At 37.4% G+C, this 72,089-nt stretch overlaps 2 protein-coding genes, 1 long non-coding RNA gene and 1 other non-coding gene across 7 annotated transcripts; 1 reads left to right on the top strand and 3 right to left on the bottom strand.

Moving 5' to 3' along the window:
- Window positions 1–29,253: 29,253 nt before the first annotated feature.
- On the bottom strand, window positions 29,254–29,832 carry LOC140839137 (uncharacterized). The gene has a single exon (XM_073205772.1). It carries the CDS (start codon window positions 29,830–29,832, stop codon window positions 29,254–29,256), a length of 579 nt encoding a protein of 192 aa, XP_073061873.1.
- Window positions 29,833–33,312: 3,480 nt separating this feature from the next.
- Window positions 33,313–37,075, top strand: LOC140839366 (transcription factor Pur-alpha 1). Of its 3 annotated transcripts, none has more exons than XM_073206020.1 (5): window positions 33,313–33,886; window positions 33,959–34,006; window positions 36,094–36,234; window positions 36,340–36,576; window positions 36,668–37,075. In XM_073206020.1, exons 1-5 carry the CDS (start codon window positions 33,614–33,616, stop codon window positions 36,707–36,709), a joined length of 741 nt encoding a protein of 246 aa, XP_073062121.1. In that variant the 5' UTR covers window positions 33,313–33,613; the 3' UTR covers window positions 36,710–37,075. The 3 variants fall into 3 exon arrangements, with proteins under 3 accessions (XP_073062121.1, XP_073062119.1, XP_073062118.1); XM_073206017.1 differs by having other exon boundaries at window positions 33,315–33,886; window positions 36,661–37,075; XM_073206018.1 differs by lacking the exon at window positions 33,959–34,006 and having other exon boundaries at window positions 33,314–33,886; window positions 36,661–37,075.
- A 3,203-nt stretch (window positions 37,076–40,278) lies between these two features.
- Window positions 40,279–51,177, bottom strand: LOC140837865 (uncharacterized). 2 transcript variants are annotated; one of them, XR_012119491.1, is made up of 3 exons: window positions 51,005–51,177; window positions 40,442–40,618; window positions 40,279–40,370 (listed from the first exon to the last, which is right to left on the bottom strand). It is a non-coding gene; the product is annotated as an uncharacterized lncRNA (long non-coding RNA). The 2 variants fall into 2 exon arrangements; XR_012119490.1 differs by lacking the exon at window positions 51,005–51,177 and adding an exon at window positions 41,071–41,328.
- Window positions 51,178–66,082: 14,905 nt separating this feature from the next.
- On the bottom strand, window positions 66,083–66,188 carry LOC140840303 (small nucleolar RNA R71). Its single transcript, XR_012119889.1, has one exon. It is a non-coding gene; the product is annotated as a small nucleolar RNA R71 (small nucleolar RNA).
- Window positions 66,189–72,089: the final 5,901 nt, after the last annotated feature.

Genomic DNA, 72,089 nt, shown 5'->3' with positions numbered 1-72,089 from the left:
GCCTGATCAGACAAACCACATTACTGGGCTGACAGGGACGTATCCACTGCCACATACATGAGATCCCCGTTCATGATTTAACGAGCTGGTTGGTCCCCGTTCATAATTTAACGCTTTCCAACCACGATCTAACCCGTTCATAATTTAACGGGGTGGAGAGGTCCTCGGCCACGTTCACCGACTTCCGAACCCATTCATAATTTGGTCACAAGAAATTTAGCATACCTCAAAACTTAAAATATTTTCTTTTGCACGTCAACATACTTACTTGGCGTTGAGGGATTTGTTGGATCTCGTTCGGGGCCGCTGCTGCACATACTAACATAATTACCTGCACTTACATTTCATAGCTTAGACGTAGGTACTCGTGCTCACAACCGAAGTAATTAAATATCTTATGACATTCTAGATCTCTCGCGACTTTACCTCATTAAATCATCATACTAACCCATGACATCGAACCCCGAAAAATCTCTAAAATGATGTGTGCACATTTCTCAACAATAAGAGACATACAAGTGCTATTAAATCTTGAAAAGAAGCTGGAGCAAAATATTTGGACAGAAGGGGTGGCGCTCGGGGGGTGAAACATTACCGCTCGGGCGCTAGAGTCCGCGCTCGAGCGGTAACAAACTTCCGCTCGAGCGCCAAGGTCATGGGGAAAAACACTCGGACAAAAATAATGGCGCTCCAGGCGGAAAAACGTTACCTCTAGGGCGCCCAACAAACTGGACTCCGCGACTTAAAACTTATACTCTCCAATTTCTATCACCCATGTCGTGATCGACGCCTCGAAACTCATCCCAAACGTCAACGCACTCCCAACGAGCAACAAATTCATAAACTTAAATTTTTTGACATCAAAATACTTCCTACGGCTTCTAATGAATTAAAGAGACTAAAGACATGAAACGAAACCTTAAAATACTCCAAACATCATTAACAATGCACCTATATGCAGCAACGATCACCCGTCGATCTCCAACGTATCCTGCAACAAATAACTTCAAGAACACAATCTACGTAAAAGTCGCAGTTTGAGCAGTCCCACGAAAAACGCCATAACTCACTCAATGTTTTGTCCAAAAACTTCGAATTTTATATCAAATAGAGGCATCGAAAATTTCTACGTTTTTCTTGTTGAAAGTTTTCTCAAAATCTCGACCAAAAATTCACAGTTTTAACAAGAACACTAAAAACGTGGTTTAGATCTAAAAATTTTCCTTCAAAATCGATCCAAACAATTAACCGCTCAAACTATGAACATCATACATGAATTTTACGCATAAAATAACGCAATGCATAATATGATTATATCGACGCAGCAAAAGAGAGATTATACGTGCCTTTTGATGATAAACTTTACCGAAACGGCGATACCGATGCGGGAACGGAGCGAGCCTTGATCCGAGACGAACGTGGAACTAAAATCCTCAAAGAAAACACACGAAAAGTTGCTGGAAATCGAAGAGGGAAGGGGGCGGCTGCTCTAGCTTGAGGAACCCTAGGTTTTATCTCTCAAAAATAATAAAAATCTGAATGTGAAGTGAGTGTGTGTGTTTAGTCGTGTACATGTGTGTGTAAAAGTGTGTGTGTGCATGTGTTTTAGTAATTAGGGAGTAAATTATGCTTAATTAAATAATTAGCAACTAATTTAAAATACTAACTCTTCCTTAACTAATAAAATCTCTAAAATTTTAAAATAACTTACACAAGTAAAAATCATTAGAAGATTTAAACTCATAATCCACTAACAAATAAGTTAGGCTTTAAAATACTAACAACTAAATAAATCATTTAAAACGCCACATCCTCAACTTAAAAGAAAATACCGCCTTCTTAAATTGCCAACACCGTCGCCGGGTCCTTTCTCAATCCCGCCTCGAATGATCGCCTGAAACATGAAACTTGAAAAAGAAAAAAATTTAACGTGCATCACAATTAACATGAATGATTTAAAATAATACATTTAAATAAATCGGGTAAGGCTAAGACTCATGCTAAATTTAAATAAGAAATTTAACAATTAAATAAATGCATGAGTTATATGTGTACTGAATTTGGGCACTACAGTTGCCTCCCCCACTAAAAAAAAATTTTGTCCTCGAAATTAAGTCTTACCAAACAACTCCGGGTAGCGAAGTCTCATATCTGCCTCTGACTCTCAAGTGGCTTATTCCACTGCTTGGTTTAGCCACTGGACCTTGACCAACTTGGTCACTTTGTTCCGAAGTCTCCGCTCTTGTCTGTCTAGGATTTGGATGGGTCTCTCCTCATATGACAGGTCTGGAGCAAGCTGCAACGGCTCGTAACTCAGAATATACGAAGGATTGGCTAGGTACTTCCTCAGCATTGAAACGTGGAACACGTTGTGTACCCCGGCCAGATTCGGCGGAAGGGCTACACGGTAAGCTAATGTCCCAACTCTGTCCAAAACCTCGGACTGAGCTTGCCTCTCTTCCCAAATCTCGTTACACCCTTCATAGGTGATATCTTGACGACTACGTGATCACCAACGGCAAACTTGAGATCCCTCCTTCTCTTATCAGCATAACTCTTTTGGCGACTCTGGGCGGTCTTCATTCTGTCTCGAATCTTGACCACCACATCTGCAGTCTGCTGAACTATCTCTGGGCCAATTTCTGCTCTCTCACCAACCCCATCCTAATGAACTGGTGATATGCACTTCCGTCCGTATAACGCCTCGTAGGGGGCCATACCTATAGATGCTTGGAAACTGTTGTTATAGGTAAACTCCACTAGACGTAAATTTGATTCCCAAGTTCCCTGGAAATCGATCATACAGGCTCTCAGCAAATCCTCTAAAATCTGAATCACTCGCTCAGACTGGCCATCTGTCTGCGGGTGAAAAATCTGTACTGAACAACAACTTTTTCCCCATGCTGCATGTAAGCTCTTCCAGAAGGACAACGTAAACCTCGGGTCCCTGTCGGACATAATCGAAACTAGGAACCCATGTAAATGGACTACCTCCCTGATATAAAGCTCCTGCGTACTGCGTCATGGAGAAAGTCGTCTTCACTGGCAAAAAGTGCACTAACTTCGTGAGTCGATCCACAATAACCCAAATGGCATTAAAGCATCTGGCTGATCTAGGAAATCCAACGACGAAGTTCATCGTGATTTTCTCCCATTTCCACTCTGGGATGGGGAGTGGCTTAACCAATCTTGCTGGCCTCTGATGCTCTGCCTTCACCTGATGACAAGTGAGGCATTCGGACACAAACCTGCGGATGTCTCTCTTCATCCCTGGCCACCAATACAGAATCTGTAGGTCCTTATACATCTTGGTACCTCCTGGTTGAATAGAATACAGAGATGTGTGTGCCTCTGCGAGAGTATCCTCTCTGATCGAATCAACACTAGGCACCCACATTCTACCTCTGTATCTCACAATACCATCTGACACTGTGTAGAGTACGCTGCCTTTAGCTTCATCCTTCAGCCTCCATTTCTGTAACTGTTCATCTGAAGGCTGACTTGTTCGGATACGGTCTAGAATAGAAAACTGGACTGTCAGATTAGACAGCCTTGGTGCTCTGCCCTTATGCTAAACTTCCAAACCAAACCTCTGAATCTCAGACTGAAGAGGTCTCTGCATTGATAACTGAGCTACGACTGCAACCTTTCTGCTCAAGGCATCTGCCACAACATTAGCTTTTCCCGGATGGTAGCTAATCTCGCAATCATAGTCTTTCACCAGTTCCAACCACCGTCTCTGCCTCATGTTCAGCTCCTTCTGTGTGAAGAAATATTTCAGACTTTTGTGGTCACTGAAAATCTGACACTTCTTGCCATACAAGTAGTGTCTTCAAATCTTCAACGCAAAGATGACTGCGGCTAATTCAAGATCATGCGTCGGATAGTTCTTCTCATGCACTTTCAACTGCCTGGAAGCATAAGCTATCACCCGACCCTGCTGCATCAAGACTGCTCCTAAACCGAGTTTAGATGCATCGGTGTATAACACAAAATTCCCTTGCCCTAATGGCATGGCTAACACTGGCGCTGAAATAAGAGCTTGCTTCAAAGTGTCGAAGCTCTTCTGGCATTCTTCACTCCACACGAATTTAGCATTTTTCTTGGTCAGTGAAGTGAGTGGCACTGCTATGGATGAAAATCCCTGAATGAACTTACGGTAGTAACCGGCTAGACCCAGAAAACTGCGGATCTCCGATGTATTCTTTGGCTCAACCCATTCCTTAACGGCTGCTACCTTTGCTGGATCCACTTCAAAACCACTGCTAGACACTATATAACCCAAAAACGCTACTTTCTGCAACCAAAACTCACACTTACTGAACTTCGCAAATAACTTGCGACTCTGCAAAACCTGCAAAGCTGTCCTCATATGCTGGCTATGCTCCTCATGGCTCTTCGAGTATATGAGAATATCGTCAATTAAAACTATGACGAATTGGTCTAAGTAAGGATGGAATACTCGGTTCATGAGGTCCATGAAAATAGCTAGGGCGTTCGTCAATCCGAAGGGCATTACTAAGAACTCGTAATGCCCATATCTGGTCCTGAAGGGTATTTTGTGAACATCTGCATCCTTAACGTTCAGCTGGTGATACCCTGATGGAAGATCTATCTTAGAGAACACTGTAGCTCCCTGCAACTGATAAAACAATTCTTCAATCCTAGGAAGTGGGTACTTGTTCTTTATTGTTACCTTGTTCAGCTCTCGGTAATCGATGCACAAACTCATACTCCCATCTTTCTTCTTTACAAAGAGCACGAGTGCGCCCCATGGTGAGAAACTAGGGCGGATAAATTCCTTGTCGAGAAGCTCCTGAATCTGCTGCTTGAGTTCTAACATTTCAGCTGGAGCTAATCGATACAGTGCCTTAGAGATTGGCACCGTGCCTGGCATAAGATCGATTGCAAACTCCACATCTCTCTCTGGTGGAAGGCCTGTGACGTCATCAGGAAAGACGTCTGGAATTCTCTGACTACTGACACCTCTGATAAAGACGAAGTGGGTATGTCAGGTGCAGAAATAATGATGGCCCAGAGTGTAATGACCCGAATATTTGTTTTGAATGAAGTATTAAATAATACATAATTAATGAGTTGTTGATTAAGTATTATTAAGGAATTGATAATTCGGGATTAAGCTGTTGGTATCCACCGAATTTTAAATGGATAACCCGACCTACTTCGGATTACATTATCTCGAGAAATCCAACTAGACCAACGAGATTCTGACACGTGGCAGATAAGATTGGTTCGGATTTTCTGAAATAGTCCGGTTGTAGCCTATAAATTGAAGCCGATTATTTTGTTTCCTTCATCGCATTCTTCAGAGAGTGTTCTAGTTATACCATAGTTTCTAGTCAGTTTCTAGAGCACTTTGGTGTCGGGAAGTTTCGGAGCTAGTGTCGACTCGAGGAGGGGTCGGTGAACTGAGATCGAGACATCATCAGCGGGCTGACGACGGACGCAGGTATGATCCTAAATCCTTAGATAGTGATTTAAGGATCATTAGGGAGATCTCTGTAGCATGTTTGATCTGGTTTGTTAGTGATTTCATTATATTGGTATTGTCTAGATTCAGAGCTTTCTATCAGATTGTTTTAGTGAGATACGTGATGTACTGACTGAGATATCCAAGCGTAGTATACACACTTATATGCTGCATATTTATCTGTTGCATGATACATGTTTTACTGCTTTGGCATATGATGCATGACATATCATGTTGAGCCTGATATCTTTTGAGATATACCTCATTTGTTGGGGCCGTTCAGCCCTATTCTGTATTGTGGACGATGGGGCATCGAGAGCTACAGTGTCGACAGGACCCACGGGCCCTGATGACCTGGACATTGCAGGTCCACGTCTTGATGATGAGTGTGGGAGCCAAAACATGCCTAAGGCAGATCAGAGACTACACACTCAGGCGCCTCTAGACTGAGCATTCTTGACTTGATCCTTGATATCCGAGCATATTGCATTTTGCATGCATCATATTAGTTTGTATACTCGTACATTCTCGTATTGGGCAATTATCGCTCACGTCCTTATTTTCATCTTGGGCACCCTATTCCACGGGGCATGTCCTAGGTTGGACGGTCGACGACCAGGGTAGTGGCTAGAGCAGTTGGGTTTTCAGTAGTGATCCAGTGGAGGTTTTCTGCGGTTTATCGTTTTCTCGTTCAGAATCATGTTTTCGTTATGGTTGTATCAATGTTTAAGACTGCTGTTATTGTTTTGTTTTTGTTTGGGTTGTAAGATGATTAAGTATTTGATTTCTGCTGTTTAATTGTTGGTATTAAGTTTAATGTTGCATGTTTATTAGTCTGTTTAGTAGTGGCTCGGGTAAGGGCGCTACAAAGAGGACCTGACACCCCTTCGAAATCAGTCTCCTAGCCTACATGCAAGAGATCATGTGAGGGAAACTTCTCCATCTGGCTGGTTCAAAAAGAAATTGCTCCATGTCCGGCGGTCTAACCAATACCGATCCTCTTCTGCAAATCAATCAAAACTATGTTCTTCGTCAGCCAGTCCATTCCTAAAATTATGTCGAACTCTGGCATCGGCAAGTAGAATAAAATCTGCATATACTAGATGGCCCTGCAATTCCAGATCGATATCTCTGATCACGCTAGTTGCTAAAAGCTCTTCTCCGGATGGGACTGTCACTTAAATATTTATGTCTAGGCCAATGGACTTGATTCCCAGATGATTAGCAAAAGTCTCCGAGATAAAGGAGTGAGTGGCTCTTGAATCTATCAGTGTCGTCGTGGTTAATTTCTTTATGAAAATATTCCCTGAGATGCGTTAGCACAACAAACTAACTTATATCCCAAAAATTCTACCATAAACCTCATGCAACAAAAGACACTCACGATCCCAACTAAAACACTAGTATTCCAATTAAAATTAAACATGCAAGACAAAGAAATCAATACTGTACGGAATTAAATAAATTACCAGTCAAATGGGTAGTGTCTGGATTTGCCTCTTGGGCATGCATGACGAATACTCTCCCTTGGGTTGGTTGCTTCCAGTGTGGGCACTCTTTCAACATGTGGTCCGTAGCTCCACATTTAAAACATTTCCCGGATCCCCATAAGCACTGACCGGGATGCTAGCGATTGTATTTCTGACACTACTGGGAAATTACCGGGCCTCTGAAGCGCCCCCTGCTGCTAGGATAGGACCCTTGCCTTTTGGCGGTCCCTGATAGGGTTTCTTTCCCGGTTGCCCCTGGTAAGGTTTCTTGAAGTGAGGCCTCTGATGATGTTGTTGTTGCGGTGGAGCCTGATAGGGCCTCTTGCCCTGCCTGTCTGCCTCAATGTCCCGCTGGTCTTGTTCTGCCGCCAAAGCCCTAGATACGACGACTGCATATGTAATGCCTTAGATTATAAATTGAACAATGAGATTATGAAGTGTGGCATGAGACAAGGACCACACCCGCGCTTAGAAAGGGAGTGCACCCGCGGTTACATAATTCAGAATTTTGAATGAAAGGCCGAAGCAAGACCGCACCCGCGGTGTTAGAAGGACCGCACCCGCGATCGTTGAATTTTGAAAAATGAATGGATTGCCGAAGCAAGACTGCACCCGCGGTGCGAACATGACCGCACCCGCGGTCGTCAAATTGTGAAAAATGAAAGGCATGCCGAAGCTTGAGCGCACCCCGTGCTAATGAAGCTACCGCACCCGCAGTCATGCATGTTCATTGAAAAATAAGACATGTGGCCTTGCCATGCATATATGTTATAGGTGTCTTCATTTCATCCATTTCAGCAGATGAGAATCGAGAGGAAAAGGAATCAAGGGAAAGGAAAGCTCTTTCACTTTTGAAGCTAGACTGTGCAAGATTTATCCATCCAAATTTAAATTCGATTGCGGTTTTGAGCTCCTCTCCTCAAGAGCTTCAAAATGATGTAAGTTTCTTTACATTTCAGCATGAGTTGGAGATTAGATATTGGAGAAATTCTGATATAATTATGAATATGTGTTCTTATGATTATTGTGAACGTATATTCGCTACCGGATTGAAGAAGGGATAAGATATGCGATTGTTATGAAATTTCAGATTATGTGGTTATGAGATTATGCAGATTTCAGAGTTGATAAGGGGTTATGATATTGATTATGAGTTGTAGATATTAATTGATGGTTGTTTGAGTACCGGTATCGAGAAATTACGCCGATATGCCGTCGAATGTTATTCAGAGTGAATATCGAATTCTATATGCATTGAATTGATTGAGAGATTGATAGAATGTGTATCAACATTGCCATTTCAGATTGATATTAACGATTTTGATATCGAGACTTCGACTACGACAGATTACGACAAGAAAGGTATAATTCATGTGATTGTGGGGAAGATACGACTCGAATCAGATTTGATTGGAGTTTCCCAACAAAATCACATACTAGATTTATTGTTTATGTCTTTGATATGATTTGGATATTTTTATAGATTTATACTCAAATCTCTTGATATGATCATGCTTTGTTTATAGAATTATATTCAAGCATTGAGATAGGAGAGTCATTGACAGATTTGTCAAAAACTAGACGTTCGGTGTATCGACGCATAGGAGCAGACTTCCTCCGATTGTAGACATTCGATACAGACACGACCGAAGTCTAGGAGTAAGACGTACAGTTACCCCGATTGGGAGGGTAGGTAACAGACAGTGAGGTCTTATTCACCCCGGGATCCCTAGAGTAGAGTCGAGTTGAGTCAAGACATTATTTGATTTGCATTGCATGTTTTTATAGATTGGTTTCATAGACTATGGGACCTATGATTTATGTTACATGCATGATATTGTGTTTTATTATTTTATTATGCATATGCATGTATACATGTTTTATACTGGGATTTGTTCTCACCGGAGTTTCCGGCTGTTGTTATGTCTATATGTGTGCATAACAACAGGTGGGCAGGATCTGGGTCACGACAGAGATGAGTTCGAGGATAGCGTGGTGACTACGGGCGCAGAAGATGACTAGTGGCTGTATTTAGACTTGGACTACTTGTATTTTGGTATTGTGTATTAAACACTAGTTTAGAGTGATGTGTTAGAACAAGACTCGTTTATTATGTTTGTACATTATGTATGATGTAAATTAATAAAGAAAGATTATGCTTAGTAATAACATTTGATTTAATGTTAAAAAGCGAAAATTTGACCCACATTTTCTCACAGATCCATTTAATCCCAGACAGAATTGAGTTAGAGCCTGGGTCCCCACAACAGGTGGTATCAGAGCAGTAGGTTCTGTAGTACTGAGATAGAATAGAATGAGCGGGGTAGATCGAGTCATCTTCCTTGCTTTTGATGTGCTAGCATGATTTATTGCTTTCCTTATTGTATGTTGTATTGTATCTGAATTGATTTACAGCATATAATTGTCAAGACTGAATCAGAACCGATTCTGGATCAGAGGTATATGATCAGAGGAGGGCTGAGACAGCTTGTATAGACTGTGTACTAACCTGTTTGATAACCAGATATGCCGCCTAGAAGGATACCGCAACCAGCTGCAGGACAAGTGCCAGAACAGGGGAGTACGTCCTGTACTCAGATGGACGTAACCGCTACCCCGATGGAGACTCTGTTAAAGCGGTTTCAGTCGTTCCGACCCCGACTTTGAAAGGCACTGAAAATGCAGCGGATTGCGAAAGTTGGCTGGATGATATAGAAATGTTATTTGAATCACTTGCCTATTCAGATGAACGCCGAGTAAAGCTGATTGGACATCAATTGCAAGAAGTGGCCAAGAGTTGGTGGCTAATGGCGAAACGAGCCCTAGAACATCGAGGTATTGATATTACTTGGAAAGTCTTTAAAGATGAATTTTACCAACGTTTCTTTCCAGTATCATACCGAAAAGACAAAGGGGCAGAGTTCGCCAACTTGAGACAGGGCCAGTGGAATATAGAGGAATATGTTGCCAAATTCTCGTCCTTGCTTCGATTTGCACCACATGTAGCAGGGAATGATGAGGCAGTTGCCGATCAGTTCATAAACGGTTTGAATCTGGATATCTTCACCTTGGTGAACACGGGGCGACCCAACACTTTTTCTGAGGCGCTGAATCGAGCGAAGGGAGCAGAGGCTGGCTTGATTAGGCAGTGAGGAGCTTCCTATAGTGTTCAGGGTCAGAGACCGACGCCACCTCCCGCCGTACAGTTTCCACTACCTCCTCCTCGATATGATAGTGGAAGCAGTAGTGGCAAGAAAGAGTTTTTGAAGGCTAAGGGGAAGCAGTTCAAGAGAGCAGGGAGCAGTTCGTCGAGCTCCAGTGGATCCCGACAGAGAGGTCAGAGTCAGAGCTCAGATTACAGTGGTGTCTATTGTAGTTCTTGTGGTGGTAGGCATGCCACTGAGCAGTGTCAGGGAGTGATGGGCAGATGTAACTATTGCAGACAGCCGGAACACTTCGCCAGAGTTTGTCCCCAAAAAGGTGCCCAGAGATTTTCAGAGTGCAGGGTCATCAGCTTCACTAGCTCAGCCCGAGAGGCAAGCTTCGTCTGTTCATTCCTTCCAGCCCACGCCTACACCGTCCGAGCCTAGAGCCAGAGATGGCCAGACAGTGAGCCAACCTCCCAGACAACAGGCTCAGGTGTTTGCATTGACAGAGGAAGCAGGCACAGGATGCGCCAGATGTACGTGATTGCAGGTAACTGTTCTCTTTGCGGTTATCCTGCATATGTATTGATAGATACAGGTGCATCACATACATTTATATCAGAACGTTTTGCATTGTTGCATTCCTTGCCTGTCGAGTCAATGTCTACTGTAGTATCTATTTCTTCTCCGTTGGGGAGTGGTCTTATATCTGTGACTTCAGTACATTGCATACTACAGTTTGAGGGGCATGAGATCGATTTAGACTGTGTTGTACTTGGTCTATCTGATTTTGATTGCATTGTCGGGATTGACATGTTGACTAAGTACAGAGCTACCGTAGATTGTTTCCACAAGATTGTCAGATTCAGACCTGAGATGACAGAGGAGTGGAAATTCTATGGTAAGGGATCCAGATCTCGGATTCCCTTGGTATCTGCTTTGACTATGAGTAGATTGTTACAGAAAGGAGCATAGGGGTTCCTTATTTATTCTGTAGATCTACAGAAATCGAGCCCGGCATTGGCAGATTTGCCAGTAGTACGGGAGTTTGCAGATGTATTTCCTGACGAAATTCCAGGGTTACCTCCAGCCCGAGAGGTAGATTTTAGCATTGATCTGATTTCAGGTACCGTGCCTATTTCGAGAGCTCCATATAGGATGGCACTGATAGAACTGAAAGAATTGAAAGCACAACTAGAAGATCTTCTAGCCAAGGGATATATCAGACCTAGTGTATCTCCTTGGGGCGCACCAGTGCTATTTGTGCGAAAGAAAGACGGTTCTATGAGATTGTGTATAGATTACAGGCAACTGAACAAGGCAACGATAAAGAACAAATATCCTTTGCCTAGAATCGACGACTTATTTGATCAGTTGCAGGGATCTTCTATCTATTCCAACATTGATTTGCGATCGGGATATCATCAATTCAGAGTTCGAAATGTTGATATACCGAAGACAGCATTCCGGACCAGGTATGGACACTACGAGTTTGTTGTCATGCCTTTTGGTTTAACGAATGCTCCAGCGGTGTTTATGAGTTTGATGAACCGCATTTTTCAGAGGTACTTGGATGAATTTGTGATTATTTTTATTGATGATATTTTGGTATATTCAAAAAATTTGAATGAGCATGACAATCACTTGAGAATTGTGTTGCAAACACTGAGAAATGAAAGATTATATGCTAAGCTGTCAAAATGTGAGTTTTGGCTGAGACATGTTGTCTTCTTGGGTCATATTATATCTGGAGATGGTATTTCTGTTGATCCGAGTAAAGTTGAGGCTGTGATCAGTTTGCCTAGACCGACTTCTGTGCCAGAGATACGCAGTTTCATGGGTCTAGCAGGGTACTATAGAAGATTCATCAAAGATTTCTCAAGCATTGCGAAGCCTATTACACAGTTGACACAGAAGAATACGCCATTTGTGTGGTCTGAATATTGTGAGTCTAGCTTCTTAGAATTGAAGAAGAGGCTGACCAGTGCACCTGTCTTGATGATTTCTTCAGGTACTGGTGATTTCGTTGTATATTGTGATGCATCTCACAGAGGGTTGGGGTGTGTTCTTATGCAGCGAGGTCATGTGATTGCTTACGCCTCGAGACAGCTGAAGACTCACGAGACTCGATACCCCATTCATTGATCTTGACTTGGCGGCTATCGTATTTGCATTAAAGATTTGGCGTCATTATCTGTATGGCGAGAAATTTGAGATCTACTCCGATCACAAGAGCCTGAAATACATGTTCTCTCAATCTGAGTTGAACATGAGACAGCGTAGATGGCTCGATTTGTTGAAAGACTTTGATTGTGAAATCAAATACTATCCAGGGAAGTCCAATGCAGCAGCAGACGCCTTGAGTCGAAAGGTTTGTGCTTTATCCTTGTCGACGATAGGGGTTTCGAATTTAGTTGAAGATTGCTGTTTGTCTGGATTGATATTTGATACAGGTAGTAGACCACTACGACTTGCTTCGATTCAAATTGAGCCAGACTTTATCAGGAGGATCAAAGAAGCACAAAAAAGTTATCCGAATGTTCAGAAATCGATTGATATGGTCAGATCAGGGCATATATCCGAATATCAGGTACATTATTATGTTCTGTATGTGAATAACCGTCTTGTAGTGCCAGATGTTTCGGAATTGAAACAACAGATTATGTCAGAAGCGCACTATAGTCGGTTTAGCATTCATCCTGGAGGCCGTAAGATGTACAACGATTTGAATACACAATTCTGGTGGAAACAGATGAAGACAGATATTGCAGAATTTGTGTCTAAGTGCTTAAACTGCCAACAGGTGAAGGCTGAGAGAAAGAAGCTCGGAGGTTTACTTCAGAGTTTGTCTATTCCAGAATGGAAATGAGACCACATTTCCATGGACTTCGTGACGAAATTACCTCGATCATCTCGGGGCTGTGATGAGATTTGGGTCATCATTGATCGACTGACCAAATCAGCATGTTTTATTCCATACAGAATGACCTACCGACACGATCAGATGACAGATTTGTATGTCAGAGAGGTTGTCCGATTGCATGGTGTGCCGAAGTCTATCGTATCAGATCGTGATCCACGATTCACTTCGCACTTTTGGCACAGTTTGCTGCAGGCTCTAGGTACGACTTTACACTTGAGTACTGCTTATCATCCTCAGACAGACGGACAGTCAGAGCGGACTATCCAGACATTAGAGGATATGTTGAGAGCTGTAGTACTAGATTTTGGTACTAGTTGACAAGATTCACTGCCATTATGTGAGTTCTCGTACAACAACAGCTATCAGACGAGTATCGAGATGGCACCAGTTTGAAGCTTTGTGGCAAGAAGTGCATATCTCCGTTGTACTGCGATGATGTATCTGAGGTACCAGAACTTGGGTCTGATATGATACGTGAGACTGATTGAGAAGGTAAAAAATCATTCAGAAAAGAACTGAAGACGGCACATGATAGACAAGCCAAATACGCCAATGTCAGACGTAGACCGTTAGGTATTTGAGCAAGGAGACAGAGTGTTTCTAAAGATTTCTCCTTTCAGAGGCGTGGTCAGATTTGGCAAACGCGGGAAACTGTCTCCTAGATACATCGCTCCTTACGAGATTCTTGAAAAGATTGGCGATCGAGCATATCGACTTGCTCTTCCTCCCTCTTTATCTAGGATACATGACGTCTTTCATGTATCGATGTTGCGTAGATATATGCCGGATATTTCCCATGTCATTCACCCTGACGAAGCCGAGCTTGATAAGATTTTGAGTTATGTCGAGCAACCGATACAGATTCTTGATCGGAAGGAGAAACAACTCAGAACGAAGACTATTCCGCTAGTAAAAGTCCAGTGGAGTCGACATGGCATCGAAGAAGCAACTTGGGAGACAGAATCAGAGATTAGACAGAGATATCCCGAGTTATTCCAATGATGTAAGTATTTGTTCTCTTTTGATTACATTGCCTCCTTTATGTATCTTGAATAATTGCTCGTGAGTTCGAGGACGAACTTATGTCTAAGAGGGGGAGAAATGTAATGCCCTAGATTATAAATTGAACAATGAGATTATGAAGTGTGGCATGAGACAAGGACCGCACCCGCGCTTAGAAAGGGAGTGCACCCGCGGTTACATAATTCAGAATTTTGAATGAAAGGCCGAAGCAAGACCGCACCCGCGGTGTTAGAAGGACCGCACCCGCGGTCGTTGAATTTTGAAAAATGAATGGATTGCCGAAGCAAGACTGCACCCGCGGTGCGAACATGACCGCACCCGCGGTCGTCAAATTGTGAAAAATGAAAGGCATGCCGAAGCTTGAGCGCACCCGCGCTAATGAAGCTACCGCACCCGCGGTCATGCGTGTTCATTGAAAAATAAGACATGTGGCCTTGCCATGCATATATGTTATAGGTGTCTTCATTTCATCCATTTCAGCAGCTGAGAATCGAGAGGAAAAGGAATCAAGGGAAAGGAAAGCTCTTTTCACTTTTGAAGCTAGATTGTGCAAGATTTAGCCATCCAAATTTAAATTCGATTGCGGTTTTGAGCTCCTCTCCTCAAGAGCTTCAAAAGGATGTAAGTTCTTTACATTTCAGCATGAGTTGGAGATTAGATATTGGAGAAATTCTGATATAATTATGAATATGTGTTCTTATGATTATTGTGAACGTATATTCGCTACCGGATTGAAGAAGGGATAAGATATGCGATTGTTATGAAATTTCAGATTATGTGGTTATGAGATTATGCAGATTTCAGAGTTGATAAGGGGTTATGATATTGATTATGAGTTGTAGATATTAATTTATGGTTGTTTGAGTACCGGTATCGAGAAATTACGCCGATATGCCGTCGAATGTTATTCAGATTGAATATCGAATTCTATATTCATTGAATTGATTGAGAGATTGATAGAATGTGTATCAACATTGCCATTTCAGATTGATATTGACGATTTTGATATCGAGACTTCGACTACGACAGATTACGACAAGAAAGGTATAATTCATGTGATTGTGGGGAAGATACGACTCGAATCAGATTTGATTGGAGTTTCCCAACAAAATCACATACTAGATTTATTGTTTATGTCTTTGATATGATTTGGAATTGTTTATAGATTTATACTCAAATCTCTTGATATGATCATGCTTTGTTTATAGAATTATATTCAAGCATTGAGATAGGAGAGTCATTGAAAGATTTGTCAAAAACTAGACGTTCGGTGTATCGACGCATAGGAGCAGACTTCCTCCGATTGTAGACATTCGATACAGACACGACCGAAGTCTAGGAGTAAGACGTACAGTTAACCCGATTGGGAGGGTAGGTAACAGACAGTGACGTCTTATTCAACCCGAGATCCCTAGAGTAGAGTCGAGTTGAGTCAAGACATGATTTGATTTGCATTGCATGTTTTTATAGATTTGTTTCATAGAATATGTGACCTATGATTTATGTTACATGCATGATATTGTGTTTTATGATTTTATTATGCATATGCATGTATACATGTTTTATACTGGGATTTGTTCTCACCGGAGTTTCCGGCTGTTGTTATGTCTGTATGTGTGCATAACAACAGGTAGGGCAGGATCTGGGTCACGACAGAGATGAGTTCGAGATAGCGTGGTGACTACGGGCGCAGAAGATGACTAGTGGCTATATTTAGACTTGGACTACTTGTATTTTGGTATTGTGTATTAAACACTAGTTTAGAGTGATGTGTTAGAACAAGACTCATTTATTATGTTTGTACATTATGTATGATGTAAATTAATAAAGAAAGATTATGCTTAGTAATAACATTTGATTTAATGTTAAAAAGCGAAATTTGACCCACATTTACTCACAGATCCATTTAATCCCAGACAGAATTGAGTTAGAGCCTGGGTCCCCACAGCATAAGAAGTGGGGCTAGCTACCCTCACATCACGGTGCAAGATTGGCTGCAATCCATCCATGAAATGTCTTAGCTTTGCCTGGACATCATTCGAAATGAGGGGTACGAAGTAACACCCCCTCCCTCAAACTTTCTGACAAAGTCTGCCACGCTGCTGTCCCCCTGCCTCAGTGTCATAAATTCCCTGGTCAAGCGGGAGAGTACTTCCTCAGTGAAGTACTTGGCGAAGAACACTTCATTGAATCCAGTCCAGGACAAATTCTGAAAGTTCACTACCACTGATGCGCTTTCCCACCATAGTCTAGCGTCCCCAGTCAACAAGAATGTGGCACATCTAACCCTATCTGCATCAGTCAGTTCCATAAAGTCGAATATTACCTCAATGGATTTGATCCATCCTTCAGCTATCATCGGGTCAGTGGTACCCGAGAACTCCTTTGGACTCATCCTCCTAAACCTCTCATACACTGCTTTCGGTTGGGGCCTCGCCCCTACACCCGCTGCTGTAGCCTGGTTCCTCGCAAATTGCGCGAAGAAATGCGTCATACCTGCAAGCATCTGTGCTTGAATGTCTGGAGGTGGGGGTGGAGGATTGGCCCTCACCTCATTATGGGCCTCTCCGTCCTCTTCCCTTGTTTCACGGTCAACCACACGTCTAGGAGGCATTTTGTTCCAACAATTTACCCAACACGTAAACCCGATATGCATGAACATGATATAAATGTCATAAGATGCACGTACTACAACTTGAAAATATGCACATGCTGAAATCAGAACTTAATGCTTACTACATAACATAAATTTGAAACTTTAAAACTTACAGACTTGAGGTGTGACTTCGTGAGCTTCTTGCGACTGGCAGTCGGCATAAGCCTTTACAAGAACACGGCTCTGATACCAACTGTAACGTACCGTATTTTTTACTACTTAAAATTTGTGGAAAAATTAAAAATTTTCTTAAATATAAACATCCATACGGTCTTCAACTCGGCGTTCATAAAAACAAAATCTTTAAAATCATCTATCACAAATAAAATTTTTGCCAAATGAAAAGCTTGCTCAAAACATCTCGCATCAAAACATAAAATCAGAGTATTTTAAACTTGCATAAAAATATTAAAATAACGTGGGCGGTCCTCGGGCCTAGCCTCCCGCTCAGTCCAAGCCTGCTCCTTGGTCCCCACCTCCTGTCTCCTCATAGACATCCTCACCTACATCGATCAAGTCTAGTGAGTCTAAAGACTCAACATGTATAAACTGGAAGTAACAAGTACTACATAATGAAACCACATGCAACTTTAAAATAGATAATACATACTTGAAGCTTGGCTTTGAAATGAACTTGAACTTGCATACATACATAGAATTCTTGATCATACTTAAACATACACGACTTCATTTTACGTAGAGGCATGTTTCAAAGCAAGTGGCCCATACATAATAAACGTTCGATCAGACAAACCACAGTACTAGGCTGACAGGGACGTATCCACTGCCACATACATGAGATCCCCGTTCATGATTTAACGGGCTGGTTGGTCACCGTTCATAATTTAACGCTTTCCAACCACGATCTAACCCGTTCATAATTTAACGGGGTGGAGAGGTCCTCGGCCACGTTCACCGACTTCCGAACCCATTCATAATTTGGTCACAAGAAATTTAGCATACCTCGAAACTTAAAATATTTTCTTTTGCACGTCAACATACTTACTTGGCGTTGAGGGATTCGTTGGATCTCGTTTGGGGCCGCTGATGCACATACTAACGTAATTACCTGCACTTACATTTCATAGCTTAGACGTAGGTACTCGTGCTCACAACCGAAGTAATTAAATATCTTATGACATTCTAGATCGCTCGCGACTTAACCTCATTAAATCATCGTACTAACCCATGACATCGAACCCCGAACAATCTCTAAAATGATGTGTGCACATTTCTCAACAATAAGAGACATACACTTACTATTAAATCTTGAAAAGAAGCTAGAGCAAAATATTTGGACAAAAGGGGTGGCGCTCGGGCGGTGAAACATTACCGCTCGAGCGCGAGAGTCCGCGCTCGAGCGGTAACAAACTTCCGCTCGAGCGCCAAGGTCACGGGGAAAAACATGATAGCATACTTGATCTTACTTAAACATACACGACTTCATTTTGAATAGAGGCATGTTTCAAAGCAAGTGGCCCATACATAATAAACTCCTGATCAGACAAACCACAGTACTGGGCTGACAGGGACGTATCCACTGCCACATACATGAGATCCCTGTTCATGATTTAATGGGTTGGTTGGTCCTCGTTCATAATTTAATGCTTTCCAACCACGATCTAACCCGTTCATAATTTAACGGGGTGGAGAGGTCCTCGGCCACGTTCACCGACTTCCGAACCCATTCATAATTTGGTCACAAGAAATTTAGCATACCTCAAAACTTAAAATATTTTCTTTTGCACGTCAACATACTTACTTGGCGTTGAGGGATTCGTTGGATCTCGTTTCGCTGATGCACATACTAACGTAATTACCTGCACTTACATTTCATAGCTTAGATGTAGGTACTCGTGCTCACCACCGAAGTAATTAAATATCTTATGACATTCTAGATCTCTCGCGACTTGACCTCATTAAATCATCGTACTAACCCATGACATCGAACCCCGAAAAGTCCCTAAAATGATGTGTGCACATTTCTCAACAATAAGAGACATACACTTGCTATTAAATCTTGAAAAGAAGCTGGAGCAAAATATTTGGACAGAAGGGGTGGCGCTCGGGCGGTGAAACATTACCGCTCGGGCGCCAGAGTCCGCGCTCGAGCGGTAACAAACTTCCGCTCGAGCGCCAAGGTCACGGGGAAAAACAATCGGACAGAAAGAATGGCGCTCGGGCGGAAAAACGTTACCGCTAGGGCGCCCAACGAACTGGACTCCGCGACTTAAAACTTATACTCTCCAATTTCTATCACCCATACATTGATCGACGCCTCGAAACTCATCCTAGGACGCTATGCTCCATACTCGACACCATAAAATTGTCCCAAACGTCAACGCACTCCCAACGAGCAACAAATTCATAAACTTAAATTTTTTGACATCAAAATACTTCCTATGGCTTCAAATGAATTAAAGAGCCTAAAGACATGAAATGAAACCTCAAAATACTCCAAACATCATTAACAATGCACCTATATGCAGCAACGATCACCCGTCGATCTCCAACATATCCTGCAACAAATAATTCAAGAACATAATCTACGTAAAAGTCAGTTTGAGCAGTCCCACGAAAAACGCCATAACTCACTCAATGTTTGTCCAGCAAAAGAGAGATTATACGTGCCTTTTGATGATAAACTTTACCGAAACGGCGATACCGATGCGGGAACGGAGCGAGGCTTGATCCGGGACGAACGTGGCACTAAAATCCTCAAAGAAAACACACGAAAAGTTGCTGGAAATCGAAGAGGGAAGGGGGCGGCTGCTCTAGCTTGAGGAACCCTAGGTTTTCTCTCTCAAAAATAATAAAAATCTGAATGTGAAGTGAGTGTGTGTGTTTAGTCGTGTACATGTGTGTGTAAAAGTGTGTGTGTACGTGTGTTTTAGTAATTAGGGAGTAAATTATGCTTAATTAAATAATTAGCAAATAATTTAAAATACTAACTATCCCTTAACTAATAAAATCTCTAAAGTTTTAAAATAACTTACACAAGTAAAAATCCTTAGAAGATTTAAACTCATAATCCACTAACAAATAAGTTAGGCTTTAAAATACTAACAACTAAATAAATCATTTAAAACGCCCTATCCTCAACTTAAAATAAAATACCGCATTCTTAAATTGCCAACACCGTCGCCGGGTCCTTTCCTCAATCCCGTCTCGAATGATCGCCTGAAACATGAAACTTGAAAAAAAAAATTAACGTGCATCACAATAAACATGAATGATTTAAAATAATACATTTAAATAAATCGGGTAAGGCTAAGACTCATGTTAAATTTAAATAAAAATTTAACAATTAAATAAATGCATGAGTTATACGTGTACTGAATTTGGGCACTACATTTTTTGATGCCTTGAATAGAGCAAAGAGAGCCGAGGCAAGTTTGATTCGACAACAAGAAAGGCTGTATGTGATCCAGTCTCAGAAACAGCAACAATATCCCGTCCAATTCCTGCAATCCCCTTTGAAATTGGAGGTTGGTAGTAGTAGTATTGGGAAGAAAGAACAGTTGAAAGTTCGAAAGAAGCAGTTCAAAAGTTAGGGAGCGGTTCATCTAGTTCCAGTAGTTCTAGCCCGAGTTATACCGGGGTCTATTGTAGAACCTGTGGAGGAAGACATCTCACAGAGCAATGCCAAGGAGTGTATGGTAGTTGCAACATTTGCAAACAGCAAGGACACTTTGCTAGAGTTTGTCCGCAGAGAGGTTCCCGAAGATTCCAGGGAGCAGAGTCATCTGGATCAGTGACTCAGATCGATAGATCATCTTCTGTTGTTCGTTCTTTCCAACCACCCTCTACTCAGTCCCAACCAGGGTCAGCAGGAAGCCAGAGTGGTTATAGTAACCGAGGAGCAGACCCAGGATGCACTTGATGATATAGTGGCAGGTAATTGATCTTTTATGATTATTCTGCGTATACATACATACATATATATATATATATATATATATATATATATATATATATATATAATGAATTGCATTGATATATGCTTTATCTGTTGAGTCCGTATCTGCTGTAGTATTTGTCTCATTACCTTTTGGGGAGAGTTTTGACATCAGAGAATTCTGTGAAACATTGGATACTACAATAGGATAAGAATGAGATTGGGCTAACTTGTGTTGTACTGGTGTTATCTGATTCTGACCGCATTATTGATATTGATGTGTTGGACAAGTACAGAGCTATCGCAGATTATTTCCAGGAAATGGTAAGATTCGGACCTGAAATGGCCGAAGAATGAACATGGTACGGTAAGGATTCTGGATTTAGAATACCTTTGATATATGTGATGTTCATGACTCGATGATTATCGAAAGAAACAGAGTGATTCCTTATGTATTTAGTTGATTTACTGAGATGAAGCGTATCATTGACTAATTTTCCAGTGACAGGAGCGTTGCTAAAGTTGTCCTAGATGAGCTTCCGGGTTTGTCTCTAATCAGGAAGATTGATTTCAGCCTTGACTCGATATCAGGTATTTTTATTATTTTAGAACTTCGTGCCGAATGATACTAATTGAATTGAAAGAATTGAAAGATCGGTTAAAAGATTTACAACCTGAGAGTTACATCTGATTGAGTGTTTCTCGTTAGGGATGTATCAGCTATATTTGTAAGTTGATAAACTCTGTGTTCAGAATATTTTGATGATTCTGTGATTTTTTGATCTATGATATTCTGGTATATACGAAGAATATGACTGATTCTGTTAAATATCTGAGTACTGTATTGAATATTCTGAGAACTGGAAAGTGGTACACAGAAACTGTTGAATTGTGAATCTTGACTGAGATATATAGTATTCAGGGTAGTTGATATTCGAAGATAGTATACCGATTGATTCTAGCACAGTTGAGATCACGATCAATTGGTCGAGATCGACATCAGTGTCAGAGATTTACAGTCCTATGAGTTTAGCAGGCTATTATCGATGACCGATATTTTGAATTTGATTTGAAATTTTTGTTTTCTGAATTCATACTTGATACAGATTTTATACTGTTGAGACTCTATACAGTGCGAGTTGAACCAGAACTGATTTCGAGAATTAATGCAGTTCATAAATTTGATCAGAATGTTCAGAACTTGATTTCGATGATTAGAGCAGAGTATCAATCAGATATCATGTATGTGATATTGTACTGTATATGAATAACTGAATTGTTGGGCCAGATTTTTCGGATGTGGAACGACAAGTATTATAAAAAATGCACAATTTTTTATTCAACATTTATTCTGATGATAGAAAAATGTATGATGATTTGAAAAGATATATTTTAGGGAAACAGATGAAACCAGTTGTGGCAGAATTTGTATTGAAATGTCTAAATTGCCGACATATGAAGACTGAAAGAATGAAACCAGGAGATTGGTTATATAGCTTATCGATTCTTGAATGGAAATGGATCACATTTCCAGGGATATCGTGATGAAGCTACAACATTCCTCTCGGAATTGAGCTTTGATTGAGTTAGGAGTGACAAACTGACCCAGTCTGCGAGTGCTAGCTCGTATATGAAGACGTACAGATATGACTAGATTACTGAGATTTCGACCAAAGAAGTGATCAGATTGCATGAAGTGCCGAAGGTGATTATTTTAGAACGTGATTTTCGGTTATTTTGCACTTTTGACAGAGTTTACAACAAACTTTAGATACTAGATTATATCTGAATACTGCATATCATTCACTGACTGACGGACAGTCAGAGTGGGTTATCCGGATTTCGGAAAATATGCTTAGAGTTGTAGTGCTTGATTTTAGCACTAGTTGGCAGGATTTATGACATGTCGTGAGTTTTCGTACAACAACAGCTATCATACGAGTATTGAGATGGCACCATTTGAAACCTTGTACAGTAAGAAGTTCAGATTCTTTCTTTATCGAGATGATATATCTGAGGTTCCTGAGATTGGACCTGATATGATTAGAGATGTGACTGAAAAGTGAAGCTGATTTTGAAGAATGACGACAAATATGAATAGACAGACTAAATATGCCAACGTCAGACTACGACCGATGATATTTAATATAGGAGATTGAATATTGAATTGATTTAGCCTAAACAGATTTGATGGCAGATGATGATATTGATTTGATATGGGATATTGATTGATTTATACAGATATTGTATAGCCAATATTCTGAGATTGCTTTTAATAAAGTTACTTCGAGTGGTACTATGATATTATACTTCATAAATGATTATTAAAAATTGGAATCAGAATCAGTAAAAGAAAGATAATTCAGAATGAAGAATATTTTGTTGTTGAAAGTTCAATGAAGTTGTTAGAATATCAAAGAAGCTACCTGAGAGACAGAATTTGATATAAGACAACGAATTCCAGAATTTTTTCGTTGACGTGATTTTTCTGTTAGCTTTTGTATATCTCCTTCTTGTATCTGATTTGGTATCTGATATGAATACCTGTGATATACGAGTTGATTGCTTGTGATTTCGGGGACGAAATCATATCTTAGGGGGGAGAAATGTAAGGCCCGAGAATTTGATTATCGTAATCCGAAATGATTTGGTGCTAATTGATGTGATTATAGGCAGAATGGATCGGACCAGAAAAAGACAGGAAAGACGTACGAAAACAAGAATTATGTGCGAGGACAAAATACCTCGCGCATATGCGCGACAAGGAGCTGCGCATATGCGCGAAGGTGGCAGAAGACCTAGCGAGCAGTATGCGCGCATGTGCGCGCATGTGCACGAGGGTACCCGAGAGTTATGAAGAAATCCCCGCGCATATGCGCGGAAGATGTGCGCGGATATGCGCGAGCTGCTGTGTTGCTACGCGCCGAGACTTTGTGTCTCGCGCATATGCGCCGATGGTAGTCGCGCATATGCGCGAGACGTGCAGCATGAATATCGAGCCACGTTTTCTTGTAATCCATTGGGATATATATATATATATATATATATATATATATATATATATATATATATATATATATATATATATATATATTGTATTACTCAGCTTCGTTCCTGAGAAAAAGAATCGAGAAATCCCTCAAAACTTCACTGTGGTTTCAATTTATGATTTTGTGGAATCCGTCCGTCCGAATTTGAATCTGAGTACAGTACTGAGTTCCTAGCGACGAGAGCTTCAACTGGACGTAAGTTTCTTACGTTTTTGATATGATTTGAAATTATGATACTGCCAGAATCAGATACGATTGATATATGTTGTTCTTACGATATCAGACATCGTATAATCGAAACCGAATTGAAGAATAGATACCGTATGAAATTATTATGAATTTTCAGAATTGATTTGATTGAGATTATATCATGATATCGTTGACATTGATCAGATTATATCTTGATTTTCGTATTGATCAGAACAAGTCTTGAATTGAGTTGTACATTGACACGGTCTATTCGATATTGTCATTTCAGATTTGATATGGACAAATTTGACTTCAAGACTTCGACTTCGTCAGATCGAGAAGACAAAGGTATAAGTCAATGTGGTACCGGGAGATCGACTCAAGTATGATATACTTGAGTTTCCCTAAATCACATACTTATTGTTATTATGTGTATTGATTTGAATTGATATGCTTGTTCTATTGATTTATAGGAAGCAGGTATTAGACGAGTATTAGACGAGTGATCTTGTGACATAAGTGACGATAGTGATGGAATCATCACTCGAACATTGCACATTGTCACAAGATAGTGAATTGGCGATAGTGCCAAAGTCTGTGACGGATAGGTCAAGACCCGGATGTTTGGTTATATCGATTGAATAGAATTGGAGTTTTTTCTATTACTGAATTCGATATAGGAATGCCAACGTCTGGAAACCGGGATCCCTAGACTAGGATTGAGTCTAGTCTGAACCGTGGAGTCACGAGTCTGATTGACAGTCTTATATTGATTGTGTTTTCAGATTTTGATATGTATTCATGATATCTGTTTATGTTTTTATACTGATTATATGATTGCATGTTTCGTTGATTTATACTGGGATGTATATCTCACCGGAGTTATCCGGCAGTTGTCGTGTTTGTATGTGTGCATGACAACAGGTGGGACAGGATCTGGGTCAAGGAGATGAAGAGAGAGACCGTGATTAGAGTGGAGACTACGGACTTGATTAGAGATAGGGTTTGGACACTTGATAATTAGTTGTTGAACCTTAGTTTGAATGATTATATATAGTACAAGACTTGTACTTTAATACTGACATGTATATTAGAATGTATTCCATTACGTTCCGCATTTAATACTGTATTTAAAAAAAAATTAGACCTTATTTATCATAATTGATTAAATTGTCCCAATGATGATTAAGAACATGATTAGCGTCCGGGTCCCCACAACTTCACTGTTCATCGACCACGAGTGCGCTAACCTTTGGACCACGGGTGCGCTATGTTAGACATATAAATCATGTTTTAATCTTAATAACATGAATCTGAATGCGGAATAATAAACTAAATGTTACCTCCAGCCATTGATTATGAAGAACACCTTGAATACTTGAAGAACGCCTTGAATACTCCTTGAGAATTCCTCAGGTTGCTTGAGAGTCTTCTAAGTACTCCAAACCTTACTATGAATGGTGTTGTGATTTTCGGTGTGTGTACTCAGGGACCCCAAGCGTCACTATTTATAGATCTCTCTAACCATCATCGAGAACGTTTGAATTGATTTGTGACTTATCTTGATGACATCAAATCCATGATATGATAAATTAAATCTTTTATCATCATCTTAATACAGATAATATTCTTGATTTACTTATTGATAAATATGAGACGTCTCTCGTATTTATCACGATGAGATATGATGACCACAAATTAGATTATTTCAAATAACTTAATTAAAATAACCTAACATTCTCCCACTTGGTCTTCATATTTCAAATAACATAATAATCAAGAAATTAGTCATCATCCAAAGTTTAAGAAACAAATACATGAATCATAGCGATTAGTCCTCTTATACTGAGTATTATCTTCCATGTATCACATATATCATATTCCTTAATATAACTTAATGAATAAAACCCAATGTTTTATTCTAGGTCCAACTTTAGTGATATTTCTCAAATCAATGAATGCGTATACCAAAAAAAATATGAGAAAAATATCAGAGTTTCATTAATAACTGAATTTGTTCTTATAACAAAAATTACATGGAGGAACCAAGTCCCATACTCTCTACATGATCCTTAAATTTATGTGGTGGCATGCCCTTAGTCAAAGGATCAGCAATCATCAATTCAGTGCTAATGTGTTCGATAATCACTGTCTTATCTTTAACACGTTCTCTTATGGCTAAATATTTAATGTCGATGTGCTTGCTTCAACTTCCACTTTTATTATTCTTAGCCATAAAAACAGCAGCTGAATTGTCGCAGAATAACATCAATGGCCCAGAAATGGAAACCACGATTCTAAGCCCTGAAATGAAACTCTTCATCCAAACACCATGTGAGGTGGCCTCAAAACAGGATACGAACTCAGCCTCCATAGTGGAAGTAGCAGTCAAAGTCTACTTTGCGCTTCTCCAAGATACAGCTCCACCAGCTAGCAAGAAAATATATCCAGAAGTGGATTTTCTTGAATCAATGCAGCCAGCGTAGTCTGAATCAGAGTAGCCAAAAACTTCCAAATTCTGAGTCCGTCTGAATGTAAGCATGTAGTCTTTGGTCCCTTGAAGGTACCTCATCACTTTCTTTGCAGCTTTCCAGTGATCCATACCTGGATTACTCTGATATCTCCCTAACATTCCAACTATGTATGATATGTCAGGTCTAGTACAAACTTGAGCATACATCAAGCTTCCAACAGCAGAAGCATAAGGTATGTTCTTCATTTGTTCCTTTTCAAAGTCATTTTTCGGGCATTGGTCCAAGCTGAACTTGTCGCCCTTCACAACAGGGGCTATACTCGGTGAACAATCTTTCATTCGAAATCTATCTAAAACTTTGTTGATGTAGGTTTCTTGAGATAATCCTAAGATCCCTCGAGATCTATCTCTATGTACCTTGATGCCAATGACATAAGATGCATCACCCATATCCTTCATATCAAAGTTTTTAGATAGAAATTGTTTCACCTCATATAGTAATCCCTTATTATTGGTTGCAAGTAATATATCATCCACATATAGGATAAGGAAACAAATCTTACTCCCACTGACCTTCTGGTATATACATTGATCCATGATGTTCTCGACAAAACCAAATGAAGAGATGACATCATGAAATTTTATATACCATTGACGGGAGGCTTGCTTCAATCCATATATGGATTTCTTAAGCTTGCACACCAATTGCTCACCATCACTAGAGGAAAATCCTTCTGGTTGTTTCATATAAACCTCTTCCTCTAGATCACCATTGAGAAAAGCCGTTTTCACATCCATTTGTTGCAACTCGAGGTCAAAATGTGCAACTAATGACATAATTATACGAAGAGAATCCTTTTTAGAGATAGGAGAAAAAGTCTCATTATAGTCGATTCCTTCCCTTTGAGTGAATCCCTTAGCAACGAGTCTTGCTTTATATCTTTCAATGTTGCCCAATGAGTCTTTCTTTGTTTTGAAGACCCATCTACATCCAATGGTCCTTGCACCATCAGGCAACTTAACAAGATCCCAGACTCGATTTGATGCCATTGAATTCATTTCTTCCTTCATGGCATCATACCATAATTTTGATTCACTACAGCTTATGGCTTGTGAAAACGTTTCAGGATCATTTTCGGCTCCTACGTTAAAGTCCGATTCTTGCAAATACACAATATAGTCACTAGGTATTGCTGATTTTCTTGTTCTAGTTGATCTTCTTAAGTTATCATATTGAGGAACTTCTTGATTAATTGTTTCTTGTTCCTCATTGACAGTTTGATCGACTAGATTTTCATCAGCATTTTGTGGATCTTCAACAATTGGTTGTCCATCACCCGTTGGTTCTTGAGGGGTGCGAAGGGCATCCAATTGATTAATTGAATAAGAAGGTTGAACATTAATGTGATCATTTTCAAGAATTATATCTTGCATATGATCACTCCCACTAATCAAGTCATTCTCAAGAAATTTCGCATTTCTTGACTCCACAATTCTAGTGCTATGAGATGGACAATAGAATCTGTATCCCTTGGATTTTTCGGCATACCCAATGAAATATCCACTTATGGTTCTTGGATCCAGTTTCTTTTCTTGTGGGTTGTATATTCTCACTTCAGACGGGCATCCCCAAATGCGTATATGTTGTAAACTCGGTTTCCAACCTTTCCATAATTCAAATGGCGTCTTTGGGACAGCCTTGGTTGGAACTCGGTTTAATATATACACTGCCGTTTTAAGAGCTTCAATCCACAAAGTCTTGGGAAGTTTTGAGTTACTCCTCATACTTCTGACCATATCTATCAATGTTCGGTTTCTTCTTTCAGCCACACCATTTTGGTCCGGAGTACCAGGCATGGTATATTGGGCAACAATCCCATTTTCTTGAAGAAACTTCGCAAATGGCCCAAGAGCTTGTCCATTTTCAGTGTATCTACCATAATATTCACCACCTCTATCAGACCTCACGATCTTAATTTGTTTATCACATTGTTTTCCTACTTCAGCCTTAAAAACTTTAAAGGCATCCAATGCTTCGTGCTTATTATGAAGCAAGTAGATATACATGTATCGTGAATAATCATCAATGAAGGTGATGAAATATTTCGGATCATGCATGTCCATTTCTGGACAACATATATCTGTATGTATGATCTCTAATAATTTGGTACTCCTCTTGGCACCCCTTTTGGATTTGTTGGTCTGCTTACCCTTAATGCAGTCCACACAAGTCTTAAAATTAGTAAAGTCTAAAGTACTCAGTACTCCATCATTTACTAATATTTTAATCCTCTCTATGGAGATATGTCCCAATCTCCGGTGCCACAATATAGATGAATCCTCATTTATAACACATCTTTTAATACCTGCTTGAACATGCATAGTGGTTTTGATATCATTTTGCAAAGAAATTGAAAAAAGACCATCATTCATTGTACCATTCCCAACGATATTCGATTTATAAATAAATTCATAGATTTATCTAAAAAACTAAATGAGTATCCAAACGGTACAAGGCTTGAAATGGAAATTAAATTTCTAGAAAAACTTGGAACATAAAATGTTTTCTCCAAAATTAAATTAAAACCACTGTTCAATACTAAATTGCAAGTTCCTATAGCCTCCACATGTGAATGCATCTTGTTTCCAGAATAGATGCTCCGCTCACTTCCCACTGGCTTCCTTAGGCTTTGCATACCCTGCAAGGTATTTGTGACATGGATTGTAGAACCAGAGTCAATCCACCATGTGTTATAAATCGTATCAACCATATTAGATTCATAACAAACAAATGAAGTATTAATACCTTTCTTATCAAGCCAATCCTTGAATTTGGTGCAATCCTTCTTCATGTGTCCCTTCTTTTTACAGAAGAAACACTTGGATTCTTTCTTGATGTCAGGTTGAGGTGGAATTATTCCTTTCCCTTTCCCCTTGACTTTTGCTTGCTTTTTAAACTTCCATGTGCAGTCATAAGAACATTATCGCTCTTTTCCATCAACAACCTTCCTTCCTCTTGAACACACATGGTCATTAATTCATTAATTGACCATTTATCCTTATGTGTGTTATAAGAAATTTTGAAGGGTCCATATTGCTGTGGAAGAGTGCATAAAATGAAGTGCACAAGAAAGTTATCAGATATGGTCACTTCAAGAGTTTTTAATCGAGCCGCTATGTCCCTCATTTTCATGATATGCTCTCGCACACCTTTCACACTTATGAGCCTTAACGAAGAGAACTCCATTATTAGGGTGCTGGCAAGGGCCTTGTCTGAAGTTGCAAATTGTTCATCAATTGCCTTAAGTAGGTCCTTGACCTTTTCATACCTCTCAATCGAACCACGAATGCCAACCGATATCTTAGTCTTTATGAACATAACGCAGAGACGATTAGATCGCTCCCACATTTCATAAAGATCGACATCATCAGGTTCACTAGTTTCATGTATGGCAGCTGGTTCGTTTTTCCTTATGGCATAGTCAATATCCATCCACCCCAATTGAAGGAGAATTCTTTCCTTCCAGACTTTGTAATTATCCCCATTGAGTTCGGGAATATCACAACTCATATCAGAGAAATTAACAGGTTTTACTGCAATAAATATAATAAACATGCTTATTACAAAATATCTTGAGGAAATTTCATGTTTACCAATGTAAATCATGTATAAAATCTAGTGACATAAAATTTGCATGTGGGCTAAAATTTTAATTCTATTAGATTTTATGCAATTATATAATAAAACTATCAAGAATAATTTTCCTTAACTCCTGTGGGTAAATTAAGAAAAACAGTTTTTGAAATTTTTATCCTAATTAATGACATAAATATAATAAAAGTCCCTGTGGGGTAAAATTTATTATATTTACATAATTAATTACAATTTCGTCCATAAGGTGATCCAATTCAACTTGATGTATAATTTTGCATAATTAAGGGTGATGTGGCTAAGCCTCAATTATTTAAAATTACACGGTTTACTAGACAAAATTTTGGCACTTAAATATATAATAATTATTTAATAACACAATCAACATTTTTCAAGAGTGCTCCCACGAAGATAGGTAGGGCTAAGGCCCTTTAAATACCTAACTCCTAGACAGAACAACGTTTATCAAGGATACCGGTGGCTAGTCAAGGCAATTTAAACCGGTCCATGAAAACTCCCTCAAATTATGTTTTCATGTGCATTTCATATTTATTATTTCTTAATAAGCCAAAATTTTTCACTTTACATTCACTTTTTTACTTAATATGAACAAATATGCTCCCATCGGTTTTTCTCTTAAATAAGAGTAGTGATAAAGTGAGAATCACATTTTCGTGAAAATCAGGATTCCTCAGCAGTTTTTCTCTTTTATCAAGAGTAGTGATAAGGTGAGGATCAAATTTTCATGAAAATGATAGCTTCTCAACAGTTTTTCTCTTTTATCGGAGTAATGATAAAGTGGGATCATTTGTTCATTTGTGAATATTCGAATAAAATATCTTAATTTGTTCGTAAAAATTATGGATCCAAATATAGTTTAATATGAACAATTTCCTCATATGCACAAAATTTTAACATAATATTTAATTGCATGCAAGATAAGGAAATAAATAAAATATTTTTGACATATATTATCCAAATAATTTAAACATGTAAAACATCAATGATATCAAACGTGCAAAATATTCATAATTTGGAAGTATAATTTTTCAAAAAAAAAAAAAAAAATTCGAATTTTTATCAAGACAGAGGTAAAACTTAAGGCTCTGATACCAAATGTTAGACATATAAATCATGTTTTAATCTTAATAACATGAATCTGAATGCGGAATAATAAACTAAATATTACCTCCAGCCATTGATTATGAAGAACACCTTGAATACTTGAAGAACGCCTTGAATACTCCTTGAGAATTCCTCAGGTTGCTTGAGAGTCTTCTAAGTACTCCAAACCTCACTACGAATGGTGTTGTGATTTTCGGTGTGTGTACTCAGGGACCCCAAGCGTCACTATTTATAGATCTCTCTAACCATCATCGAGAACGTTTGAATTGATTTGTGACTTATCTTGATGACATCAAATCCATGATATGATAAATTAAATCTTTTATCATCATCTTAATACAGATAATATTCTTGATTTACTTATTGATAAATATGAGACGTCTCTCGTATTTATCACGATGAGATATGATGACCACAAATTAGATTATTTCAAATAACTTAATTAAAATAACCTAACACGCTACGCATACTGAACCACATCCAAAAATCCGAAGAAAACGACCGTAGGTGCGCTGCCTTTCCCACTGCGTGTGCGGTAGACCTACTGCCCAAACACCGCGGGTGCGGTCTTTTTTTCAGCGCGGGTTCACTGAGTCTTCTGTCCAATCACCGCGGGTGCACTCTCCTCTGTAGCCAACAATATACTCTTTGCAACTAAAATAGAATCGCAACGTCACTTCTCCTCGTAATTGGACAACACTCTCAACAAGAAAGTTGCAACTCTATATCTTATCTAACCATTCCCATTGGCCTCATACCAATTGGCTCAACATACAATTTATCATGAATTAAATCGTAACGACGTTACAACAAAACTACACATCATCTATAATCAACAATGCTATAAACCATAAATCGCAACTCTTAACATCAAACCTATACTTAAATTTAACCAAAGAGTCAATAAACATATTAAATCTTAAACCGTACCGATCACCAAGCTTGAATATTATAATCAGTGATGCCTAGGGGATAATGGGGCGATGCTACTAGACGCTCTTACCATGATCCGATGGGTGCAATCAGAAATGAGTTCTGACATTCTTAATCAAGGTGTTGATGAAAAGAATGGGGTTAACTAGGGTAAGCCCGAATAAGAATAAATATTATTCTGAATCACAAAGAGTTGTGAACCCACGGCTAGCTGTATCCTGAACCATTGAGGGTCACACAAGTACTAGGATCATCTGTTCCGTTGAGAGAATAAATTCAAGGAGTTGAATTTATATTATAATATAGTAAATTCAAGGAGTTGAATTTAGGATAATTAAATTTTGAGATGATAAAATTCAAGGAGTTGAATTTATAATTTAAATAATAAATTCAAATGTTGAATTTAATGTATTTAATTTATTAAGCTCAAAAGTTGAGTTTATTAAGTATTAAATTTTGGAGGTGATAAATTCAAATGCTGAATTTATAAGGGATTTAAATTAAATGTAATGGGTATATGTATAATGGGCTTGTAGAAGTACAAGACCAACATACACATTATTAAGGTTCTTAATTGGACTTTAAAATAATAATTAATTAATTAAACTAGTTGGACTAGAATAATTAATTGATTAAGCACATTAAGTATTTAATTTATTAATGGGCCCTGAACTTATATATATGTGTATTAGGCTTGAGGTTAAAATAATTCATTTATAATTTTTGAAAACCCTAGCCTCCATCTCCTAAGGAATTTCGAAAATCCCATCTCCCAAAGTCCCAAAATTTCGGCCATCTCTTTTTGAAGGAAAACTTTGAGCCGTCTCTCGTTTTTAATCTCCAACTTAAAACTTCTTCTAATTTTTTTAGTGCGAATCAGAAGAGGAACAAATCATCTAGTCGTGGACCTGATTAGAAGAAAGAAGTTCTTGAAGAAAGTTTGTAGGGAATTCATAAAGAGTTATCTCCGCTAACTCTCGAAATAGTTGGAGCCGTGTGAATCGTTCACCAAAAGTATAAAATTTCAACACCCTATGAATGTTTATGAAAAATAATATGAGCGTCCAAAGCAAAATATATATTTGATTGTCAAAATATGTAAAATTTTAAAACTTCCGCTGTATCTGAGCACGTAGAAAACCGAGATCTACTGTACCGTACTCACATAAATTATACAAACTTTTTGATTGAATGTTTCTGTGCTTGTAAAATCTACAAAAATAAATAAACAAACTGAAACAAATAAAAGTCGTACGTGAACTAACCGTGTAGGTGTGTTGGCTTTGGGTCGCTGTAGTCGTTTGTATTATCTGCCCAACTCCATTGATCCTCTCTCTCTCTCTCCCATCAAACAATCAACATAGCCCTAAAAGCAGTGATACAGAAGAATTAAACAGGCTCTCCGCCTCCGATTCCACGCTTGATTCTGCACTTCTTCTAATTTTTGTGGTTGTGCGTAACGTCGTCTTTTAGTCTGAGTTCTCAGGTTCTTAACGAGGAAGAATGGAGAATTGGGTTGTTTAAGTAGCTAGTTTCACCGCTGCGAGTTTGTCTATTGATAGAGATGGAGGGGAATTCGGGTGGCAGTGGTGGAGGGGGAGGTAATGATGTGGAGTTGGTGTGCAAAACGCTGCAGGTGGAGCACAAGCTGTTCTACTTTGACCTCAAGGAGAATCCCAGAGGAAGATATCTTAAGATCTCGGAGAAGACATCTGCCTCCAGGTCCACCATCATACTACCTTATAATGGCGTCTCATGGTTCCTCGACCTCTTCAATTACTATGTCGATTCCGATGATCCTCAAGTCTTTAGCAAAGAACTACAGCTCGACACTAAGGCAACTACCTGCGCCACGCATACCTTCCTTAATTCTATGTTTTAACAGTAATCAGTTGTATGGTCATTGCAGGTATTTTATTTTGATGTTGGCGAGAACAGAAGGGGGCGCTTTCTCAAAGTTAGCACTTTCTTTTTCGTCCTTTGGTTTTTCTTATGCCCATTTTCTAATTTATCATATGGATGCATCACATAGCAACTATTGTTCTACATCTGCTTTTTTTTCCTTTTTGTATTGGAGCTATCACTATTTGTTGCGTATTTCTCAAACTTCTTTGCACGTGACCGTTTGTGAAATCAGAGGTTTCAAATAACTCTGTTTTGACGTCAAAAACAAAACTTGATTATATTCCTAATACTTGCGAAGATGTGGACAGAAATCTGTATTTGCTACCGCCCTTGTGCCTTGAAGGAAAAAGGTCCTCAGACTGCGATATATGAGAACCAAAAAAATCAATTACTGAATTGACTGCAGAGAAGCTCGAAGTAATACAGGACAGTCTGAAACTAGCTACCGAAGTTGTGAAAATTTCATGAATTTATTGAATCCCGTTTAAAGCACGACAGAGAAAATTGATCATTCTTATGGTTCTATGTTATAGGCTGAGAAGAAAATCGAATTAGTTAGTTGTGCTAAGTTAATGGTGTTTTGATGATAAAATAAATGCTTAAGGGAAACTTCTTCACATTCCCTGCTTATCTTTTTCTCTCTTTGACAATCCAATCTTCCTCCATTTATGTGATTCTTTTATATCTTATTAGTACTCTGATCCAAGAATGTGGATTCAGGTTGAAAGTTCTTTTAAGTGATATGAATTGCGATGTTATTGTGTATACAAACATACGAAATAAGTATTATGTGGTTTTGATTTAGTGTAATGGTTACTTTTTAATCATGACTAGGCAGTTTGTGGATCCGCTATTTTGTGGACGAATGGCCACTTTTTGTTAGGTTGCAGCATAAGGAACTGTTTGTTTGGATATGAATGTTGTTATAGTGAAGAAATTTGTGGGGCAACTTAATGAGTTATTAAGTTTAACAATCGGGTAAGGTATGAATGAATACCGGGTGGTCGTATCTCATCATAATCATTACTTTCAGGTTTTATATCTCATAGCATTTGTTCAAGTTTAAAGAACACGCTATTTTATGATTCAGCGTGCGTAGGCTATTGAAAAAACTATGTTTTTTAAGTGGAAAAGATATAATTTTGTTTGGAAGTATATTATTTCTTTTTATATCTCATAGCATTTCTTCAAGTGTAAGAACATGCTATTTTATGATTCAACATGCGAAGGCTATTGAAAAAGTATGTTTCCAGATTGGAAAATTTATAATTTTGTTGGGAAGTATATTATTCCTTTTATATCTCATAGCATTTGTTAAAGTTTAAAAAACGCGAGTATCTATCTTAATCGGAAAATTTATAATTTTGTTGGGAAATTTATTAATCCAGTTTACCTAGAAGTTATTATGATTGTCCTTGTACTATTTAAGATTTTTTATTTTTTATTTTTTATTTTTCCCCTCGCTGTCAGCTATCTCAGCCTTTTTAAATACTATCATATACATTTTTTTCATGCCAAGTGCTCAAAATTAAATGAGACTTTCAACTAATTCTTTGCTATTCATGTTTGTCTTGGTTTTTTTTTTTTAGCTTGTGGGGTGGAAGAAGAAACAAATTTTTACCATGCCTTAGTTTTTTGTTGACAATATAGCTAGCGAGGATACTAATTTTTAGGAAAAATCCCCACCAAATAGATACCCAATATAATATTTTTAGAAAGTATAATTGGGATAATTGATGTCTGAAAATAGTTCATGAGTTAAATATTAGGCTGCTCTTTAACTTGGCTCATTTTTCTGATGGAGATAATTTTTTTTTTTTTGGCATTCATGTCTGAAACTCCAATAGTGTTTTTTGAGGTTTCAGTTATTACTAATCATTATGGACAGTTTTTGAATCTTTCTTTTACACTTTTGTTACTCAACCTTTTTGTGATTGTGGTTAAAAAAAAATTATGAAGAGCTCAAATATTGTTGAGGGTGTCGATAAGTACGTTTCAATAAAATATTGAGCTAGAAAATTAATCCTCGATCAGTATAAATGGAATATTTGTCGACACCAATCTATTTTAGATTTAATCTTTGTTCTATACACATCATGTATCGTTTTTTCTGTTTCTCTGACAGATTTGGGTATGCAGATATCTGAAGCTTCAGTCAGCCGGAACCGCAGCACAATAATTGTCCCTGCTGGAAGTTCCCGCGATGAAGGGTGGGCTGCATTTCGGAATATTTTGGCAGAAATTAATGAAGCATCACGACTTTTCATTCTTCCAAATCAGGTAAATTTAATGTGTTGGTTTTAGTTATCAATCCCCCCGGTTTTCTGTTGAGGAAACTCAGAAGCAAATCGTCATGCTTTTCTGGTTGCCTGTAAGCATCTGCAGAACTCTGAAGCTCCAGAACGGCTTGTTGGGCTTTCAGATGATGTGGGGGCTGGTTTTATATCGGGTCACAGTTCTCAACCTTCTCCGGCGGCTGACTTAGATGATCACAGCTCTGAAATTCCACCACCTGATGAAGTTGGCAACATGGGATCCTCAAAAGTGATAAGAGTAGATCAAAAGAAGTTCTTCTTTGATCTTGGTAGCAACAACAGAGGTCATTTCTTGAAGATATCCGAGGTGGGTGGCAAAGCTTGTTCTATTTTCACCGTGCTGAATTTTAGTTTATGAATTTCTAAAAAACAATACAACTAAAAATTTCAGGTCACAGGTTCAGATCGCTCTTCTATCATTCTGCCGCTGTCTGGTCTGAGACAGTTCTATGAAATGGTTGGCCATTTTGCAGAAATCAGTAAAGATCGAGTCGAGGGTGTGAGTGGTTCAAATGTTAGGTCCCAAAGGTGAATTTCACGATCCAGTGAAAATTCTCTTGTGTGAATCAATTGCGTGCTGTGGAACCAGATGGTCTTGAAGATCTGCTTTTGTCAGTTGGTTTACTTTATTTGTCTTCTAAGTGAGTCTTAATCAGTGTGGTGTCTCATTTGGTTATTAAGGTTGTTTATATGCTTCTAATACGAAAGAACGATGCATGAATAAATGAATAAGTATGTTCCATGCTGCTCGCACACTCATTTGTTTTCATAGATAAATTACCTCCATGTGTCTGTTTCAGCTTCAATATTGTCAACCATCTTTGTTAGCTTCAGTTGTGTTGCTTTTATTACGCCCACGCCCTCAGCCTCACGCTGTAATCACAGTTTAATTTTTACTACGGTGGCTTAAAAAGAAATATGGAAAAAGCAAATGTTAGAAGCTTTTCTCGATTGTGTGACGGGAATAATCAAGAGGTTTTGAAACGTCTACTATTCGATTTATATGCTTGCTTCGGCTGAATCATACTATACATATATATATTTGTGCAAATTTTAAAATCAACTTATTATTTAAAAATCTAAAAGAATGCAGTGCAAATTATAAATTGTAAGATTGCAATCAAATCTAAAACTAGCATTTTCAAAATAGTAAAAACTCTTAAATCTTCTCAGAACTTATCAAAAGCATAAAAATCATAAAATCTTTAAAGTAATCTGAAATCATAATAATGCGGAAAAATTGACAAAGGTCCTCGGGTTATGTGCATCATCAGTCCAGTTAGTTCAACCATCAAGTCCTCCGACATCATTAAAATCATGCTCACCTGTATCATACACCTAGTGAGTTTATTGACCCAACAAGCCTTAACTATGATAACAAGTAATATATATACATTCACAAGCAACAATGAAAGATACTTTTAATAAAATAGCTTTTCATGGACATTAATAAACTCAGTTTTTGGTCGATGGATCCATCTACGTATAACCATGGTACCAGACAGTAGGGACATTGGGGACACTCTTACCCGTCAACTGAGCATTTGCCTTACATACCATCATATCTTTTTATATTAGTCACAATCAAGTCACCTCTTTCGACCTTTTATTATATTCATCACTTGTAGAATTCATGCATATATATCATTTTTTTAAAACCAACCACGCAACAAATCTTTTAACATTTTCATTTCTCATCATAAAATCCCATAAAATTTCAAAATAAAATTGTAAACATTAATTACAAAATTCGGGGCACTGCTAGAACGTCTAACATTTTTCAGATGTAAAATGCTCATTTTGCTCCTGAAATCCTAACTTTCTCAATTTACCCTTGGAACTTAAAACAATGACCTGAATCCATAGAAACTTAACATAATACCTTAAAATATACCTATACCTTATGCAACTCAAATCAAGCCAATTTAAGCCCTTGAACAAGCTTAGAAGGCTACTGAATTTTCTGCCATAATTTCGAAAACCCTAACTTGGACAAACCATGAGTTCCTTCAATCCTAGCCCTTAACCATCGTGTCCAGACCCTATGCAACCATCTTAGGACCATACTCGAGCCCTTAACAAGCTACTGGACCCGACCTAGCAACCCAATCATGCACAACCCATCGAGCCGCATCCTTGGAGACTCGCGCGACATCAACCTAGTGTCTACCGCCCTTCTCCTCGCTTAAGATCCATGAACATGTCCTTACAGCAGCTAGGTGTTGTGCCCTTCTAGAAAACGCAAACCAAAACCCTTAGCCAAGCCTCTATGGACCCTTAATCATGCTGAAAAATGTCCCTTCCCATAGACCTATCATGCACTAATAGAATTTCTTTTATGTACTTCGCATATTCAATTAAGTCATAGGTAGATAATTGCCGAAGTAGACGCACGTCAAGTAACAGGGTACCATTTTATTTCGCATTATAATCGAAGTCGTATCCAAGAAATTAGTGAAGTGGAAACGGTCGCCGGAGCAAAACAACATCTTTTACTTCATCGATTTCGTAAAGTGCAGAAGTAATAACTTATATATAACTTCATAGTTTACATTGATTAATTAACGAAGGAAATGTTTTGTATAAATTCACATGTTTTTATTTTGGTGAAGTAATTAATGCGAAAGACTTCGTTGTTATGGAACTATGATGAAGTAAATATATTCTATAACTTCGCCATAATTTTTATTTGTTGAATTATTTGGTATTTTGTTACTTCACAATTTACTTTTATTGACGAAGTTTTCGATTTAAAAGACTTCATTTTTTTGTATTATAGTGAAGTAATTAATAAAGAACGACTTCACAATTATTGAGTTGTGATGAAGTAAATTTTTTCTTTAATTTCGATACAATTTTAATATGACGAATTATTTTGTATTTTATTACTTCATCATTTAGTTTAGTGTTGAAGTAAATAATCAAATATTATTATGACACAATTTTAATTTAATGAAGTAATTCTTGATCACCACCACACTAATTTAATAAAGTAGAGAAGTAAAAACATAATTTTCACTTTATCAAAATAATTTAATTAACATACAATAATACCACCACACACACACACACACACATATAACTTAAAATACATTAATTTGATTCATAAATTATCCATCTAAAAATGATGAAAATCCATGGATCCACAAGTATATCTACCAATCCACAAGTATATATCCATAAATACACAAGTATAACCCAAAAATGTATCCACAAGTACGTATAACCCAAAAATATATACACAAGTATATCCTAAAATGCATAATGACGCACATGATCCATTTAAGCACCTACATAAGAGTAGACGAATTCGCTCCATTCACTTCTGACTTCATCATATTGAGATTGATTGTAATATTGGTTCTTGATTGATCCTGCAAACTGAAATATAAAAAGTACAAGATGCATTAGATTAATAAGATCGTTCATAAAAAAATGACAATATCTACAAATGAGAATACATTTTTCAGAGCCAGTTTCAAGATATATTTCAGCTTAATTTTTAGGAGATTCCACATTTCAATCTATACAGTAATTCTAGATTTTGAAATCAAGACACTGAAATCTTTATATTAATTCTAACTTCTAAAGGCAAATCTTTGTAAAGTTTATAACAAGAAACTGATATCAACAAAGAAATAACAAAATTGGGCATATATCATACACACCACTGTCACAAATAAATATCAAATCATATGCATATAAACAACAAAACTAAGCATATCATAAACAACAAAATAAACGGCAAAACAAGATATCAATTATCATAAAATGCATATATATTGTAACGCCCCAGATTCGATGACTATCCTCACTGTACCAAGGTGAGTCTTTCCAACGTGCTTATGTCCTCACTCACACGCATCCTAGGAAACTTCCCAGGAGGTCACCCATCCCAAAATTGCCCCAAGTCAAGCATGCTTAACTTTGGAGTTCTTATGTGATGAGCTACCGAAAAAAAGTTCTCTGTTGATAAAGTATCTGTTAGCGGCATTTCTTCCAAATTTACCTTCAAGTTCTCTGTTGATAAAAACATGTAGCGTGTGGCCAAGAGAATCAATGTGAAGAGCTGTCTTTGGTTCATTTCCTTTTATTTTGATGCTGAAACAATCAAGAAATATCAAAACCTGACATCTGTGCTATAAGAATCGTGTTTCTTACTGATTTTGTACCTTGAGGAATACCACAGATAATCACTTATATCAGCAGTAGTATTTATTTGTTCCAGCGACCCGAGTTTCGGGAATGCATTATCACCAACTTCAACCTGAGATGGATGCATCAGAAGCTGTAGTACCATCTTTTGAGGGCTGACGAACGAATTTTGGGATAGTAGCCATAGAGTTGATCTATTATTTTGACAAAAAAACTCATATCATAGGTTGTATCGATGATTATATCATCGCTTTCAAGGTTTTTTGGACTATACAAATGACTGAGCCTACAAGAATTGGACATCTGATAATTTTGGATATGGGAAATATAATGCGAGGGTTTTATTAGGCATATTTCGTGGTATTGAGTGCCACACTCTTGAATATAAGGGGACAATTGTAATGTACATAAAACCTCAAGGATATAGACACCTAATTTTTAAACTTAACGGGAATAAATGTACGATTGATACAAAATTAAAGGTAACTGAGTTTTTTGTAATTATTGTAATCCTCACTAGCGGTATAAGTAACCAATTTCCCCAAAATAAACCAATTCAAAGAATTTCCATTTTATTTGTGTTGTTTTAAGTATAGGAAACACTAAACGTTAAAAAAGAAAGAAACGTGCTGGTAAGCTCTTATACCTCTAAATTTGAACCAAGAGAGGTAGTTTGGGGATCACTGCCACCATTGCCTCAGCACATAGCTTTATAACCTTGTGCCATCTTTCAAGTGACCCCATTTTGGTTGCCTTAAAAGGCCTAAAACTCAGTAAAATCCGAACTAAAATAATCCATATCAAGAATGATATTTTGGAAACATTAGATGTAATCAATCTTTTATATCATGAGTTAAGCAATTCACGTCTATTCATATATTCATTTCCCAAACTAGCTTTGTGGTTTTAAATATTGGATTCTAAACAGTAACCTGTGTGATGTTCTTGGTTGCGATAATTGTGCAAGTATACTAGATACACACACACACAACACACAAAACCCCTACCATGTGTTAGAGTAGATGCCCTGCAAGCCAACAGTTGGCTAGAAAATTTATTAACTCAAGTGAAATAAACAATCTTTATTTTAATATAATTTAAATTTTAATGGTTTTGTTATAATTTATCTGTATACCCATGCAATCAGCATAGATAAAGTCTTTGATTATACTTTAATACAAATGATTCGTAATTCGATATTGAAACTCATTTGTAAACACTGCATTCCTAGTCGATTCAGCTGCCTAAAACCTAGATAAAAGTCGCTTGAGCTCGAGACTAGCATCTGTGATGTTGTGTACTGCATTTCTTGGTAAGGGCATGGAGATGTCCAAACATGCAGATGGGTAGTCATATGATGATTATACCGAACAACCCTCCCTCGGACTTTCCAAGTGGTAATCATTCATCGAGAGGATAAGTCCGTGGTTATGATTGTACATTATTAGTCCTTACGACCCGGGACAACACTGAGGCTCTATATGCTAGGGTTGTGCTTTGACTCGTTTACCGGCTCCAGGAGAGTCATCAGGTGGCGAGGTTGGGTATAGTTGCGACACATATAGGAGCCAGTGCATTGTAGTCGGGGATTCACCGCTCACCTACGGGTGTGGATATCCTGTGTGATCTGATGAAATAATAATGCATGAAATCTCTGGCCAGAGTATGAGATGTACGTTAGAGAAAGAGTTCTCAAATAGTACACGCGATACCACTATTATAGTTATCACATAGTTATCGAATTAATATGCAACCCTCGATAAACCAATGGTTGCAGATTCGATCGGGATATATGAGATGAAGGGACCGTACTGTACGTTAATCATAATCGACTGGTTTTTGCAGGCACTATCAGTGACACCCAGGGGATCATGGGGCGATGCTACTAGACGCTCTTACCATGATCCGATGGGTGCAATCAGAAATGAGTTCTGACATTCTTGATCAAGGTGTTGATGAAAAGAATGCGGCTAACTAGGGTAAGCCCGAATAAAGGATTATGTCCTGAATCACAAAGAGTTGTGAACCCACGGCTACCTGTATCCCTGAACCATTGAGGGTCACACAAGCACTGGATCGTTTGTTCCCGTTGAGAGAATTAATCAAGAAGTTGGATTTATATTATATAGTAAATTCATGGAGTTGAATTCATGATAATTAAATTTTGAGAGAATAAATTCAAGGAGTTGAATTTATAAAATTTGAAAATTTAATTTATTAAACTCAAATGTTGGATTTATTAAATATTAAATTTTGGAGGTGATGAAAATTCAAGTAGTTGAATTTATAATTTTAATAATAAATTCAAATGTTGAATTTATAATGTATTTAATTTATTAAGCTCAAAAGTTGAGTTGATTAATTAATAAATTAAATATGGGGTGTAATATATTTAATGGGCTTGTATGGGTACATGTCCAACATAATAAATAATTAAAGTTTTAATGGACCTTGATTAAATTAATTGAATTAGTTGGACTAGCCCAATTAATTAAATCAAGTCCATTAATGTTAAATATGTAATTAGGCTATGGATTTACTATAAATAATGTATTCAAGTCAAAACCCTAGCACCACCACCACAAAAGTTTCGAGACTCCCACTTCCAAAGAGAAAAGAAAATTTCTGCCTCCATGTTTTTCTTTCCAAGGTTGAGCCGCCTCTCTTTTTAGTATCCAACTTAAAATATGTTCCAAATTTCTAGTGCAATTTGGAAGAGGATCACACAATTCAGTCGTGGACTTGATAGGAGGATTTCATCGAAGAAAGTTCGTAAGGAATCAACAAGAGCTAATCCGTTAATACCGGATCAGTTGGTGTTCAGTGATTTATTCACTAAAGGTATAATTTTCTAGCATCCTATGTATCTTTTTATTAAAATCATACGAGTGTCCAAAGCAAATCATATTTTGATTGTCAAAATAAACAAAATTTTTAAAGCTTCCGCCGCGTTTGGGCTTGTAGAAAACCAGATCCAACAGTGGTATCAGAGCCATATTTTCTGAATCGTATGATTTTAAATTATATTGAATAATTTGTTTCTAACCACACAAAAAAATTTTCAGAAAAATTGATGCACCATAAAATTATTTTTTTTTCGGAAAAAAAAGTTTCGCGATCTGCCCGAAACTGTTCCGGGTAGACCGGGCGCAGGGCTGCGCACGCAGCGCCCTGCGCGCAGCGTGCACGTGCGGAGCGGCGCAGCGTGCGGAACGTCTGCACGCTGTGTGCCGCCCAGCGCGGAGCAGCGCGCACCTGTGTGCGCACAAGTAGCTGCCACTGCCCGAAACGTTCAGGCAGCGGGGGCGACTGTCCGGGATCGTCTCGGGAAGCGTCCTGATTGGTGGGCTTGAATTGTTTGGGCCTATGGTGCAATTTTCTGATTTTTCAAAATTTTGGGTAAAATTGATATTTTTGAAATTGATTCAATTTTTCTTTTTGAAATTTATTTTTTGAAAATTAATAATTTTCTTGTAAAATAAATAATTAGAATATGATTTTAATTATTTATGGTAAAAATGAGTTTTTATAAGAAATCAATTATTATGGATTTAATTGGAAATTAAATAAAGGAGTTTATTTAATTTATTAAATTCTTTAATAAATATGGTGGTTAGTGATATAATTATTAGATATATTATTTATCAATTAATTAAATTGTTTAATTAAATTTATGTTAATATTTGATATTAAATGCATGAAGGATGATCGAGAGCCTTGACCAATGTGTTAGGTGTATGTTAGGATATTTTACTGTTTTATTCGTTTTTTATTAATATTTCATATATTATTAAAGTGTGCCTGGTTTATGGCCCGTTCCCACCCCATGAGATGTATCTCTTATGTGCCATGGCTATTTAAATTTATTTATTAGAAATAGTGGGAGATTAAGACCGGAAGATGGTGGGCCCGATGAACGAGATGAAGACATGTAAAATATTGGAAGCTCTTGTAATAGTTGCATTTGCATCCCTGCATTCACCTAGGTTTTTGGACCTGGATCCATGTATGGCTCACATGGATCTAATAGTGTTGGCGATCGATCATCCTTATTTATTGTTGAATATCATATTATGATATACGTGATATATAGTAGTATGCATGTATGTATATTATATGATATAGTTGCATGAATCCGGCAAACATACAAACTTGTGGCACACGATTTTAAAAACTAAAATGATGAGACAATTTTAAAATTAAAATCCCGAATTTTGAATATGATTCAAAATTCATATCAAACCGTAAAAGTAAAAATTAAAATAGTTTAATTTTTCTTGTCTTCCATCAACCGTGGTTGCATGTTGATCGCTATCCGCGGACAGTGTCTGGCTCATATTATTGGGGAGGCCTGGACGCCGGAAAATTGTGACTTCCACTGGACATATGATGTGAATTGAGTAGAACTCCCATGACTTCGGCTCATATTATTAGAGGAACTCATGGAGATCGTCTACTACAGTTCAATATTGATGGGTCGGTTTGACACGCGAAAATAAACGGCGTCATATTATTGGATTCTTATTAAACGTGAGGCAAAACACACGGAGGTTGCATAGGGATGCAATTGGATTCTATCTTTTAGAAATTATAATTGTCTGATATTATTCAGGATTATAATTGGCTAATTGGATTCTACGTGCCCACTAAGGAAATACGATTTCCCTTTTTCATCAGAGGGTGGTGGAAATGTCAAAATAGTGGGAGGGAGATTTATAAAATAAAATCCATATTTTATATCTTAAAATTATTTTAAATTAATCAACAACCATTATTCTGTTTCGTATCAGTATATTTTCGATTTCGTCACGTAATCCATTTTTATTATTAACAAGCTAATTGAATCTAATTTTCAAGACTGGTTGGGAAAATTGTTCTAAGTTCGGAGAAAATGATATACACACTAATGTCAGTCCTGCTGAACTGACAAAGCATGCAAAATGGTAGGACCATAGTATGCAAGCTAAAGTGTGATGTGCTCGCTTCTATGTCAAATGAACTGTAGGGACAGTTTGAGGAAATTTTGAATGCAGCTGACATTCGAATGCACGTGTAAGAGTTGCATGGTGCATGAAACTCATACGATGATGCACACTACTTTCAAGGAGCTCATGACTACACACATGCAAGATAGGGCTCTAGCCCATGAGCATGTTGTACGTATGACTGTGCTTATTGAGAATGTGGTGGGCCTGGAATATGTGATTCCTAACGAGTTAATTGATAACATCAATTTGTTGTCTTTCTATTCCTCATTTGACGGGGTTATGGTGAACTTCAAGTATAATAAGATATTTGATAGCCTTGAAGAGTTAGTCAATATGCTTATGACTTATGAGATCATCATAAAATAAGAAAAATTGTTGTTTTTATAATGGGCCTTTCGTCGGACGAAAAATGACCCACAAGGTAAGGGAAAGAAATGTTCCGCCACTCACAAGAAAAACAATCCCAATAAGAGGCAAACTCTGAAAGACACTTAAAAGGCCTACAAATCCCGATAAGTTAGAACATATTTATTTCACTGCAAGAAGTCCGGACATAAGAAATTATATGTGGCAGAAATGTTCTAGAAATGATAAGTGAATGTCCAAGTAAACACGATTTCAACAACCAACAAAAGAAAGTTAGATGATCCAAATTCCACACAAACATGGCACGCTAGACTATGTCACATCTCCCAAAGAAAGATGCACAAACTAGTGGGAGAAGGTATGTTTGAGTTGTCAAACATAAATTCTCTACTTACTTGTGAGTTCTGTCTAAAAGAAAAAATGACCAAGACTCCTTGTCAAACATAAATGTGACATAGTCTAGCGTGCCAAAGATGCAAAAACTAGTGGGAGAAGGTATGTTTGACTTGTCAAACATAAATTCTCTACTTACTTGTGAGTTCTGTCTAAAAGGAAAAATGATCAAGACTCCATTCGATGGAAACGTGGAACGTGCGCATGGTCTATTGGATTTGATCCACACAGACATTTGTGGCCCGCTAAGTGTTAGCACAAAATATGGGTATGTTTATTTGATAAAACACAAATCTGAAGCATTTGAAAGGTTCAAAGAATTCAGATCTGAATTAGAAAAACATCTAGAAAGAAGTATTAAGATACTTCGATCTGATTGAGGTGGAGAATACTTGAGTGCTGAAATTTTGGGTTATCTAAAAGAGAATGAGATTCTCTCACAGTGGACTCCACCAGCAACACCACAATTGAACGGTGTTTCTGAACATTGTAAGCGAACCTTGTTGGACATGGTTCGATCAATGATGAGATTCACTGAATTGCCTACATTGTTTTGGGGCTTTGCGCTTGAAACTGCGGCAATGTTGTTGAATAATGTCTATACTAAAGCAGTGGATAAAACACCATATGAGATATGGATGGGAAAAACTCCCAAATATTTTTACATGAGAATATGGAGATATCTTGCGTACGTGAAGCAGACAGTGGGAGACAAATTGGATAGTAGATCCACTTTATGCTACTTTGTAGGATATCCAAAGAATTTTGTTGGATATTATTTCTATCTTCCTAATGAAGCAAAATTGTTTGTTTCAAGAAATGCCACCTTTATGGAAAGGGAATTTCTATTAGATAGAAAAATGCAAGATGATAGAACTTGAAGAAATTCAAGATACTCCATCAACTATAGTAGTTGAACCTAATTTCCAACAACCAGTAGTTGAAGTACAACCTCCTGGAAGGTCTGATAGGGTTTTCAAACCGCCTGCAAGATATAAGTTTCTTCATGAACAAAGCCACGATGAGCATTGTGTTGGATGTGATTCAATGAATTTCAAAGAAGCAATATCTGATACTGATTCAACCAAATGGCTTGAAGTCATGCAGTCAGAAATAAAATCTATGTATTCAAACCAAGTCTGGACATTGGTGGATCAACCTGAGGGAATCGTTCCCATAGGTTTCAAATGGATCTACAAAAGAAATCTTGGGGCGAATGAGAAGGTAGTGACCTTCAAAGCAAGGCTGGTTGCAAAAGATTATACTCAAAGGCAAGGAGTTGACTATGAGGAAACTTTTTCACTAGTTGCTATGTTTAAGTTCATTAGAATACTACTATCCATAGCATCATGGTATGAATATGAGATATGACAAATGGATGTAAAGACTGCATTCCTCAATGGAGACATCCAAAAGGAAATTTATATGTCTCAACCTGAGAGATACACATCAGTAGGAAGTGAGCATAAGGTATGCAAACTTCAGATATCAATATATGGTCTCAAGCAGGAGTCAAGGAGTTGGAACCTCAGATTTGATAGCACTATCAAAGAGTTTGGTTTTGCTAAGAATCCTGAGAAACCATGTGTGTACAAGAAAGTTAGTGGGAGTACAGTAACATTCCTGGTACTTTATGTTGATGATATCCTGCTCATTGAGAATGATGTAGGATTATTGCAATCAACTAAAGTATGGTTAGCAAGTATATTCTCCATGAAAGACATGAGTGAATCATCCTATGTATTGGGAATACAAATCTATAGAGATAGATCAAAAGGATGCTGGGGCTCATCCAAGCAATTTATATCAATACCATTCTAAATAGATTCTCTATGGAAGAGTCCAAGAGATGATACTTACCAATGTGTCATGGCGTTACTCTATCTAATGCAATGTGACCCAAGACTGATGAAGAGATAGAGATGATGACACGTATCCATATGCGTCAGCTATTGGTAGTATCATGTATTGTATGATATCGACACGTCCTGATGTTGCTTATGCTTTGAGTGTTACAAGCAGATATCAGGCGAACCTTGATCCAATGCATTGGAAGGCCGTGAAAGATATTCTTAAGTACTTGAGAAGGACTAGGAACTTTTTCATGGTCTATAGGAGTGGAGAATTGAAATTGGAAGGTTACACGGATTCTTGCATCCAATGTGACGTAGATGATTCGAAATCGACCTCTGGTTTTGTATTCATGCTATATGGTGCGTTGTCTCTTGGAAAGGTTCCAAGCAAGACACCGTTGCGTATTCCACCACCGAAGCTGAATACATTGTCGCATCTGATGCAGCCAAAGAGATAGTTTGGATGAGGAATTTTGTCCAAGAGTTGGGCGTTATTCCTAATGGAGTTGATTCAGAACCGTAGTACCGGGACAACACTAGTGCCATTGCGCAAGCCCAGGAACCAAGGTCTCATCAGCGATCCAAACATGTACTGAAGAAGTTCCACATCATACAGGAGATAGTGGGAAGATGAGACATATCAGTTGAAAGAGTCCCCCCTGCAGATAATGTTGCTGATCCACTTACAAAGCCCTTGCCAAGACCATTGTTTGAAAAGCATCGCGAAGCAATGAGATTAAGGGTAGTTGGCTCTAGGGCAAGTTGGAGATTGTTAGAGTAGATGCCCTGCAAGCCAATGGTTGGCTAGGGAATTTATTAACTCAAGTGGAATAAACAATCTTTATTTTAATATAATTTAAATTTTAATGGTTTCGTTATACTTTATCTTTATGCCCATGCAATCAGCATAGATAAAGTCCTTGATTATGCTTTAATACAAATGATTCGTAATTCGATGTTGAAACTCATTGGTAAACACTGCATATTCTAAATTCGTTCCTAGTCGATTCAGCTGCCTAAAACATGGATAAAGGTCGCTTGAGCTCGATACTAGCATATGTGATGTTGTGTACTGCGTTTCTTGGTAAGGGCATGGAGATGTCCAAACATGCAGATGGGTAGTCATATGATGATTATACCGAACAATCCTCCCTCGGACTTTCCAAGTGGTTATCATTCATCAAGAGGATAAGTTCGTGGTTATGATTTTACATCATTAGTCCTTACGACCCGGGAAAACATTGAGGCTCTATGTGCTAGGGCTGTGCTTTGACTCGTTTACCGGCTCCAGGAGAGTCATCAGGTGGCGAGGTTGGGTATAGTTACGACACATATAGGAGCCAGTGCATTGTAGTCGGGGTTCACCGCTCACCTACGGGTGTGGATATCTTTTGTGATCTGATGAAATAATAGTGCATGGAATCTCTGGCCAGAGTATGAGATGTACGTTAGAGAAAGGGTTATGAAATAGTACACGCGATGCCACTATTATAGTTATCACATAGTTATCGAATTAATATGCAACCCTCGATGAACAAATGGTTACAAATTCGATCGGGATATATGAGATGAAGGGACCGTACTGTACGTTAATCATAATCGACTGGTTCTTGCAGGCACTATCAGTGACACCTAGGGGATCATGGGGCGATACTACTAGACGCTCTTACCATGATCCGATGGGTGTAATCAGAAATGAGTTCTAACATTCTTGATCAAGGTGTTGATGAAAAGAATGTGGCTAACTACGGTAAGCTTGAATAAAGGATTATGTCCTGAATCATAAAGAGTTGTGAACCCACGGCTAGCTGTATCCCTGAACCATTGAGGGTCACACAAGAACTGGATCATTTGTTCCTATTGAGAGAATAAATTCAAGAAGTTGGATTTATATTATATAGTAAATTCAAGGAGTTGAATTTATGATAATTAAATTTTGAGAGAATAAATTCAAGGAGTTGAATTTATAAAATTTGAGAATTTAATTTATTAAAATCAAATGTTGGGTTTATTAAATATTAAAATTTGGAGGTGATGAAAATTCAAGTAGTTGATTTATAATTTAAATAATAAATTCAAATGTTGAATTTATAATGTATTTAATTTATTATGCTCAAAAGTTGAGTCGATTAATTAATAAATTAAATATGGTGGATAATATGTTTAATGGGCTTGTATGAGTACATGTCCAACATAATAAATAATTAAAGTTTTATTGGATCTTGATTAAATTAATTGAATTAGTTGGACTAGCACAATTAATTAAATCAAGCCCATTAATGTTAATTATGTAACTAGGCTATGTATTTACTATAAATAATGTATTCAAGTCAAAACCCTAGCACCACCACCACAAAAGTTTCGAGACTCCCACTTCCAAAGAGAAAAGAAAATTTCGGCCTCCTTGTTTTTCTTTCCAAGGTTGAGCCGCCTCTCCTTTTAGTCTCCAACATAAAATATCTTCCAAATTTCTAGTATAATTTGGAAGAGGATCGCACAATTCAGTCGTGAACTTGATAGGAGAATTTCATCAAAGAAAGTTCGTAGGGAATCACCAAGATCTAATCCATTAATACCGGATCCGTTGGTGTTCAGTGATTTATTCACCAAAGGTATAATTTTCTAACATCCTATGTATGTTTTTGTTAAAATCATACGAGCGTCCAAAACAAATCATATTTTGATTGTCAAAATAAACAAAATTTTTAAAACTTCCGATGCGTTTGGGCGTGTAGAAAACCAGATCCAACACCATGTTCATCAATTGGAACATCATAATCATAGCTTGTTGTAATTAAAGGTCCACAGTACTCCGGCCGCAGTTAGTCCCACCATGATACTGTAAATTTTTTTCAAAGAGTTTAACTAAAAAATTCATGGGAAATATACTTAAATAACACTAAATATCGGAAATGATCGACGTAAGAACCATGTATTAGTTCTCGATCACAAAAAACCAAGAATCGAAGCCAAATGTCACCGGAACAAAGAAGAACTCATGCGCACAGACAACTTTGAACAGGGCTGGATCCACTCGATTTCTTCTCGATTTAGTACAGAAAAGAGGTGCAGGGGCTCGGGGAAGAGCTTACTGAGCTTGACGCTTCTTGTCCAGTGGTCTTGGCAGCGCTCGACGGCAGCTGGCGTGGTGAGGGAGAGAGAAACAGGAGTAGGTTTTGTTCTTATGTCATGAATGATAATTGGGTCGGGATGGGTTTTCTCCTTCTTTTCCTTTTTTTTTCTTTTAAGCTTTTTTTTAGTGAAAAATAATGGTTTTTACAAAGATTTTCAAAACCGTTGTCATAGCTACGGAAAAACACGTTTTCCAGAACTCAGCTACCTTTTATGGTGGTTGCTGCTCCGATCCCGGTGATTGCGCGATCCCATTCTGGTGAGGAAAGAAGGGTGACAGGTTTGGAGAACAAAAGTGGTTACTGGATTGAGTTTTGGGAAATAGTGTTGGCTTCATGGAAAAGTTAAAATATGGTTCATTTTTAACTTCACTAAATATAAATTTTAATTTTTTACTTCTTCAAAACTACTATGGCGAAGTAAATATTACAAAAAATTAGAAGTGAAGCCCGTGTTTTTTAAATTTTGAAGTAAAAAATAATGTTTTACTTCGCCGGTGTTATTATCAAAGTTGATTGGTATATACTACTTCATAATTAATAACCGCCGAAATAACCAGTGGCGAAGCAAAAACAAAAAATTCTACTAGTGATGACAGCCCCTGTGTGCAACATAAACATGGATATAAAAGCATGGAAACTCAAATTTTGATCATGTATTCCATAAAAACTAAAATATAATAAAGTATATCATATTTTTCATGCAATCATGTTAAATACACATAATATAGTATGAACGATGAGTGAAGGAAGATTAAGGCGTGCAAACACGCACGAAAAACAGTCCTTGACGCGAGGAACGCTGGCGGAGAGACATGGAAGAAGACCTTGCTGAAATTCCTTGCAAAATCCACGTGAATTTGCTAAAAACGTGTGGGATGTGTATGCTGCTGATGGAGGAGAGTGCTAGTGCTTTTTAGGCTTGGTGTGCGTGTGTTTATGAGGTGTAGGTTTGGGCTTAAGAGGCCTTGTTTTAATTAAAATACTTAGTACAAGTTTAGGCCAAAAAACCATGGCATAATAAGCCCATTAGAATGTAGGTAAATATTTTGTTCAAGATTGTTTTTGAAAATATTAGCCGAGCCTCCAAAAAGTCTTTATTTTCGTCAAAAATCGATTACCAGTTTAAAATACGCCTTGCCGTGTAAAAACATCATTTTTGAAAATACCATTTAAAATATACCATGTATTAAACAATAAAAAATAATCGTTTAATAAAAATATTCTTCCTTTACAGTTTCCGGTCTCAGTTCTTCAATCGCGTCTCGAATAGCCCTTAAAAACACAATTTATGCATCATAGTAGGAAACCATATTATAAATATATAAACATGTCTACCACATTGAATAAATGCAATTAAAATAATTTAATTAGGTATTTTCTGTTATTCTTATATTTGTATGCAGTTGGATTACATTACCTCATTTTAGACCTTACAGATTCAGATATTCGGTATATTCGAACACTAAATATATTTGGGATTAGTATCATTGAAAGCATGATACATCAATTAATTAAATTCAAAGAAATGAACATTTAACGTCACAATATAGTTGCTATGTAGTGCCCAAAAACCAGTATACATAAACCTCATTCATAATTATAAAATTTAATCTAATTAACTAATGGTTTAAATTGTGAATGGTACAAGATTAAATTATTTTAATTTTATATACTATTTTTTATGCAATTTAAAATGTTCTCGCAAGTTTTAACTTTTCAGACGAATATTCGGTGTCAGACCAGCGAAAAGAGACCGAAGACGATTAAGATGCGAAAAAACTTGAATGTTACATTGTAAGCGAAGAAAATTAATTATTTTAAATAATTTACGAATTTTAGTATTTTAAAGATTGATTTAATTTAATCGACGAATTTTAAGATTTTAAGCGTTTAAAATGCTAATTTTAAAAATTAAAGATGTATTCCTTGATGTATAGATGCTCAAAAACTCGAAGAAACGGGCATCAGAGCGGCACCGGAGGAGCGGGGAGAAAGCTTGTTTGCAAGAAAAATGGAGGGGCCGGACTTGCTGCTGTATTTTGCTGCTTAAACTATGAAGAAAAAGGCTGATAATGAGGGAGGTGAGACCACTTAGTGCAAAATAGGGTTAGGGTTTGCTAATTAGGTTTAAAGAATAAAATAACACACTAATGGGCCTTAGTTTTAAAATAAAAACGTTTTGAACCCATTTGGCATTAAAACAAGCCCAACAAGCCCAATAACACTCACAAAAAATATTTCATTTATGTAGGTTTTTGAAAATATTGTCCAAGCTCTCAAAAAGTCCCCCTAATCAATAAAATTTGCGTACCGGCTAAAAATACGACCCGGCGAGTAAAAATACCCACCTCCCATTTTTTTTCCCCGAAAACACCCTTAAAGCACTTCATATTAAATAATTAAAAATAATTATTCAATAAAAATATTTTTCCTGAATATCATCGGTCTCCGTTCCTCGTTCGAGCGTGAAATGCAACTTAAAACTCCAATGCACGAAACTTCAAAATAATCGTGAAATAAATCCTGCTCATACAATAACCAGGCATAAAATGCATAAAAAAAACATTAGACACATCTTTTAAAATAAAACCCTAGATTGCATGCATTCAGGTTATGTCGTTTAAATTTCCTGGACCCCTCATATCATCCGGGAAAAGCCAACATAGTCACTGATGCCTTGAGTAGGAAAGCAGGAGTTATAGCCCCACTGTCAGTACAGAGACCTCTAAAACAAGAGATGCAGAGATTCGATCTAGAGGTTTATCCAAGGGGTAGAGCTCCGATATTATCTACCTTGACAGTCCAGCCCACTTTGATAGACCGTATTCATAGTGGACAGTTATCTGATGAGAAATTGTAGAAATGACGACCGAGAGACGAATCTAAGGGTCATAAGCTTTATACAGTAAGCAATGGGATTGTGAGGTATCGATGAAGGATTTTCTTACCTAGAGATGATTCTATTAGAGGAGACATATTGTAAGAAGCACATTTAGCGCCATATTCCATTCATCCAGGAGATACCAAGATGTATAAGGACTTGCAAATTCTTTATTGGTGGCTAGGAATGAAAGGAGACATTCGAAGTTTTGTATCAGAATGTCTAACTTGCCAGCAAGTGAAAGCATAGCATCAGAGACCAGCAGCGATGCTCAAGACTCTTCCTATCCTCGAGTGGAAATGAGAGAACATTACCAGGGACTTCGTAGTCGGGTTGCCGAGGTCAGTTAGAGGATCTAACGCTATTTGGGTAATCGTTGATCATCTCACCAAGTCGGCTCACTTCTTGCTGGTAAAGATGACATTTTATATGATGCAATATGCAGAGTTTTATATCCTGGAGATAGTCAAATCACACGGAAATCCAGTTACCATTGTATCAGACAGAGACCTGAGGTTCACGTCGTCTTTCTGGAAGAGTTTAAATTCCACAATTTGGACTAAGTTGCTATTTAGTACGCCATTCCATCCTCAGACAGATGGTCAGTCCGAGAGGGTGATATAGATTTTAGAAGACTTACTGCATGCATGCGTAATCGATGTCCACGGGAATTGAGAATCGAAGTTACCACTAGTGGAGTTTACTTATAACAACAGCTTTCAGTCATCTATAGGCATGGCTTCCTACGAGGCATTATATGGAAGGAAGTGCAGATCGCCTATTCATTGGGATGAAGCCGGCGAGAGATAAGAGATTGTTTAGCAAAATTTTGATGTAGTAATTAAAATTTGGGACATGATGTAGACTGCTCAGAGTCGTAAAAAGAGCTATGCTAAGAAGAGAAAAAGAGACCTTGAATTTGCTGTAGGAGATCACGTCTTCGTAAAATAACACCTATAAAAGGTGTTATGAGATTTGGGACAAAGGACAAGTTGAGTCCAAATTCATAGGGCTGTTCGAGATTCTCGAGGAAGTGGGAACACTAGCCTATTGAGTAGCACTGCCACCGAATCTGGCATATGTAAACAATGTGTTCCACGTTTCGATGCTAAGGAAGTACATGGTCAATCCTTCGCATGTACTTAGCTTTGAACTGTTACAGCTATCATCGAACATGTCATACGAAGAAAAGCCTATTTAGATTTTAGACCGACATGAGAGGAGACTACAAAACAAAGCTACCAAGTTGGTCAAAGTAAAGTGGCTAAACCATTCCGACGAAGAAGCTACCTGGGAGACTAAAGCCGACATGAGGAGTCGCTAGCCGGAACTGTTTGGTAAGCCCTATGCATAATATAAAATTTAATCTAATTAACTAATGATTTAAATGGTGCATGATAAATGATTAAATTATTTTAATTTTATACTAATTGTAATTGAAACGTCTATTATTCGTTTTCTTAAAAATTATTAGAATTTTTTTTTAAACTCTCATATTTTCAGCCATTGCATATACATATACATAAAAATACTTTTGTACTATTTTTTATAAAAAACATCCAACTAGTACTTGAAAATTCAAAAGGAATAGAAAAACATGAAATCCTAAAACGTTTTACCAAACTTAAAAAGTAATAAATGTTGAAAAGTGTAGCCCATACTAAACCCCTAAAAAATCACTCAAAAGCATAAATAAAATTTCGTGAAAATCTTTAACGTAAAATCATAAACATAAATGCGGAAAATAGAAGCGTTGATCATCGGGTTATGTGCATCGACAGTCCAGCAAGTCACCTATCAAGGCCTCCAATATCATAGTTATTAATATCACCTGCATCTTACACCTAGTGAGTCTAAAACTCAACGCATCATATCCTTGATAAAAAGTAATACGTAATACAGTTCACATACAACAGTGAAAAATACTTGTACTTAAAATATCATTTTCTTAATAATGCATAAACTTTAAACTTAAACATAACCATATAAACATATTCATATTCATGTCCATATCCATGTTCATATTCATATTCATGTTCATTTTTGTTGAATTCAGATCGTGATTGTGACTCGTATTCTTAATCGTATTGGGCGATGGAAACACGATCGTCGGGCTCCCACTAGGAACATTAACACTCACGATATTTTCAACATGTCATCGTATTTAGTCATAATACCTTCACGTCCTTTAATATATCATATTTCTATCACTTAATAAAAACATGCATATAATATCATTTTATTTTGAAACCAAGCATGCAACATATCTTTTAAATGTCCAAATAAAGCCATAATAATTCATGAACATTTAAAAATCATATTTTCCACATGAATTTTTCTTGATTTCTTTGACTCTAACATGTCCCAAATAATTATTTAAGCTTAAATTAAAATTCTCATAATTTTATTTTGCATAAAAACTATGCTTTTTAATTAATTCGTAATTAGAAGTTTTGAAGGCGTTTTAATCCCGAAAAAAATCCCAAACTTTAATATAAAATTCCTAAATTCAAAATTTAGTCTTTTTATAATATTTTAGCCCTCGTGAACAACGACTCGACCCCCATGAGCCGTGTTTCAATTTATTTTAGTTTAGAAAACCCTAATATCACCTATAAACTTGGACCCCAGCCATCATTCGATTTTCTCGAGCCACCCTCAAACCATGCTGAACCAAACTATGACCAACCCATTAGAGTACCCTACTGGACCCTTTGATCCCTTAGAAACCACCCCAAATAAAAAAAACCGATGTCCCCCAAGCCCCACCATGTGCTGGCCGAGAACTTCAAGTACATGACCCTCACGTTTTTGGCGCCTAGGACCCTAGCTGAACGAGCCACCCTTGAACCAACATATTGTGCACTCACCTAGGCTTAGGACTCACCGAAGCCCAACCCAAACCCCCTTGGCCGAGCGCACAACTCCGCACAGATCACAGAACCTGCGCACCCTCACTTGCGACTCTCGGACAGGAGTCCTTGCCAACAAGGACTATCTTGGACTCACCCATGAACATGGCGAGCCCCTGGTCCCAGCCGAACCAAGCCCAGCCCTCCAAACCTAAAAACCGAACCCCCATGATAATTTAGTGTAGAAAAGTGTTTCCCCTCTTGTTTGGTCTGGTGCAGCGTGTGTGCGCATGGTTTGGTGTTCACACTCATGTGAAATCATGTTGGTGCCCTTAAACCATACAAAAAACATGAATTGGGAATCAAAAACTTTGCTTGAAATTTCATGTGACATATAAAAACAAAAATACACAAAGTGTCACTTGTTTTCCATATTTTTTCATGCATAAAAACATATTATTGTGTGATGATGAGTAAAAGGAGAATATGACGTGCCTTTGCATTTTGAACGCATGATTGTTCGTTGACGATTGGCGAAGAATAGAGCAAGACCTTTGGCTTGAATTCCTCCTTGCAAACTCTCGATTTTTCTTCACAAAATAGTGAAGGTGTGTGCCGTGTGTTTGAAGGATATTGGGGTGCCAAATTCTGAAAAGTGGCGTGGGTATTGTGTAGGGTTTAGGGTGTGTTTTACACATTATATACTAATCAATTCACTAATCAAGGCTTTAGACCTATTAAGCATAAGTTTAGGCCCATTATTGCTTGATTAGGATTTAACTAAAATATTAAAATAGTTTTGGTAAAATAAGTTAGTGAATTCAATAGCTGGGTTGCCAAAAAGTTCATATTTTTGTTGAAAAACCAACACCGATAAAATTTACGTCCCGGCGTATAAAATCACCTCAAAACCTCTTATTTTCAAAAACATGAAAAACCATCAACCATATTTTAAACAATTTAAAATCTATATATATATAAAAGTAGAGGTTTTGCCAAAATTACTTACTAAAAAAGGAAATAAAACATTTAATGAATATTGACATATGTCTATTATAATAAATGATCATTTCAATTATTGTTTACATTGATTATATCAATTAATTTAATTCAATTTTGAATTTAATTAATTTTTATATTAATTCAAATGTAATTTATGTATTATATGTTTTTTTTATTTTTTTTACTCAAGTTGAAACTAAACTCTGTTTAAAGCGTAAACTATTTTAAAATTTTTGCATTGATTATATCAATCAATTTAATTAAAAATTGTATAATTAAATTTAAAATACAAATGATTGTAATATTCAGTATCACTCATTAGGTAAATCATTCAAAAATATATTTTGTTATTTTAAGTAATTTCATGCCCAAATTATTTATTGAAAAGAAACACAATATTTAATTAGTTTATTTATTTTTAAAAAAATAAAATTGTTTGAGTGCTATATATATATATATATATATATATATATATATATATATATATATATATATATATATATATATATATATATAGAGTTGTTGCTAAATTTAGTAAGTTCCCGACAAAATGACATTCTAAAAAAGGAAATAAAAGAAAAATATGGTAATATATATTATAATAAATGTCTAAATATATTTAATTCATTATTAAAACTGCATATTAATGTCTGTGTATAACTGCTTGAAAATTGAATGCCTCCTAGGAATTACAAACCAAATTAAATTAAATTTCAAGTTTCAAATCCAGAAATTAAATTTCATTCTGGGAATTATAAACCAAATTAAAATTGTTATTCAAAATTTAAATATGAATTCTGAAAATTTGAAACATGTTTCAAAAATTGTGCTCCATTGAAATCAATTTATTAATTTAAAATTAATGACACACATATATATATAGATGTAAGGTTATTATAATTAAAAAATTTCATCTATATTTTAGATGAACTAATTTTTAATTTGATTTTATTTTTGAGATCTAATATATTTATTTCAATGATAGTATAAAATCATTTTTCTCTTCAATATATTAACTTTAATCTTAAACAACAATTCTCGAATTATTATAGATGATTAAAAAATAATCGTATCAATTTAATATAAACTGTCATTTTTATTATATTTTTTTATTAATGCAAAATAATATAAACAAGGAAAAAATTTAATTAACATATTTAGAATTAAAATATATGTATGTAATTTGACATATATACTCAACAAACAAATTTTGTTAAGTAAATTACTTCAAGGCCAAAATTGATTATGGAGTTGTATAGTAGGCTATTGTTAATAATCACCGTTAAATAAATTTATATTAAATACCAATTTTTTTTTATACTTGAATACATTTATCTTGTAAGTTATCATTATAAACGTTTCTTTTAGAATTAGTTCCATTTATTTTAATTATTTTTTGTTGTAAGTATTTAAACAAAAATTATGGATTTGAGAGCCAGAGTATCTCAACAATTTAGTTTTCATGGTTCAGTCAAGATGCTGATTGCAACATCAATATACACGTTAAGTGATATTACAAATATAATGATTTATTTTAATTAAATAAAGTAATTTATCTCCAACATAGATCAGTCTCTTAGATTATGCAATGACACAAGATTGATCGTGGCAAGGCTCGAAAATCATGTTTTGAAAGGAAAAATTCTTACTGGAAGTAATGCAGATCATAAAGTGCTTATTTCAAGAATGTCATTGACGCCTTCTGATCTAAGACTTCCTTTTAAATTTCAACGAAGACAGTTCAGTTTTTTTTATTGTATCATATGCAATGATAATTAACAAAAGTCAGGGGCAATCATTGTCACATGTAGGACTTTTTTTTAAGAATCCTGTTTTTAGTCATGATCAATTGTACATTGCTGTATCCAGAGTTACGAATCATAAGAGTGTAAAAATTTTGATATGTCATAGTGATAACAACCCAAAAAATTCAACGACAAATGTTGTATTTAAGGAAGTTTTTAAAATTTGTAATTTGTTTTTGTTTCCTAATTGTATGATCTATAATCCATTTAGTTTATTTATATTTTAATTTAAATTATTTATTGAAATTAAAACCACATTAAAAGTTTGTATCATGTTTATCATTTTATTTTGTTACAAGTATTGTTTTCTACATCGCACATAAATTTATATGTGAAAACAATATAATTGATAGACACATTATGTCATTCATTATTTAATACAAGCGTGATATTAAATTTTAGCCGAAATACAAAAATGACTCTTTTATTAAGTATTTCATTGTTAAGATCTATATACATATGAAAACAATAAACATTTCACTCTGATAAAAAGTCACGTTAAAGAGAAAATAAACAAATTATCATACATACTAATTTTAACAATCAATTAGATAAAATAATTGTCCGTACATCGCACGGGTGAAAAACTAGTAATTATTTATTAAAATACATTTTACGTTTTTCCGCCGTCGGTCCCCGTTCTTCAATTGCAACTTGAATAATCCTTAAAAATACAGTTTTATGCATAATGACAATAAAATCCTATATAACATATAATCATGCGTGTCACATAATCTATTAAGGAATTAAATCCATTAATTACTTATTTTTTATATTTCTTAGATTTGCATGCAATTGAGTTACGTCGTCTTAATTTTTGGATCTTACAGTTCCTTCCCCCCTTAAGTAAAATTTCGTCCTCGAAATTAGATCTTGCAGAATAATTTGGGTAGCGACCCTTCAAGTCTCTCTCGGTTTCCCAAGTAGCTTCCTCTTCCGAGTGATTCAGCCACTTGACCTTGACCATTGGAATGACTTTATTTCACAATCATCTTTCTTGTCTTGCCAAGATTTGGACAGGTATCTCCTCATATGTCATATTTGGATTTAATTGTAGAGGTTCATAATTTAGTACATGTGATGGATTCGAAATGTACTTCTGCATCATCGAAATATGGAACACATTGTGAACTCCAGAAAGTATTGGAGGCAATGCCACTCTATAAGCTAATGTCCCAATCCTCTCCAAAATCTCAAACAGACCAATAAATCTTGGACTAAGCTTGACCTTCTTGCCAAAGCGCATAACACCCTTCATAGGTGCTATTTTCACAAATACATGATCTCCCACTGCAAACTCTAAGTCCCTTCATCTTTTGTCCGCATAACTATTTTGTCGGCTTTGCGCAGTCTTCATTATATCACGAATTTTGGCTACAAGCTCGGCAGTTTCTTCAATCACATCCGGACCAATCTCTCTTCGTTCAGCAACCTCGTCCCAATGAATAGGAGATCTACATTTTCTTTCATAAAGTGCCTCAAAAGAAGCCATCCCGATAGATGATTGGAAACTATTGTTGTAGGTGAACTCCACTAGAGGTAATTTTGGTTCCCAACTGCCTTGGAAATCAACAACACATTCTCGCAGTAGATCTTCCAAAATCTGTATAACTCTTTCGGACTGACCATCGGTCTGAGGATGAAATGTTGTGCTGAATAATAACTTGGTCCCCATCGCTGCATGAAGACTCTTCCAAAATGATGCCGTGAATCTCGGATCTCTGTCAGAAACAATAGATACAGGAATCCCATGCAGACGAACTATCTCTCGAATGTACAACTCCGCATACTGAATCATGGTGAAGGTCATCTTAATAGGGAGAAAGTGCACTTCGTAAGACGATCCACTATCACCCATATAGCATTGAATCCCTTAACAGTCTTTGGCAATCCCACAACAAAGTCCATAGTGATATTTTCCCATTTCCACTCGGGAATAGGGAGTGGCTTCAATTTCCCCGTTGGTTTTTGATGCTCTGCTTTAACTTGCTGACAAGTCAAGCACTCAGATACAAATCTCAAAATGTCCCTCTTCATGCCTGGCCACCAATATAACAACTGCAAATCTTTGTATATTTTCGTGCTCCCCGGATGAATGGAATATCGTGTGTTATGAGCTTCCTTCATAATGAGATCTCTCAAAAAATCGTCATTAAGAACCCATAAGCGATCTCGATATCGAACTATACCATCCACCTCTGAATATAAATTCCGACCCTTGGCTTCATATTTTGCTCTCCACTTTTTCAATTGCTCATCAGTAGACCGCCCATCGCGAATTCTGTCCCGTGAAGTCGACTGTACTGATAAGGTGACAAGATTAGGGGGCTGTATTTCGGACTGCAACGGTCTTTGGAGTGATAATTGAGTGATAACTGCTGCTTTTCTACTCAATGCGTTTGCCACAGTATTAGCTTTCCCCAGATTATAGCTAATCTCATAGTCGTAGTCCTTCACTAGCTAAGCCATCTACGCTGTCTCATATTCAATTCCTTTTGGGTGAAGTAGTATTTCAAACTTTTATGATCGGCGAATATTTTGCACTTCTCCCCATAAAGGTAATGTCTCCAATTCTTCAATGCAAAAACTACTGCTACAAGCTCAAGATCATGAGTAGGGTAGTTTTTCTCGTGAATTTTCAACTGTCTCAATGCATAGGCTATAACTCGGTCATTTTGCATCAGAAATGCGCCCAAACCAAGTTTAGAAGCATCGGTATACAACACATACTCTCCTTGCCCTGATGGCATAGATAACACTGGTGCTGAAATCAAGGCTTGCTTTAACTTATCAAAACTGTCTTGACACCCGGATCCCCAAATAAACTTTGCATTCTTCTTAGTCAAGATGTCAGTGGTACTGCAATTGATTGAGAATAACTTGATGAATTTGCTGATAATAGCCAGCTAGTCCTAAGAAACTGCGAATCTCGGTAACACTCTTCGGTACTAGCCACTCTTTCACTGCCTCCACTTTACTCGGATCAACTTCAACGCCATCACTAGAAATGATGCGTCCTAACAAAGCCACTCTATCAAGCCAAAACTCGCACTTTGCTGAATTTTGCATAAAGCTTTTTGTCTTGCAGTACTTGCAGTGCTGTCCTCAAATGACGACTATGCTCCTCTTTATTCCTCAAATAGATCAATATATCATCATTGAAGAATATAATAAACTGATACAGATACGACTGAAATATGCGATTCATGAAATCCATGAAGATAACTGGCGCATTGGTCAGCCCGAATGGCATGACCATAAACTCATAGTGCCCATATAACGTACGAAATGCTGTTTTGTGAACATCGGACTCTGTAACTTTCAACTGATGGTATCCAGAACGAATATCAATCTTAGAAAATATCGATGCTCCTTGCAATTGATCAAATAAATCTTCAATTATTGGCAGTGGATACTTATTTTTGATAGTGACCCTATTAAGCTCTCGATAATCGATGCAAAGACGCATACTATCATCTTTCTTCTTCACAAATAATACCTGTGCGCCCCACGGAGAGTAACTAGGGCGAATAAAACCCTTGTCTATCAATTCTTGAATTTTTTCTTTTAGTTATTTCATTTCGGCAGGTTCATGACGATAAGGTGCTTTAGATATAGGAACAGTGCTCGGCATTAGATCAATAGATAATTATACTTCACGATTGGGTGGAATACCAGAAACGTCCTCGGGAAAGACGCTAGGAAAATCTCTGACAATATCAACATCTTCTAACTTCTGACTGATAGATGCATGTGCGGTAGTGACACATGCTAGAAAAGCATGGCATCCATGCTTAATAAGCTTCCTCGCACATAGACAAGAGATAATGTGCAGCATTTGCTTGTTTCTTGTCGCCTCGAAGACAAAAAGTTTACCACTAGGTGGTCTAATAGATACTGATCGCTAATGGAAATCAATCAAAGCTCCATTCACTGATAGCCAATCCATATCGAGTATAATATCAAATTCAGGTATAGGAAGCACGATAAAATCTGCCCGAACCACATCTTTGCATAAACGAAACTCTAGATTTTTGATGATTTTAGACGTGAGTATTTGATCGCCGGAAGGAATAGAACTTTGAAACCAAAACCCATATCTTGAGGAGTAATATTCAGTCTTTTGATGAAGGTTTCAGATATGAAAGAATGTATAGCTCCTGAATCTAGCAAAGCATAGGTAGCTACCCCTTGAAAGATAATCTTCTCTGCGGCGAAAACGTCTTTTAAATCTTTTCGTGTTGAAGCTTGAGGATTTACTCTCATTATTCTCCCAAAGTTAGATGAAGATTACGTGTTGAACTTAAGCATTTTGATAGGTGTGGTTTTACGCGCTTTATTGCATTAGTTTTAGTTGTGTTTGCATTGTGCATGCATGCATTTCATTTACATTTTGTTCATTTTAGAGTACTCATTTGCATATTATCATGTGTCACTATTGTTTGATGAATTTGCAGGAAAAATGGTCGGAAACCAAAAAGAGAGCAAAGTGTACAAAATAGAATGCCAGGGCCATAATGAGTGGCGCCCGAGCGGTACTTTTCTACCGCCCGGGCGCGAAAGATGAATAGCTGAAGGATTTTTACAGAAGAGTCGGCGCTCGAGCGGTAGTTTTCTACCGCCCGAGCGAGAATGCCGCACTTCCCAAGCATCTTTGCAGATGGTGTGGCGCTCGAGCGGTACTTTTCTACCGCCCGAGCGCCACCTATTTTTGGAAAATATCATGCGCGATTCCATTCCTTATTTTCGGAAGGAGAATGATATGGTAAGGTTTTTGGGACGACTTTGAGGGGATTCAGACTCTATTATTCAGCCGCCACAAGCTTTTGGAGAGCACTTTGCGTTTGGATTGAAGATTTGAAGTTTTCTGAGCGTCGTTCTTCGCGTTTTTCGCCAACTCTAGTATTTCTTATTTAGTTTCTGTTATTTGAACTTTGTTTCGTGATTTTCAATGAACTTTAGTAGCTAAATTTAATATTTGTTGGGATTCAAGGGGATCCTACCCCAAACTTTGATTTGAATTAATTTATATTCGATTGTTGCGTGATTCTTGATTATACTATTATTTTATTGTGTCATTAAAGCGTAGCTAACTTTAACGACGTTTTCATATCACGAGTGAGTTCGAGAGAATAACGAGTGATAGGATCGAGTAGTATAATCCGCGGATCTACAATTTACATAGATATATGAAATTGGATACATGCCGATAATCATAGTCCTAAGGGTCGAAAATTAGGGGATTTCATAAATCGAAATGCGATTCACCCTTGATAAATAATTAAAGACATTTAATTACTTCATTGGGTAGAATTAGTTTGGCATAGCTCGAGAGAGAGTGTTCAATAGAATAGGAGATCCTGTCGGAAGCATTTAAACACGATTGAACGAATTAACGAATTAATACGGGGTAGGTGAACCAGAATTCCCAACAAATTCATTTATCATTGAAATTTAATCAATTGATCTAGCATTCATATCTCGTCATTAAATTCTTGAACTTGTTTATTTAGTTTTATTAAATTTTATTAGTTATAAAACAATCACTCAAATTTCGTTGCTAAAGTTTTAATAACTGGAATAATAATTGTTAAACACAGTCTTCAGTAGAACGATACTCGTACTCACGTACACTATTCTATTACTTGACATCGTGCACTTGCGACTAAATTTTGAGCATACAAAAACATATTTTTATTGAGGATATCACAGTGCAAGTTTTGCTCGATCAAGTTTTTGGCGCCGTTGCCGGGGATTGTTAGTCTACAATTTTATTTTTCGTTATTTTCTTTAGCATGATTGTATTTCTCTTGAGCTAACACTCCATATTTTATTACAGATATCCCTTCCAGTGCATGCCAAAGTCACTTGACGTGGAGCTTGAGTTTGATCCTGAAATTGAAAGAACTTTCCGAAGGCGGAGACAACAACAAAGACTTAAAGAACTGTTGGAAAGACACGAGCAAGAACGTGGAGAGGAACAGCGTGACAATAGACAAGTTGAGATACCGCGTCGCATACCAATGCTGGAGTATGCCCAACCTTCTTTGGAGGGTGCACGCCCTAGCATTGTGAGGCCTATCGTGCGGGCAAATCACTTTGAAATCAAGCCAACCATAATCCAGATGATTCAGAACACAGTCCAATTCGGAGGAACTGCAGTAGATGATCCAAACATGCACATCGCGGATTTTTTTGAAATCTGCGATACTTTTAAATTCAATGGAGTTTCTGATGATGCTATTAGGTTGCGTTTATTTCCTTTCTCTTTACATGATAAAACTAAGGCATGGTTAAATTGTTTGCCTGTAGGGTCAATCGCTACATGGGACGACATGGCGAAAGCCTTTCTCATCAAATACTTCCCTCCCTCCAAGACCATGAAGCTGCGGGCAGACATTACAACATTTGCTCAATTCGATCAGGAATCTCTATATGAGGCATGGGAACGCTTCAAGGATCTACTACGAAGATGCCCACATCACGAGTTACCACTTGGGTTAGTCGTTCAAACATTTTATTATGGTTTGCTTACTCCTAACCGTACTATGATAGATGCGGCTGCTTGTGGAAACCTGTTGAGAAAGACCGCGGAGGAAGGATATGAATTGTTAGAGGAGATGGCTGCTAGCAGCTATCATCCTCAATCTAAAAGAAACAACCAGCGGAAGAGTGCAGGAGTTCACCAGGTAACTAATTTTTCTGCTATTACTGCACAACTTGATGCTTTAAACAGAAAAATAGACGGATTGAATGTGAGTGGCACGTCGATGCGTCTTCAAGAGATATTCTGTGAAAAGTGTGGAGGGGAACACTATGCAAAGGACTGTCAAGATGACAATCCATTCTATGTGCAAAATGAGGCACCAGTGAATCAAGTGGGAGTCCAAAACCGCCCAAGGCATGACCCTTATTCGAACACATACAATCCTGGGTGGAGGCAACATCCAAACTTCTCATGGGGCAGTCAAAACAGTCAAAATCGACAGCAAGGAGGACAACAATATGGTAAACAACCGATGTACAGATCCGATCCTCCTAGAGAAGAAAAGTCCAACTTGGAACAAATGATGTCTAAGTTTATTTCATCCACTGAAACTAGACTTCAAAACCAAGATGCATCGATAAAAGGGCTCGAAAATCAAATTGGACAGTTGGCCAAGATGATAGCAAGTAGAGAGCTGGGCACCTTGCCAAGTAATACCGAGACTAATCCAAAAGAGCAAGTGAAGGCCATTGAGTTGAAGAGTGGGAAAATTTTGGAGTCGAAGGGAAAGGAAAAAACTCAAATACCGGATGAACTGACTGAGACATCCAAAGGTAAGTCCTCTAACTCCACACCAGCACCCACTGCACAACCAAATATTGTTATACCTCCCCCTTTTCCTGCTGCATTGAAAAAAGCAAAACTAGATGCACAATTTGGTAAGTTTCTCGAGGTATTTAAAAAATTGCATATCAATATTCCTTTCGCCGATGCTTTAATACAAATGCCTAGTTATGCTAAATTTTTGAAAGACATTTTAGAAAATAAGAGGAAGTTGGAGAGTCACATGACAGTGAACTTAACTGAAAACTGCTCCGCTTTGATGCAAAACAAAATCCCACCGAAGCTAAAAGACCCAGGGAGTTTCTCTATTCCTTGCATGATTGGTGATGTTGTTTTTCATAAAGCATTATGTGATCTTGGTGCAAGTATTAATCTTATTCCATTGTCTGTGTTTAGGAAACTTGGGTTGGGAGAGCCTAAGCCGACAAGGATGTCCTTGCAACTGGCTGACAGATCTGTCAAGTACCCCCGCGGAGTGATTGAGGATGTGCTAGTGAAAGTGGACAAATTCATTTTTCCTGCGGATTTCGTGGTTCTCGACATGGAGGAGGATACAGAGATGCCTCTAATTTTGGGGAGACCGTTCCTTGCAACTGGCAAGGTACTGATTGATGTGCAAGAAGGGAAGTTGAGATTAAGAGTGGGAGAGGAAGAGATTACTTTTGATGTTTTTAATGCACTTAAGCACACACTGCATTCTGATAGTTGTTTTAGAATTGATGCTTTTAACTCTCTTGTGTCTCACTATGTGCAGGATGCTCTTAGGGACCCGTTGGAGGCCGCTATCACTACTGAATTGGGAGGAGAGGAATTGGATGAAGATAAAGCTGAAATAGTGGCACACTTTAATGCCAACCATCCATGGAGAAAGCCAATAAGGATGCGACTGGAGGATCTAGAAGAACGAAGAGATTTGGCCCCTCAAAGGTCAAGCATCGAGGAGCCACTGGTGTGCTGTCGTTGACCACTAAATTAATTCCTATCCTTTTAAATAAAAACGAGTGTAATGGTGAGTAGGGTCGAATCCACAAGGAACGGGAGATTTATTTCTTTCGAGAAAAATGTAATTAAAAGGGGGATTTTGGGATATTAATTTAATAAAATGCTAAACTAAATTTAACATGCAAGAAGAAATAACAAATCAAGATGAAAAACTAATTAAATGGAAATTAATATTACCAAGCTCGATTCAAGGTATTTCTACTATTCAATTGTATCACTGTTCATCGGCTAACATATATTTATTCATGCAATTACAAGCAATTAACTTTATAATTATAGGGATAGCCGATAAAATTCTTGTGTTTTCCTAAAGTAATTGACCAAACCCAGCATCCAGTCAAAACTTATTAATAATTAACTGGGCACGATAGCGTTCCATATTAATTAAAAATAGCATTTTCACTTTCTGAAAACAGTTAATCCTAAATCTAACAACCGAGATAGCTGCAATTGATAGATCGAGTTTCGTTTATTTATTTAGACTAAATATGCTATAATAGCACAACGTACCTAATCTATCGCTACTCATGTACCAATCATTCATGACAATTACGGATCACTGAATTCATGGATAACAGTAGAAATTATATATCGAATTAAATTGTCAGATTAACCGAGATACAACTTTCATAGAATTAAATATAAATCAACAAATACTTGAACAAAACACGAATATTAAATTAAAACACAAAAGCCTCACAGTGATAAACTGAAATAGTAAAAATATCCCCTGAATAGAAATAAAACTTAGCCTAGAGTTGGGGAGAAAATCATTGCGCCTATCTTTTCTTCCCTTCACGTGAGTTTTATTCGGAGGAGAAAGTTGTGAGTTGTGTGAAAATCTGCCGCCTCCCCTCTTTCACGTTAGTTTTGTAGGTTTAAAAGACAAATTGGGCCCAAAATTATAAAAGTCTAATAATCTAAATTTAAACCTAGTCACTAAAAAAATAAAAGATCTTAGGAAATATCCTATTAAAAATATAGAGTTTTGTTATGTAAAAAACTCTATTTTCTATTTATTCCTTGTTATGAATATTCCTCAACTCTCACTAGGCAGCCGAGAAGTAGTCACAAGGCGTGGTCACGCCTTATGTAAAAACATCTTCTGAATTTTTGTGCTCCACGTCTTCCACTAAGATTATATCGGCAACTTTAATTTTGATATAAAATCACTCTTTTTAGCCCGAATTTATCGCAAGAGCAGAAAACTTCCTCCTACAATAAAATCACACAAAAATGTGTCAATTAAGCACGCTGGTAGTGGTAACAATGAGAGATATGACAACAAAAATGCAAACTATTACGAGCCTATCAGCCACCGACACTTGAGCTAAAGCCGTTACCTCCACACCTCAAGTACGTGTACTTAGGTGAGAATAACACTTTACCTGTCATTATTTCTGCTGCTTTGACAGATGTGATAGAAGAAAAATTGTTGGAGGTTCTGAAAGCGCACAAGAGTACATTTGCGTGGAAGGTGGCGGATATCAAAGAGATCAATCCATCAGTCTGCATGCACAAGATCTTGATGGAAGACAAGTACTCACCTCTTGTGCAACCTCAGAGAAGATTGAATCCAAAGATGCAAGAGATAGTAAAGGCAGAAACGATTAAGCTTCTCGATGCAGGTATTATCTATCCTATATCTGATAGTGCATGGGTAAGTCCAGTTCAGTGCGTGCCAAAAAAGGGTGGGATTACTGTGATTACAAATGAGAATAATGAACTAATACCCACCAGAACTGTTACGGGATGGCGTGTGTGCATTGATTATAGGAAATTGAATGATGCCACCCGAAAAGACCACTTTCCCCTTCCCTTTATTGATCAAATGCTTGCGAGGTTAGCGGGTCATGAGTTTTATTGTTTTCTAGATGGGTATTCGGGGTATAATCAAATAACCATTGCACCTGAGGACCAAGAGAAAACCACTTTCACTTGTCCTTATGGAACTTTCGCTTTTCGCCGCATGCCGTTTGGTCTTTGTAATGCCCCTGCCACATTTCAACGTTGCATGACCGCTATATTCCATGATATGATAGAAAATTTTCTTGAACTTTTTATGGATGATTTCTCTATTTTCGGCCCTTCTTTTGATGACTGTTTGCAGAACTTGAAGGTGGTGTTGTTGAGATGTGAGGAGACGAATTTGGTGCTTAATTGGGAAAGTGTCATTTCATGGTACAAGAGGGAATTGTCCTAGGGCACAAGATTTCGGAGCACGGAATAGAGGTGGATAAGGCGAAAGTTGAAGTCATCAAGAAATTACCACCTCCGGCGTCCATAAAGGGAGTTAGAAGTTTTCTAGGCCACGCCGGTTTTTATCGGCGTTTTATAAAGATTTTTCAAAAATTGCCAAACCTCTATCTTCCTTACTTATGAAAGATGTGCCATTTGATTTCAATTCTGACTGTTTACAGGCATACAAGAATTTGAAGGAGCGCTTGGTGACGGCTCCTGTCTTGGTAGCACCGGATTGGGATCTACCTTTCGTGATCATGTGCGACGCCAGTGACACTGCAGTGGGGGCCGTACTTGGCCAGCGGCAAATCTTGATTTTTATGTTTCAGGCGAATATTCAATACGAGATCAAGAAAAGATACCGGTGACGATTTAGGCGATTTTGATTTATGTGGTATTTTATTTCAAGTCAAAAAAATTGATGTTTTAAGTGATTTATGAATATTTTTAGCATTTTAAAGCCTAAATTTTTTATTTATTAGGTGATTTTAAGATTATAAATTCTTCAAATACTAATTTGATCATTTGGATTTTTTAATCTTAAAAATTTGGTACTTAACTTTTGTTATTAAATCTTTGACTGTGATTTAGTAATTAGATTAGTAATATCATTAATTATTTAACTAAGCATTTTATTAACTCCTAATTACCCCACTCTCACACACACTCACACCTTACACACTCACACACCCATCGACACAGACACACACACTTTGTATTCTTTTTCTTAAGGATCTATGGTTTCTAGAGTTACAGCAGCAGCCACCCGTTTCCCTTGCAAATTTTTGGAGATTTACACCCATTTTTTGAGCAAGAATCGTATAGCAAGCGTCTCCCGGTCATCTCCCATAATACACCATGTCGGTATTCATTATCTTCGTGCGTTCTAACGCAAAGGCATGTATATCATTTCATTTTTCTGCATTGATCTTGTCATAGTAAATATTTTGATGCATATTGTACGTAAAAATTCGATTTTTTTGTGTAAAGTTCGAGCAATGATGTTTGGAACAATTTTGAAATAGTTTTTAGATCTCAAAAACCAAATCAATTATCATTTCAAATCCTGCAAATTTTTGGTCAGTTTTTTGGAAATACTTTTAACATATAAAACGTATTAATTTTTGGTACCTTCGATTTAACAGTAAATGCCTAATTTTCGGACAAGAGACGAGTGATTTATGATCATATTTGTGTGACTGCTCAAACTGTGTTGTTATCAAAATGTGTTCTTCATGTTTTCTTGAGGTTTATTGGTCATAGGCTTTGTTGGGAACTGCGGGTGATCATTGCCGCATTTAGGTATGTCGTGTGTTGTGATAAGACGTGTTTGGTCTTTTGTTCGGGTTGGCAAGGGTTTGGTTACAATAGAAGTCGTAGGGAAGCGAATGGGTAGAACACGACTATTTTTGGGTTTGAGTCACGTTGGGTTAGCACCACAACGCTGTATCTGGAGTGCTGCAGCGCCTGAGGTTCGTGTCCTGTAGCGCCCTGACGCTGGGATGTACCACCTAGGCGCTTAATCGGCGCTACAACACTACTCTGTAGGCGCCTAGGCGTTGGTCCGAGAATGGGGAAGATTTAGGTTTAAGTGTTATTGCCTCATTTGGGTATTAATATGTCGTTATGTCCAAGCTTAGTGAGGGTTAGATTAGCCGTGTTTTGATAGGAAACGTTGCATTATGGTTTAAGCGAGGTCCGTTTCTTCCATTACTTGGGAAATGTTGATACTCCATATCAAGATTGTTTCAGGGTTAGATGTCATGGTCTAGTATGATGGTTAAAAATGGTCAAGTCCCGAGTGGTCTAGAAAGTCGT

This window comes from Primulina eburnea, chromosome 8, assembly GCF_022965805.1.
Source record: "Primulina eburnea isolate SZY01 chromosome 8, ASM2296580v1, whole genome shotgun sequence".
NCBI classification, from domain to species: domain Eukaryota; kingdom Viridiplantae; phylum Streptophyta; class Magnoliopsida; order Lamiales; family Gesneriaceae; genus Primulina; species Primulina eburnea.
This window is presented reverse-complemented; position numbering and strand designations above follow the sequence as displayed.

Coding starts and splice junctions, on each gene's coding strand:
- LOC140839137 (XM_073205772.1), bottom strand. CDS start 29,832: ATGGATATTGACTATGCCATAAGGAAAAACGAACCAGCTGCCATACAT.
- LOC140839366 (XM_073206017.1), top strand. CDS start 33,614: ATGGAGGGGAATTCGGGTGGCAGTGGTGGAGGGGGAGGTAATGATGTG. Junction 36,235..36,339: donor TTTTCATTCTTCCAAATCAG/GTAAATTTAATG, acceptor AAGCATCTGCAG/AACTCTGAAGCTCCAGAACG. Junction 36,577..36,660: donor ATTTCTTGAAGATATCCGAG/GTGGGTGGCAAA, acceptor TAAAAATTTCAG/GTCACAGGTTCAGATCGCTC.